This window comes from Fistularia commersonii, chromosome 10, assembly GCF_037954325.1.
Source record: "Fistularia commersonii isolate RoL2024-O1a breed Wild chromosome 10, RoL_Fcom_v1.0, whole genome shotgun sequence".
NCBI lineage: Eukaryota > Metazoa > Chordata > Actinopteri > Syngnathiformes > Fistulariidae > Fistularia > Fistularia commersonii.
This window is the reverse complement of record NC_141293.1, coordinates 6,124,890-6,188,859: the sequence shown is the minus strand read 5'-3', so window position 1 is coordinate 6,188,859 and position 63,970 is coordinate 6,124,890. Positions and strand designations below refer to the sequence as shown.

General features: G+C 47.6%; 1 protein-coding gene across 5 annotated transcripts; it reads left to right on the top strand.

The window, feature by feature from the left end:
• The first annotated feature begins 5,336 nt into the window (after window positions 1-5,336).
• Window positions 5,337-40,847, top strand: LOC147230168 (sickle tail protein homolog). 5 transcript variants are annotated; one of them, XM_086153409.1, is made up of 24 exons: window positions 5,337-5,570; window positions 10,021-10,337; window positions 12,949-13,096; window positions 13,424-13,622; window positions 14,154-14,238; window positions 15,903-16,179; window positions 16,325-16,577; window positions 16,641-16,814; window positions 16,994-17,098; window positions 17,351-17,376; window positions 17,754-17,917; window positions 18,900-19,075; window positions 23,759-23,877; window positions 24,380-24,527; window positions 24,604-24,853; window positions 25,441-25,548; window positions 26,013-26,229; window positions 27,344-27,394; window positions 31,033-31,210; window positions 31,348-31,429; window positions 31,573-31,749; window positions 36,074-36,171; window positions 38,445-38,570; window positions 39,939-40,847. In XM_086153409.1, exons 1-24 carry the CDS (start codon window positions 5,342-5,344, stop codon window positions 40,141-40,143), a joined length of 3,912 nt encoding a protein of 1,303 aa, XP_086009535.1. In that variant the 5' UTR covers window positions 5,337-5,341; the 3' UTR covers window positions 40,144-40,847. The 5 variants fall into 5 exon arrangements, with proteins under 5 accessions (XP_086009535.1, XP_086009534.1, XP_086009533.1 ...); XM_086153408.1 differs by having other exon boundaries at window positions 38,287-38,570; XM_086153407.1 differs by having other exon boundaries at window positions 36,074-37,723; window positions 39,939-40,076.
• Window positions 40,848-63,970: the final 23,123 nt, after the last annotated feature.

Sequence of the window (63,970 nt, the reverse complement as noted above, 5' to 3'; positions counted from 1 at the left end):
TAGGATGTAATCAATTTTTCTCTGAAAATTCTACACTCTTTCACTACTTTTCTCTGGTTTGGTAACGACATTTTGGCTAGTGAGGGAGTAGCGGGGAGGTAGAGAACAGGGTAGAAACAACGTCATAACAAGCAGCAGGTGGTGCATTGATAACGTCTGCTGATTGGTCTGTCTCAGTGATGCAGATTGTCGTGTACTCTGACCAAAATAATGCGCACCCTAGCGGAAAATTCTTGAATTGCATTAAAAAAATGCATTTTTTGCATTTTTTCCCTTTCAAATTATCCGGTGGGCCTTGTTGAATCCCCTTGCGGGCCGGTTCCGGCCCGCGGGCCGTATGTTTGACATCCCTGGTCCAGATGTTTGGGTTCTTCTTGGTTCCACCCTCTGTTCGCCTTCCAGGTCCTTCTAATCCCAATAGTAGTAATATTGAAGTATTACCGATGTGGATGGAAGTGCTAATTCAGTGCCGCTATCAATAAATACACAATCTAACAGATGACTCCCTGGGGCAGTACTACCTTATACTCTTATAGTGAGGAACCTAGGATAGGACTACCTGGTATTATCACAGTGAATAGCCTGGGATAGCAATATCAATACCTTGCACTACCTGTGTCGTTCCAGTACTACCTCCCAGCAGTGGGAGTACTCCACATTCTGTGCTGATTAGATTTAAATCCTGGAGACATTTCCCCAAAGCGCCTAATTGGTTTCTGCTCATATTTTTCTGGATTAGTGAAATCAGACCAATTACAGTCAACCCCGGGGAACATATTGAACCTGGGATGGGGGGAGCTGTGAGACAGAATAATCTTCGCTTTCACATCTGGGGGGCCATTTGAAGCCGCAACACCGCTCCTAATCTCAGAGCCGATTGTTTTCACCGACAACAGTATTTGGAAAGTAGCTGTTAATCTCCTTCCTGCTGGAGTCTGCTCCGCTCAGACATAATCTGCTGGGGTCTCTAATCCCTGGGTGTGGAAGTATGACCCCCCCTCCAGGAGGAGCCCCCTCCGCCTTGGCGTAGCTTCTACAGGCGGAGTCTGCCCCGAGGGCCAAACAGCATTTAATTAACACCAACAGAATCTGTGTCTGAGTCATGATGGACTCTTCCTCTCCTCCTCCCCCTCTTCCTCCTCCCCCTCCTCTTCTTCTTCCTTTCCTCCCTCCTCTCCCCCCTTTCCTTCCTCTATCACCTCTGACCTCTGCATATGTCCTATTTCCTCCCCCTAACATACTCCCTTCTGCATTCCCCTTCCCTTATTTCATCCTCCCTTGCCTCCTTACTCTCTCAACATATCTTCCTCCCTTCTGCATTCCCTTCCTCCCTCCATTCCTTCCTTCCATCCTCCCTCTCTCCTTCCTCCCTCCCTCCTTTCCTCTCTTCTTCCCTTCCAACCTCCCTTCCTATCCTAGCTAATGTGCAGCCATTGGAGATGAACTAGTGTGGAAGTGATGGAATGAATGAATTGCTGACAGCTGTCAACAGACCCCCACCCCCACCTTGTGTATGTGTATGTGCGTGCGCATACACTGTCACTCACAGAATGAAGGGGTCCTGGTTCTCGAGGTTTTCAGAGTCAAGCTGTCTATCAGATCCTGCCATGGAGGTGGATGTATCTGTAGAGGCGGTGATGACTTGTGGACCTGGAGTTGGAGATGAACCTCCTGCCCAAATCTCCATCTCTAAAGACGTTCTCTGAGTTCTCCAAACATTATACGAATGTTACGAGAGACCAAAGATGTTCCTCAGATATTCTCCAGAACTTATCCAGAAGTTCCTCTTAGAACCTTCTGACCAAGAAACTCCTGAAAGGTAAAAGGTTTTAAAAGTAAAACTTTGCTCTCATACAGTGGAAGTACTTTGTATTCTTGATGCAGTAGAAATACTTTAAAGTAAATGCTCCTCTGCAGTAATCCTCCAGTCCTGCTCCCATGGTCATGGACAGCACGTCCTCACTCCCAGTTTGTCACAAACCGAGGTCGAGAACCCCTGTTCCTCATCTTTCGTCTCACCTGGAGAAGCGTCCATTTCCGGGTGCAGCGTCATTGGAGGAATGCCATTTCTAATCTCAAACACTAATGTTGGGGGAATACAAACTCCGCTTTTATTCAGGTTAGGATTACAAATGGATGCGGATGTTGGTATGGACATGATGCTTTAGGTTGATTGCAGAATGAAGACAAAGGGGTTATAATCGGTTGGTAGGTGACATTTGGGGCACTTTCACCGCTCGTCAGGCAGTTGACACATTGGAGTGAGGATGGGTTGTGGGTCCAAGTATTACAGTTCTTGATCTCAGTATTTTTCCGTACGTGATGTGAGTACTTCCCTCTGGTTCCCTTCCTGGTTGGACCTGCAAACTTCAGGCCACCACGTCCTCGGGTGGAGTTCCTCTGGGTGTCTCTGTTCTGACAGCTCCCTCTATTGGCCGCAGAAGGAGGGGAGGAAGGAGGTGATCCGCGGGAGGCGGTGGGGTGATCGATCAGCAACCAATCCTCTGAAAACGATCAACAAACTAAGGAATCAACAATTATTTGAAATTATTGGAATTGTTTTATTGGATATTTTCAATTCAATTGTGTGTGTGTGTGTGTGTGTGTGTGTGTGTGTGTGTGTGTATATGTTTAAGTAACAAAAAGCTATCACCCCTGTCATGGGGGGGGGGGGACTAATGTCCCCTCAGACAGACTGACAGGATGTTTGTGTGTGTGTCTGTCCGTCCATCAGTGTGTGTGTGTGTGTGTGCGCGTTTGTGTGTGTGTGTGTGTGTGTGTGAGTGAACACAACATGTTTGTTGTTGTTATTGTGCGTGGCCGAGTTGGGAGGTACTACATGTTGAGACACTGAAGGAGAACAATGGACCATCTGGGAGCAGGAACAATGGAGGGGGGCTCAAAGGAGGGAGCGGGGGGTGAGGAGGAGGAGGAAGGGGGAAAGTGGTAGAAACAAACTGAATGTATTGATGTTAAATCAGTTCATTGGTCTGCCAGGTTGATCGTAATTACATTTCAGTGATAGACAGATGGATCAGAACGCAGTTCTGAAATCAGGAATGTCATGTCTAGAATAATATACCCGGTAAATATTTATGAAAATACCAGTCATGAATCTTCTTCTTCTTCTTCTTCTTCTTCTTCTTCTTCTTTTGGATTTTCCCGTCAGGGGTCTCCACAGCGAGTCAACTTTCTCCATCTAACCCTATTCTCTGTATCTTCCTCTCTCACACCAACTACCTTCATATCCTCTCTCACTACATCCATAAATCTTCTCTTTGGTCTTCCTCGAGACCTCTTGCCTGGCAGCTCCAATTCCAGCATCCGTCTACCAATATATTCACTATCCCTTCTCTGTACATGACCGAACCATCTCAGTCTGGCTTCTCTGACCTTTCCTCCAAAACATCGAACATGTGCCGTCCCTCTGATAGACTCATTCCTGATCCTATCCATCCTGGTCACTCCCAAAGAGAACCTCAACATCTTCATCTCTGCAACCTCAAATTCTGCCTGCTGTCTTTTGGTCATTGTAACAGTTTCTAGTCCATACATCATCGCTGGTCTCACCACTGTCTTGTACACCTTTCCTTTTATTCTGGCTGATAGTCTGCTATCACATAGAACCCCTGACACTTTTCTCCACCCATTCCAACCTGCTTGGACCCGTCACTTACAGTCAGGAATAATAATATGAAATATTTCATTAATGTAAGTTATGTATAGTGCTGTAACATATGTATTGTATCAGTTATGTAAGATATCGGTTATGTATAGCAGTATAAAATCTTAATAATAATTAAATCGGCTGTGTATAACTATATAAAATCCTCATAATAAATAAATCGTTGTGTATAACAATATAAAATCTTTCTATAATGAAAACAGTTGTGTAACACAATGTAAATGTAACTGAACAGAAATGTAAACGTGGCCTTCATGTACTTCTCCTTATATGAATGTATGACTTTTCGTTTCTTCCGATCAGAAGGAACCGATCATGTATCGACCTCCTATCAGGACGGAAGTCGAACCTCCATACGGTTATGCCGCCTCCCCGATGCCCTTGGCCCGCTGCCGCCCTCTGCTGGCTGCTACTCGGAGCCGCCAGTTCGATGATCCGATCGATATTGACCCGATTTCATTTGTTTTCCTCTACATTCGCTTCCGTAAAGTTCCGGTAGACATGAGACACGGAACCGGGGCATCCGGACGGGATTCTTCCTGAGCCCGGCTGCCCCGAACCCAGCCCAACACAGCCTGGCTGACCTGGTTGGCTGTGACTGGTTCACTGACCCATTCGATCGGAGCCGGCGCGGTTTCATTGATCCAAAAATCAGAATTCCAACTTCGCTGTGTTTTTTGGCGACGATTTTTTCCCTTGTCTCTTTAAAGGAAGGGAGGATGGGAGAAAGGAAGAAAGGAAAGATGAAAGGAAGGAGGGAATGTTCGTCCGTGTGTGTTGTGTGTGTAACCTCTCTGGTCTTCCTTCAGACCTCCTGCCTGGCAGCTCCACCCTCAGCATCCTTCTACCTCCTCTGTCCATGTCCAAATCATCTCGGTATAACTTTATCTCCAGGACATCTACCATGTGCTGCCCTTTGATAGACTCCTTCCTGATCCTGATCTCCTGAAGCGAACCTGATCCTGAAGAGAATCTTCGCATCTTCACTTTTCCTGCCTTCACCTCCGCCTCCTGGTCTTCTCCTTTGTCACCACTGGAGGGCAGCAGACAGCAGCAGAAAATCACCGTTCTCTTGAGTCATAAACCCCAACACTACCACTACTACTACTACTACTACTACTACTACTACTAGTACTGTAACACAGTACTCTACTACTAGTAGTACTATTACACAGCACTCTGCTACTTCTAGTACTACTACCACTGTAATACAGCTCACTATTACTACTCTACCACAGTACTGTACTGCTACTAGTAGTGTTACTATAACACAGTTATAGTTCTCTCGGGGGGGGGGGGGTTGTGGTTGACCCTTCTTCTAGGAGGAGGCAATGGAGGTACATTAGAGTGGTGGAGAGAGAGTGAGAAAGGGTGAAACGTGAGAGATAGGGGTGAGAGATAGGGAGAGGGGGAGGAAGAGGGAGGGTGGGCTCTCCCAGAGGAGTTCAGGCTCTCACAGGAGAGAAACAGTGAGAGGAGGAGGAGAGAGGGAACAACGCTCTTTATCTCACTGCGTTCTGCCTTGAATCCCAGGACAGCATCCGAAGGTCTGAGGACCTCAGAGCCACAAGCAAGAGCAAACCCAGGAGGACAGGGGCTCAGAGCCCGGTGTTGCAGAAGGAGGAGCCAAGCGGCAGCGGAGTTCTGCTGGTCCAGATGTCCCGTCTGGCCCGACCCGGGTCTGGGGGTTCTAAGAGCTCCAGGAAGGAACGTCCAGAGAATCGTTCCTGCATGCTGCGCATCGGAGAGAGGCTGATGAGGGCAGGCAGTGAAGGGAACCTGGTCCAGAGAGCCCTGACTGCCCCCACGCAGAACCTGGGTTCTACTGCTGGGCTGGAGAATGCTGGTGTCAAAAAGGAATGCCCAGGGAAGAACCCTGCCGAAGGTAAGGCCATAGCCCACTCCGGAGGTCCGGGCTCTGCTCGGAGATTATCACCATGTAGTTATAGAGTTCTCTGCAGCCAGGTTCCACAGTCCCATGTGACCCCGTTCGTTTAGTTCTCCTCAGCGGTTCTTTGGGACGTATTCTGCATGCAGGTTCCACCGTGTGTGTTGGGTCTGATCAGAGGAACCCTCAGTGGGAAGCTGAAGGTCTGTGTCTGAGCGGGGGTCCAGGAGATGAAGCTCTGATACTGGTTCTCCTGGTTGTGAGCTTCTGCCCATCACGGTCAGGGCTCATCGAGAGAATGTAGTGGTTCTTTGATCCAGAGTGAATGTATGAAATGAGGGCAGAAGAGATGGGCTCGTCCTCAGCAGAACTTTGGATGTGAAGATGATGAGAGTGGAAGGACAAGTATGTGTGTGTGTGTATGTGTGTGTGTGTGCGCACAAGGAAGCTCATCCCATCGGACGGCTGCTGGGTTGCAGTGAGTCCGATGTTCCTCTGAAGCTCCATCTTCTGCGTTTTTTTCTAATCAGACATTCTTTCTGGTACGTTCTCCTGCGCTTCATGTCCCCATGAGTCAGACACCCCGCAGCACTGTGTGTGTGTTATAATTAGGCAGGATGACTAAGTCCTACCTTGTATGCGTGTGTGTGTGTGTGTGTGTGTCAGTGAGGAGGTCTGATGTCTCTCCAGGTTCAGCTCCAGGCAATGCCTGGATAAGAGATTTTAACCTGTGCATGGATGTGGCAGGAACAGGGACGTGCTTGGCTGTCACCATGACGACAAAGGTGAACACAAGTTCGGAGGAGAAACTTTTAGCTCAGGACTTTGTTTCCACGGAAACAACACACACACACACACACACACACACACACACACACACACACACACACGCACACACACAAAGGGCCAGATTATTCTAAGATGTGCGACACACCAACGGCGACCATGCAGCAGTTCCCCCTGAAGGAGCTTCGACTGGAGCTCCTCCCTCAGAGGTTCTCACTGATGGTCTCCATGGTAGGATGGTGCCTTCTCTGCTGCCCACCCCCCTCCACCAAGTGCCATCACGGCCCATTTCATACATGGAGGCTCAGATGTCACAAAGTCCTCCGCTGTGGAGGCAGAAGATCTCATTATCTCCATCCAGGGCAGGACACTGGAAGGGTCATGTAACTCGAAGTTTGTCCAACTAAACTAGTAAACCACACACACACATATGCATGCAAGCACGCACGCACGCACACACGCACGCATGCAAGCACACACACACACACAGGCAGACATTCCAGTGCTGTATGTGTGGTGTCTGGTGTGTATTCGCTGTGGGTGTTGTATTGGACACACACACACGTCGGTGGAGTCCAGGGGATTAAAGCCCAGAGCAGCTTTCCCTCTATCATCACATTCTTCCTTTTGATGGGGGGGAGATAATCTGCCTCTAGACTGGGGGGATGGGGTGTTCTGGTCCAATGACTAAAATGCCATAACACAGAAAAGAGTTGACAGCACAGGAAATGACAGGAAACACAGTTATCATTGTGAGAAGATCCTGGAGCCTCGAGGTCCCAACATCTCAGCACTCAGATGCGTTCCTCATGTCCGGATGGCAGAAATGTTTGTGTGTGTGGTTCCCATGGCCATTCACCCGGGCTGTGTCTCCCTGAAACCCACTGGGAAGCAGTGACAGCTAACAAAGCAAACCGGCGGTAACCATTTGTAACTGGCGGTGACCTGTAGTAACAAGCTGCACCTGGTACAGATAATATCAGGCTGTAACAGGCTGCTGCCACCTAATACACAAACACACACTCCAGAGTGGCTGCTGCCGTAGGGTGAAGGAAGTCAGATCCTGACCCCCTCCTGCAGAAGGTCTCCAGTCCCAGGATGCAAATAGACCCCAACCTGGGAGGGTAGTCACCTTTGAGACGACAGCCAAACTCAGATATCCATCATCAGCTATCAATAATCAGCCATCAATACTCATATGTCAATAGCCAGGTATCAATAAATAATCAATATGATACTTTCAACTGTCTAGTTCCTGATTGTCTCCCAGGCACTTGCATTAACCCTTTAATGATTTTGTTGCCATATATATATATATATATATATATATATATATATATATGCCCCCCCAACACACACACTTGATGGCTTTGACTGACAGCTGTTTGCTGGGACCCTACCACAGCGCTCCTCTCTGGATGAAGGCCCGTGTTTGTGCGTGTGTGTGTGTGTGTGTGTGTGTGTGTCCATCTCCTTGGCTGCGTGGTCTGATTGGTCCTGACAGAAGCAGTGCTGGTTCATCTCAGTCTCCTGTTTCCAGGCCCTGCAGACCCCCTCCCCTCCCCCGCCTCAGTGAGCACCGATTGCCGGAGGAAGCGGCTGCTCGTCCTGCCAACATCTCCAGCGTCCCTGTTCTGACGTCCGGCGCTGCACGTGTCCCTGCACATCACATCAGCGCCACTGCTGCCGGGCCTCAGCGCCGTCCTCCTTCGGGTCATGTGACCGCCCAGGATGGAAACGAAAAGGCTTTGGTCACGTAAAGCTGCAGAGCCTCCATTGGGGGTTGGGGCTCCTCGCCTTGTCACTCTGGGTTCGTCTGCAGAGGACATCCTCCTGCTGATGTTCTACAGGGAAGCAGATGAAGGGGTTAGCCTCCTTCTGCTGCAGGAGGAAGGAAGGATGAGGGTATTAAGGTGAAGACCGAGCTTGCACCAACTTAGTTAATTAACAACAGTAAAACCCCTCAGAGATGTGAAGTTCTCCAGACCAGTCTATTGGAAGCCCCTCCCCCTTCAGACCTGCACCTGCTAATTGGATGAGCCCTTAAGGAGGTGTGTAATTGATGATGGGATCCAAACCTTCACACAACAATGGGCGACATGAAGACGTCCTGCAGGCCCTCTGTGAACTAGATCATTCAGATCTGCTCTGTCAACGGGGGGCAGAAAGGGAATGGGGGGTGGGGGGGACAAAATGAAGGAGGGACAAATCAGAGCGCAGAAAGAGCGTTGTGGGAGTGGAGGTTCGGTTTCTGAGGTTCTCCTGGTTCACTGATGGTCGTTATACAGTAGCCAATCATATGGAGGCACTTGGTTAGGTAATCACCATCTGTGGAGGGTATAGCTCCAGGAGCACAGAATGCTGACATCATGACCCCCCAGTGGGCACCTGAATAGACTCCAACCCTGGCGGCCAGTTAGAACCTTCCAGAGAGGTTGTGATCTGCTAGCAGAACGTCAGAACCATGGAACCCTCCTGAGAGGGTTTTACATTCTCCTTAGAACACCAAACCTGTTTTCTCTGATCAGCCGGAATGTCCTCCGAGGGGCGAAGCCTGGTGACCTGCTGATCCGTGAAAAGCCCCACCCACTTTCTCAGCAGGGGATCCTGCCCAGGATGCGGCAGCACCATCTTACAGGAAGTAGATGAGACTGGGTGTTTCTCCAGCTGGAGTGGAGACATGATCCACGGCACAGACACTCGGTTGCCACTTGACCTTTGCTGGAAGTAGCTGACGTGACAGCTGTGCTGGACGAGTGGGAGCAAGAAGTAGTCCTTTGGGACCTTCTGGTTGCCAGCTACCTTCTACAGGTCCCCGCTGCCCACAAGACCTTTCTTTAGAGGAACCTGCAGCTGAAGAACATGCCATGAGAACACCATTGGTGGCAGTACTGCAGGCTGGCATCAGTGCTACACAGACCTGAGCTCCAAGGGGGTGTTCTTTGGTTGAACCATGGAGGATGATGTGGTTCTTCAGGGTTCTCCAGTCAGATTCAGGTTTTAAAAAGGAAGAAAAAGCTCAACTTCCACTAATGGTCATGTATGTGTGTGTGTGTGTGTGTGTCATGTATGCCACTACATGAAGATTAGGGGATGCTGTGATGCATCTTTTATTTTTAGCTCCTGAATCTGTTGTTCTCATTATATGCTGAGCTGCATATTATTCTGTTTTTACAGGGTTCCAGTGACACATACACATGAATGATTCAGTCAAGGCTCAACAGGGAAATGATGATTATCAAATTCCTGAATAATTTTAGAATAAAATTTTAATCCATGATCTGATTACAGATGAATGATTTCACAATAGAAAAGATGGGCATTTAATCTGATTACAGACATTTCGGAATGAAAATAAGCAAGAAAATTCAGGGTTCTGATCTGCTGGTGGACTGGGTTCACTCTGAGGGTTCTACCCATGTTCTCCTGCTTAGGTTCTCCAGATTCTCCATGTTCCTCCCCTAGTCTCAAAACTGTTAGCAGGATAATTGAAGACTCTTCAGGTGTAAATGAGAGTGAATTGTTGAATGATTGACAGCTGACGGGTTCATATTCCATCCTCTTGGCTGTAACACTGTGTACCTTGAGAGTGCCGTTTAAAAGCTGGTGACGCGTTTGGACCTCCCAACATGAAGGTGGCTCATCCTGTGTGTCCCCTCAGACCCTGCATGTCCTGCCACCAGAGACCCCACCCCCAGGAGCCCTGGCCCCAGAGGCTCTGCCATCGTGATGGAGGTTGGCGCTGAGCGGCAGCTGCAGAGGAAGCACCAGACCAGGGCCGGCCGCCTGCCTGGTGACCCCAACTCGGCCTGGCATCCCCCCGGCTCTGCCCCCTGCAGGGACACCGAGCTGGACGACCTGATGCCACAGCACTTGGAGGTGGAGGGGAAGAAGGAGGTGTTCCTGGAACACCTGAGGCAGAAGTATCCTCATCCCGCTGCCATCATCACAGGCCAGCACGAGCATCATCGGGAGCAGGTGACAGCTATCCATCACAGTATGGAGGGTTCTCCATGTTCTCCTGCCTGGGTTCTCCATTGTCCCCCCACAGTACAATGGTTCATTGAAGACTCCGAAGTGTCAGTAGTTGTGAATCAGAGGGTGAATGTTGTATGTCTTGTATAATGACCTCCAGATGACCTCCTCAGGCTGCATGATCTTCACCAGACTCTCCCAAGGTCTCCAGTCATCCAGGTCCAAGCAGGTCCAAACATCAGATAGGCAGGAGATCACTGTCTGTGTGTGTGTGTGTTTGTGTTTGTGTGTGTGTGTGTGTGTGTGTGTGTGTGTGTGTCTGTGTGTGTGCGTCTGTGTGCAGAGGATGAGTGCTGTAGACACACACCTGCCCAACAGGTCAGGCCGCATTTCCAGAGGAGGAGTTGGGTTGTTGACACGGGTGGAGACAGCGGTGTTTGCGGGGTGACTCATCAACAGGCGCGCGCACACACACACGGAGACTAACGACGTGTTGGAGAAGACTCTACGTCCGGTTACGTCCAGGTGAACGTCCGGTTCACGGTAGCAGAAGGTCTCGCGCTGCAGCCCTCCGTCAGGTAAGCCCTTCCCACCTGTCGGCAGGTGGAACGAGCTAATTCGGATCATACGGCCCGGCGGTCCGGTCCGCCGGCACCGGGAGCCACCGCCTCCTCAACCGGGCTCCGTTGGGTTTCTGGAGTCTCGGCCCCGAACTCTGCTTAGAAATCCCTCGCTTTTCCGTTCCTCCAGCTCGTGGCTCTCCCACGTCATACAAAGCTGCCAAACAAACACACAAACGGAGCGCCCGCGCTCCGGCCGGTGTCACGCAGAGCAGCGCAGATTCATTCGTTGTTTTGTCGCGTCCCGCCTTGGAACCTCCCCACGCGGCTCGGCACCTGCACTGGTGAAATCGCCATTCTCACTGGAGCTAAGGTGCATCTCTGACGGCCGCCACGTATGGGTTCTCTTCTGTCCCCCAATGCCTTAGGAACCCCTCAGGCGGTGAGCTTGAGGAGCTGCTGAAGGGGCTGCTGAAGGTGCTGATGGAAGTGCTGTGTTTACGCTCTTGTAACCTGACACCTGTCCTTCAAACATCTACTGGAAAAAAACAGACAAAACAGACAAACTGGCTCCATTAGGAACATTAGGTTCCATTAGGAACAGATGTCAGTGACACAGTGGTTTTGTCACTTGGGATACTGATATTTGATCTTCAACTGGTGACATCAATAACCCAGAGGATGTCACTGGTCCTCACTGCCTTCCAGGGTTCTTTGGAGAATGTGAGCCTCAGATAGCAGGGAGGGGACCCAGAGGCGGTGGAGCCTCAGCTGGGAGGTGGGGCTAGGAACATGTCGCTGTGTGAGTGTCAGTCTCCTGGAAATTTCTGTGCATGAGAAAGTGCACATTGATCATAGGCCTCATTGCTTGCCGGTTTACTCTGTGCATGTGGACAGACTCCTGTGTCTGGCTGTAAGAAGAAAGCAGTCCAGGCATTCCTGGAGCTGCTAGCTGCAGGCTAACTGGGGTTGGACGCAGGATGCTAATGGCTAATTGTTCCCAAATAGCAACTCCAATATCTTGGAGAACGCAGTAAATCAACATGCATGTAAATGCAGTTAATAAACACAATGGTATGTGCTGCTTAATGGTGTCCCAAGGATTGTACTCACATACAAGTACACAGTACACAGTGCAGTAGTAATCAAGTGTGATGCTAACATGGAAAGCAAGCCCTGCATCTCAGAGGACAATGGCTAAGTAGCATCCCAACATTATCACAGCTAAATCACACACACACACACACACACACACACACACACACACACACACACACACACACACACACACACACAGACATAAAGACCCTCTAGCAGCAGGTGCCTGGAGTATAAACCAAAATATCAGCTGACAGTGTAGCTGGAGGCCACGGCAGTCTGAGGAAGCTGACATTATTAGCGTTCTCCGCTTCATTAGGACACACACACACACACACACACACACACACACACACACACACAGACACACACACACACACACACACACACACACACACACACACACACACACACACTCACACACACCCCCACACACACACACTAACACACACACACACTCACATGTGTGATGTTCCTTGATGTTCAGTGAAACGTCCCATATCTTTCAGCCATCAGATCCAGTGCCCCACCCTATGTGCGCACACGCCAGCATCTCAGCAGTCATAAAATGATCTGCAGGCAGTAGTGGAAATTAGTTCATATTAGAGATCCACCCCCCCTCCCCCCACACACACTCATCTAAAACAAGGTTGAAACATGAAGGTGGAAGGTGAAGGTCTGAATATTTCAGGTTCCTCTGAACGTTCTAAAGCTCTGGGAAGCTGTCAAGCTCTCGGAGGCTCTCATGGTCAGGGAGAGTGTTTCAGAGACTCCGACTGTGACTGTGTCCAACCAGTTAACTGCCTCTGCTGCACTATCCACTTTCTGCTGTGTATGGGACATCCTAAAGCCCTGGGACATCCTAAAGCTCTGGGGTGTTGTAAAACAGTGTCAAATGATGGTTCCAGGTATTTGAACACAGTATGTAATAACCATGTAGTACCCTCTGTGTTCAGGTGAGGAGCCACTTGCCGAGCAGCCAAACGGAGCTGCCGCCGCTGGACATCATGTCTGATAGAGAAGATCCTCACATGATTTCCTTCACCAGGGGCTGTAGAACCCGGGCCAGTCTGCCTGCAGGATCCTCCAGGGAAACGTCTTGGGGTATGTGAGGGATCACACACACACACACACACACACACACACACACACACACACACACACACACACAGACACACACACACACATCCTGTCTTCTCTAACAGTCCATCTCATTCTAAATGAAGTGGTTTGGAGATCAAAACCTCCTCACAGCCAGGAGGGTCCTGGTTCTACACCAGGCTCTGTAGGTGTGAATTAGAAGGTGACTGGTTGTATAATTGACAGCGGACCTGTTTAGGTGAAGCCCCGCCCCCTGCTCCAGGGACAGCTGGGGTTGGCTCAGCCCCCTGGCACCTTGAGCAGGTCCTGATGCAGGAGATGTGTCTCCAGGTGTGCTGTACCTGCAGTTTGGCAAGGAGACCAGGCAAGTTACCATAGCAACGGGGCTGAGTGGCCTGGACGCCTTGAGGAGCCTCTTCGTGTCCGCCTTCCCCCAGCAGCTCTCCATGAAGATGCTCAGGTCTCCAAACATGGCCATCTCCATCAAGGACCCCCAACGTAACCTTTACTACCAGCTGGAGGATGTCAGGTGAGCACCTGACCACACCTTCACTGGGTCTTCATCATTGATCTGTACATCTCATCTTCTCACCTTTTATTTATACATCATTTTTTCTTTTAATTCTTTAGCCTCTCATCTTCGAAACTCTTCATCTTTTCAACTTATCTTGAATCTCTTCAGCTTTTAATCTTTTCATCTCTTCATCTTATCATCTTTTATTCTTTCACCTCATCTTTTCATCTTTCTATCTCTTCTTATGTAATTTTTTAGCTTTTTATCTTTCCAATTTTTTATCTATTCATGTTTTCCATTTATCTTTTCTCTTCCTTTTCATCTTTTCATCTTTCTACCTTTTTTTTCTCAATTTTTTTTTCATTTTATAATTTTTCCCTTTTCATCTTTAATGTTGTCATCATTCAATCTGTTCATCAGCCTATCTTTTTATTTTTGCATCTTTCTTCGGAAGAAACATTTTGAGTTTTTTACATTCAGTGTTTTCAATTATTATGAGAAGATGAGTGTCACCCAGCTATGTGTCACCCCTCTGTGTCCTTCTAGAAACATCACATCTCAGGCCTCCCTCAAAGTTTATCACAAGGATCCGTCGCAGGTCTTCAAGAAGCCAGTAGCGGCAGAGGGTCGGGTGAGTCGCCCCGGTGACATCGCCTTGATTATTTCTTCATTTTTACACTCACAGAAGCTCTGCCTCCCAGACAAACATGAGGACAAATATGGCTTCAGACTCATCCTCCTCACTTTGAGGAGAACATCTTTAGAAGCCATGGAACAAGAGGAGAAACAGAACCCAGCCTAGATAAATATTAGGCAAACACCAAACACATATACAGTACATATATATGTATATATGTGTGTGTGTACATATATATATTGCAGATACACAGCACCAGGCTGGTCCCATACAAAGATGATCTCCAAGCAGAATTTGATCCAGAATCCTTAAAGCCTTGAAAAGGCTTTAACCATTATGGACCTAGATCTTGTCCTGAATCTGTTCCTGGAACTGGATCAGGATATAATCTCAGGTTCTGGATTATAATCTGTAGATCTTTAGAAGGCCCTCCAGGTGGAGTAGGTCTTCCGTCTGCTTGTTCTTCAGTAGGCTGGGGTTTCACATGGAATATTTCTGATCTATCAATGAAACATCAGGGAGGTTCTGCAGGCAGATCGTTCATTAGGGGTTCACTGAGGACACACACACACACACACACACACACACATACACAAACACATACATACACACTCAAAGCCAAAGCCAGCCGCTGCTTGGCTTCAGAACATATCAGGCGCTGCCCTGTCTGGACTCTGGCCAATCAGAGGATGCGATGCTGCTGGCTGACAGACAGCCTGTCAATATCACCTCAGACACCAGCTGATGTTCCATGGTGGAACAGATGGGGTTCTACATTAGAACCAATCAGTTCTCTGGTTAGAATGTAACCATAATTAGAATGTAATGATTATCGATCCATGGGTTGCATCTGGATCTACATGTTCTCCTCATGGTCTCTCTCACACACACACACACACACACACACACACACACACACACACACACACACACACACACACACACACGCACAGATACTTTGTAGTTCCACTGTCAGATAAAGAAATTCAGAGGCTGGCTTGTCGGTTGCTGTTGGTTCCACGAGTTTCCATGTGGTTCCTACTGGTTCCAGGTGGTTCTGGGAGTCAGTACTCTGACAGGAGTCAGAATCCTCAGAATCCTTACCATAGGAATTCTCATAGTGTGGATGAAGACTGCAGTGAAGAAGAGCCTGCAGAGATGAATGGGTGAATGTGTCTCAGTTCCACCATGGAAGATGAGCAGCAGCTGGACATGTTCTGCTCTCTGCGTGAGGTCGTGTTTCTCAGAACCTGTTCCTTCAATCATAGATTCCTTAAAGAGATCAAGACCAGAAGTTTGCGTGAATATATACTGGGATTCGTTGCCCCACTGGAGGAATGACGTTCCTCCTGGGGCCTTATCTCTGCTGCTCAAACTCTCAGACATGGGGTTCTGATGGAGACCATGCCTAAAGTTCTGGTGGAGGAGCAGGTGGAGGAGCAGCCTTGTGTTCAGGGTGGGGAACGTTCAATGTTCTCATGTCTCTAAGATGTTCTTGTCGGTGGGAGGAGCCCGGTTCGTCCTTCTTGAAATTCCCTTTGGATAAAAGAGTCTGCCAAATGACTGTAATGTAATGTAACGTAATGTAATGTTCTGGCCATACCTGTACAGTATAAATGCATGTGGTTCCAGTCACCAATGTTCTGTGTTTCTTGCAGCTGTCCAAGGAGGTCCTGTATGGCAACCACAGTCCAGTCCACCGCCATGCTACTCTGCAGGGTCTGCAGGGCTCCATGTCCCCGCCCACAGTCCGCTCCATGCCCTCCTCCCCCTCCAGGATGGCCTATGGTGGGCGAGGATCGTTTGGGCTAGGAGGGGGGGCTGAGGGGGGGGTGGGCACGTTACCACGGGAACGGCTGTCAGGAGCTGGGGGGCGGACCGGTGCCCTCTGCGCGGGAAGCAGCACCATTTTGGAGCGCAGGGACGTCAAGCCAGGTGAGATCTGCCATCATGGTCCCGATCATCCAGTACCTATACCTCTCCACCACTTGGCCCCGGGAACCCAGGGTTCCATCAAACAAAACAAACTTGTAACTTTATATTCTGTGTGTGTGTATGTGTGTGTGTGTGTGTCTCTCAGATGAGGATGCAGGAGGTACCAAGAGTGTGGCGGTGTTCCGCGGGGAAGGAGTCTCTCACCAGAGCTCCTACTGCTCCTCTCTGCAGGACGGGGTGGGGGCGAGCAGGGGGGGGCTTTGGAGCTCCTCCCAGTGCAGCGCCCCCCCCTCCCTAGGCATGTTGGATGGGGGGATCCCAGGGCTGCAGCAGTACCGGGCCTCCATCAAACCTCTGGCAGGCTTTGGGGAGGGGCTGGAGACTCGCTCCCTCCACAGGTACCACCCAGAAACCCCTGCCCCACGTTCTCCTTGGGTTCTGACCCCTGTGTCTCCTCATAGACAGAAGAGCAGGAGGCCCAGTGAGGGGTTGCCTGCAGCGGGGCCCAGAGTGTCTCCTCTGCGGCACTCTCTTCAGCGGGACAGTGATGGCTCCACCCCTGTCTTCACCGATGGCCCAATGGAGGCTCCTGATAGACTGATCCACGGTCACATAACCACCAACCACATCCAGAGGTCTGTCCCATATTCTCATTGGCCAGTGGGCTGTGACTTTATTCATTGATTCCATGTGTGGTAAACACCTGGAACGGTAAAATGGACAGGTGATCTTCATCCCCAGCAGGAAACATCTACCACCTGATGTTCTGTGTGGAGAATATTCACTGACCTGAGTCTGACTGTGTGTTTGTCAGTGAGAGGATGAAGGCCATGGAGGAGCAGATCGCCAGCCTAACCGGCCTAGTCCACCACGCCCTGTCCCTGGGACCAGACCCGTCCCCCATTAGAGGACCCACCAGGTCAGAACCCAAGAACACAGGAACCTCAGAGCACAGCCTCCAGAACAATCAGTGGGTCTCCAGGACAATCGGATGGTTCTCTAGGCTGAGCAAACTGTCCTTGAGAACAATCAGATGGTCCTCCAGAACAATCAGTGGTTCTCCAGAACAATCAGTGGTTCTCCAGGACAATCTGATTATTCTCCTACCCAATATCAGTCATCAGAACATTATGTGAACGCTAATATGCTGATGCTCAGCTTCTGTCTGCAGGGAGAACAGCGGCAGAGCCAGAGATGGTGAGTTCACAGCTTCCTTGTTCAGCAATATGTTGGAGGAGAAACTCAGAACCTTTGTGCCAGGAGAACCCTGTAAAAGACAGGTAGAAGCCAGAATCTGGTCTTGTTGCTAGTCGAGCTTTAAATTTGAAACATCGGTCACTTCCCCTCCAGTCAGGTTCCACCAGAGGCCAGATCCACCCAAAGGTTCTTGGAGTTTTAGAGCCCCATTCCCACCAATCATAATGTCCTGTCTTGTCAGTCAGCAGTATTCTGAGAAGACTGGGCATGTCTGATGAACCATTTCGGATTTAGAACCCATCATTTACATTGGAGCTGGAACGAAGGTCTTCTGCTCTCTGCTTCCAGAATGATTTCTACCCCTCTTTCTTCTTCAGGTCTTCCCTCTGAGCCAGGGGATGCTTCGATTCAAACCTCCAGCCCCACCCCTGAAGCGCCCCAGGCCCTGCCCCCCCTGGGGGTGCTGAGGCAGAACTTGGCTTCAGCCAAGAGGAACGTGTGGGAGCTGCGGCTGCAACTCAACCATCTCAGGAACCTGCAGGTACTGTTGGTGGAACATCTTACTGGTATTAACAGACAACAGTGGCACATCTCATGACAGAACTCAGCAGAACTTTGATCACAAGCATCATCTGACTGCTGTTGATCTCCAGAACTAACCAGGTCACATTCTCCACCTAGAAAACAATAGCTTCTTTTCAAATGAGGTGCTTCAGAACATCCAGAGGGTCCTGGTTCTAGGACAGGGTTGGACTGGGTTCTATGTGTATCCCCATATTCTCCTGTCCAAGCTGTCGCTATGTGGAGTCTCCATGTTCTCCCCCTGCTTGCCAGCATTCTGTCTGTGTGGTGCACCCATGTTCTCCTGGCCTGCCTGGGTTCTCTCTGTGTGGAGTCTCGATGTTCTCCTCTGTTTGCCTGGGTTCTTTCTGTTCTCCTGTCTGGGTTCTCTCTGTTCTCCAGCCTGGGTTCTATCACTGCATAGTCTATATGTTCTGCCCTGTCTGCCTAGTTTCTCTCTGTGTGGGGTCTCCGTGTTGTCCTGCCTGGGTTTCTCCAGGCTCTGCATCTTCCTCCCCAGTCCAAAACCTGTCAGCAGGTCCATTGAAGACTCTAAACCAGGGGTGTCAAACTCCAGGCCCATGGGCCGGATTAGGACCGTGAACAGGTTTAATCCGGCTCGCAAAGCTAAAAAATACGAGGTTTGAGGAGTGAATTGAACAATAGGTACGTAACAGTCGTTCATATGTCATGATTTTACCCATCCGGCCCACCTTCGAATAGATATTCCCCCGTGCTGCCCCTGAGCTAAAAGTTTGACACCCCTGCTCTAAAGTGTCCGAAGGTGTCAATGAGATGATGATTGCTGGATATCTGTGGCTGACAGTCATTGATTGCTGACTGTCCAGGTTAAACCCCGCCCCTTGGTCCAGGGCCAACTGTGATTGGCTCTGCCACCCAAGCACTGGTGTGGCAGACATAGGATGAAATTCCCGTCCTGAGACTGAGGCACTGTCTTCCAGCTTTCCAACCAGGATGCCGTGGGCTCCATGCTGCGGACAGCGGGCCAGGCGCTGCTGGTGGTGATGTTTGACCTCCTGGCTCGTTCCGAGGAGGTGGTCCGCGGACGGAGAGCCCAAATGGAGGGGGAGAGGATTCATTACCTGGCTGCAGAGGAAAACATCCTCCAGCAGCTCAGGTGAGTCTGGTGATGACAAGTTTAATCCATAGCTAACACAGAAGTTCTCCCTCACCCATTTTCCCAAGATCTCAAGAACTTCAGGGATGGTAAAAAGCAAGGTCAGGGTTCAGGAACCAGGATGTTTTGGGATGTCAAAGTCAGCCTTATTGTCAATATCTCCACATGTGCCGGACATGCAGAGGAATCAGATGTTGTTTCTCACAATCCCACAAAAAGTATAAAGTATAAAGAGATATAGACTGATATTTGAGTACCAGCAGAATTCTTTTTTTTTCTAACCATTTAGTAACATGATTGTATATGGACAATAGCAGCATGAAGGTTTTCAGTGCAAAGTCGCCGTAGTGCAAAGAAAAAAGATAAGAAAGTGACAATGTTTTGGTATGTTATCGGAGTCCAATGCAGACCAGAGGGAGAGAGCTGGGCATCCGAGGGGGAGGGGCAGTGTGTGTGTGTGTGTGTGTGTGTGTGTGTGTGTGTGTGTGTGTGTGTGTGTGTGTGTGTGTGTGTGTGTGGTGGGGGTGAGGGGCTGAGGGGGCTGCAGCATCTTGGGTTGGGCTGGAATGTAGGGAGTGGGATTGTAGGAAGAGAGTTCAGCATCCTCGCAGCTTAACATATGAAGCTCTTGGTGAGTCTGGTGGAGTGGGTCTGGAGGCTCTGGTACCTTCTCCCTGAAGGCAGGGAGAAGTCCTGTGAGTGGTATAGCTTGCATTGCTCACAATTGAGGATGCTTTACGGGTGACGCAGCTGGTGTGTATGTCTTTCAGGGGGGGAGTGGGACTCAGATGATCATTTCAGCTGTGTTCAGGATGCGCTGCAGAGCTGCTCTGTTGTAGCCCGTGCAGCTCCAACCCCACACAGTGATACAGCTAGTCAGGATGCTCTCAATGGTGTCCTGGTAGAAGGTGTGCATGATTGGTGTGGGGCCTTTCGCTTGCTTGAGTTTGCGAAGGAAGTAATGGGGCTGCTGTGCCTTCTTCATCAGTGATGCGGTGATGGTGGTCCAGGAGAGGTATTCACTGATGTGCATGCCCAAGAATTTAGTGCCGCTTACACTCTTGACAACAGCGCCATTGATGGTCAGTGGGGAGTGCTTGGTAAGGCCTCTCTGGAAGTCAACAACAATCTCCTTGGTCTTGCTGATGTTCAGCAGGAGGTTGTTCTAAAATACGTGTTTAGAAGGTCGATGATCTTCCTGTAGTGGGTCTTGTCGAGCAGGGGCAGGTGACTGAGAACGCAGCCCAAGGTGCTGATGCTGTTCGAGATGTTGTTGCCGACTCTTACTTGTTGTGGCCTCTCACAGAGGAAGTCTAGCAGCTAGTTGCAGAGGGAAGTGTTGAGCCCCAGCTGTTGTAGTTTTGTGATCAGCTGTTGTGGGATTATGGTATTGAACTCTGAGTTGAAGTCCAGGAACAGCATTCTCACATAAGAGTCTTTGGTGTCCAGGTGGGTTAGGACTGTTTGGAGAGCTGAGCATATTGCATCCTCTGTCGAGCATTTGGCTGGGTACGCAAATTGGTAGGGGTCTAGAGTAGGTGGGAGGATAGTTCTGATGTGTGCCATGATTAGTTGTTCAAAGCACTTCATGATGATGGGGGTCAGTGCTACAGGGCAATACTCATTGTAACTGGATGGGGCGGGTTTCTTTGGCATGGGCATGATGACATGTCAGGAAACATTCCTTGGAGGTGCAGCTGGAACTCAGCTTGAGACGTGGAACTTTAGCCTTTTGAGGTTCCAAACCTTTAGCGGTCTGAAGAGACTGGCGCTCCACAGAGGCTGACAGCGCACATGACCTGCCCTCTGATACCTGGGTCTTATGGATTGGTAGATGTGAGGAGCTTCAAGGAGTCAGGAGGTCTGGCCTTAGTGTATGATGAATGATTCATTGACATGAAGACTCTCCTGCAGAAGGGTCAGGTGTTTCTCTTGAGGGAGCAGGAGTCAAAATTCTGAATACCCAACAAACACTGGACCAACAGCATCACCTCTGTAACGGTAATGGTTATATGGTACTGGTACTGGTTATATCTTGAATTAGATGATGGATCCCATTGACCTTATAACCCAACCTGATGAAAGGCTCAGATAGAGAAAATATCTTGTGTCTTTGAAGGCTCTTGGACCTCCAGGTCGGTCTACCATTATCAAGTCCAAACTCTGAGATATTCCTCATCTCATCCAAGAGGCTTCTTTAGTTCTAATTGTGGAGAGCTTCTGGTCTGTGACTGCTGGAATGTTAAACAGGTAAGAGTCCCAGCAGCTCACCTTAGGTGATCCTGAGTGGAGCCAAACTACAGTAGCCAGGTCTGGTGCTAGCATCTTATCCAAACCTGAGGAGGAACATGGAAACAGGAAAGATGATGTACAAGAAGAAAACGGTAGAACCCAAAATATTCTAAGTCTAACCTGGAGACGTGGAATGGCTCAGATGTTTATGTTCATGCATTTACAAAATTATGTATATAGATATGAATTGCACATAGAACTGAAGAATGTACAGATGGTCTACAGAGCCAATCTGGAGCTGGTCTTCAGTCTCTGGTAGAAGCTGGTCTTCAGTCTGGGGTAGGAACTGGTCTTTAGTCTGAAGTAGAAGCTGGTCGTCAGTCTGAGGAAGTAGCTGACCTCCTGGTTCTGTGACTGTGGAGGGCTTTGTAGCATCTACCTTCAGTGTCCTGCTGGGCGTTTTCCACCCGTGCAGGGGTGTGTACTGCCCAGGTGAGGTCCTTGGAGATGTATGCTCCAAGGAACCTGATGATGGACACCCTTTCCACTCTCCCACTGTTGATGTAGAATGCAGAGAAGCCCTCAACCTAGGGTCTCCTGAAGTTCATGGCAAGCTCTTTAATCTCTGCAGCGTTCAGAGTGGTAGTTCACTGGGCTCTAGTCCACCAGCTTCCAGATCCCCATTCTTCCATATTTCCTCTCCCAGCACCCCCGTCACATGTTTTTACTCCTACAAAGGTTAATGCAGCCCCCTCTGACCTTCTCTGTATTTCTACATCAGCATTCTCAAAGCAAGTACTGTACCTGTAGTACTCATTTGTATGAAACCATACTGCTGCTCATAAATGCTCTCCTCAGCCCTATCTTCAATCTAGCTCCACTCCCCCTCCACTATTTTATTGTTTGGTTACTAATTTTTACTCCTCTGAAGTTACCACAACTCTGCATGTCTCCCCAAGCACTGCAGTACAGATAGATATAGAAGTAGGATGTTCCAGCTTCAGGTAATTACGGCTCTCCAGCTGGTGGAATGTAGCAGTGGTGGTTCTAGGAGAAGGTGGGAGTCGAAGAATGTGGTGAGGGATGAGAATGTGACTCATACTGGTTTTGGGTTCCTAGGACGGTTCTCAGGCGTGTGGTTGCTTGTACCCAACACAATTGTACTTTGTGTGTGTGCGTGTGTGTGTGTGTTTGTGTGGGAGTGAGAGTGAGTGAGAGTGAGAGAGAGAGAGAGAGAGAGAGAGAAAGAGAGACTGAGCATGTCTTTCATTGTAGAACACAATGTTATACAAGTTTTTTCCCAGTACTTTCTCCTGTACCTAAAAATAGAAGAGCTGTGATTGTGATGTCAGTGGTTCTTGGAAGTTTTAGGAGTAGGATTCTGTTTTACCCCTGGTCACATGAAAATGATCAGATTTGATCCAGCCTCCACCCCCAGCCCAGAATAGCTGAAGTCCAGGTTTAATCCTGCAAAGAGATCAGAAGGACAGGAACTCTGAAGGTACCAAACTATCTCAGTTGAATACCTCTGACTGAGGGTCTTGATTCAGACCATTCCAGTACCGGTGAATGTGAATGCTGTGCATGCTTTGTATGCATGAGGTCCTGGGTTCAATCCCTGGCATCTCCACTGTTAATTGCATTGGATAAAGGCATCTGCCAAATGACTGTGTTCTGTTCTGTTGTATTAATGATGAGACAGTGGTTGTCAGTGTGACAAAAGTGTCATAACTGTGTAATAACGGCACAAGAGCCATTTTGTCTCAACAGCAGCGTGTGTAACGTTAAGGAAATTTATTTAATGTCAGATGATCACAAACTCAGTGCAGTAAAAGTTTTTTGAACACTGAGCAGATCTTCCTGCTGTTGGGAGACGGTTTGTCAGAATAACTTACACATACACACACATGCATACAAACACACACACACATGCATACAAACACACACACACACACACACACACACATACACACACACACACACACGCACACACACACACAAACACACGCGCATTTGTGGACATGGTCCAACAGGTTTACCTGGTTCACTGTTTATGAGCTACTCATATCAGGACAGCAACTCTGATGTTCCATGACAGCCAGGCAGAAGAACCCTCTGGGCGGTTACTGTGATGGATCCTGTGAGGATCAGGCCAGTTCTTTGCTGATGGGGGTTCCATGGAGTAACACGATTGGGGAGGGAACATCTGTTCTTTTATAACTCAGACACCTTAGTCCAGTAGAACAAGGTCCAGAACACCTTCTTGGAGGACAGTGGTCTGACCTGGTGAAAAATTACGTCCTGACTGAACAATCAGAATCTCACACCGTCGGTCCAACACACCGGCTCCACTGAACTGGCTGTTAAGGCATTGCTGGTATTATTATGGGTTATTAATTTATATGTCATTGATAGTGCTGCTGTTTCTAAAATGGTATCCATCCATCCCAGTGACCTGGAGGGCTATGTGAACCACCTGCAGACCAACCTTGGCTCCACCTGCCTGAAGGATGTGGAAGAGGGGGCTGTCACCCTGCGGCGGGTCGGGGAGGCACTTGCCATCCTCAAAGGTCAGATCTTAGAGCACATGTTTCATTAGTACTCAGTCCAGGGGGCAGAGCGAGTGAAGATCTCATGACGTCCATGAACCCATTGAGGAAGTAGATGATGTCCTACTGTTCATTTGAAACCAATAGAAAAGTGACTTTCAGGTTGGGCTTGGTTCTCCTCAGTCAACGGAGAATCGGCGCGCATGCTAGGAAGGCGGAACAAGGACACAGAAGATCCTGCTGATTCCTCTGTTCTCTTCCTTCTTAAGGATCATGAAAACATGTAGAACCAGGGGTGTACACAGAGACATGAAGGCACTCTCGTAGAATTGTGAATTCGGAGGAAAAAATTGTGTCCAAAGTTGCTAATGCTAATTAGCTTACCTGCCTTTATTGACCAGGTTACTCTAATGTTCTCGTCAAGGCTGATTGCTCTCCACCTGACAATGTGTCTTTAGAACTTTAGAACCCTGGAATCCCCCAGGGAGGCTCAGATGTTGTTGTCCTGACCGTCCATCCTCAGGTGAGTTCCCAGAGCTTCAGGTGAAGATGCGCTCAGTTCTGCGCCTGGAGGTAGAGGCAGTTCGCTTCCTGAAGGAGGAGCCCCACAAGATGGACTCCATGCTGAAGCGGGTGAAGGCCCTGACGGAGGCCCTGGGGTCCCTGCGCAGGTGGGTTCCAGGGAACCCCCAGGGAACATCTCCAGCTCGCAGAACCCGGCGGGAACCTTATTGTCCTGCTCTGCAGGTGTGTATCCGAGTCCCCGGCCAAGGTCCCGGAGGGGGACCAGGACCCCCTGCCATCCCAGAGCTCCCCTAGACCCCGGCCGCGCCCCTCGGTCCGAAGCCCAGTGTGCGAGGTTAGCACAGCCGACTCTGCCTCCCCTGCCATCGCCCGCAGAATGAAGCCCATAGCTGGGATGGTCCCGCCCCAGATCCACCACCCCAGCTGCCCCCTTACACCCACCCGGGGGCCGGACTCGCCCACAGTAGCAAAGGTACTCCGCCTACTTCTTCCTTTCCTGTCAAGGGACTTGTGACAGCCCCACTCTGCCAGGCTTGTCCTCATCCTAGTCCTTTTCCTAGTCTTGGATCTTGTCCTAATTCTGATTCTAGTCCTGAACCACTGATTTTAGGGTGATTTCTTCTAGCTTCTGCTTGCACCTGGTCCCAGCACCACCTCGGGGGTCTAGCCAGGCCTAGTAGATCTGATCTGATCCCTTATGATCCCTGACCGGATGGGTCTGGTCTGATCAGGCTTCAGATCGGATAATTTCTTCTGAGCTCCTCTACCTCTAACGAGGGTTTATCATTTATTGGAGTTGAAGACTTGAGGCAGCATTTCGTTTCTGCCCCTTGATGGCACAAACCTAACGCTACATCAGGATTCAGCTGGTATTCAACCCCAGTCCAGAAGGACGCTTGTTCAAAACCTTCCAACTGTCTCTTTCGAAAGAAAGTTCAGATCCATTCTCATTCAGTTTAATGCAAGCAGATCAGATGAATCCATAGGACGTACCAAAATATAAGCCTCAAACTCCATCTGAGCTGAGCCTTCAGACCCCATTGTGTCCTTCTGGTGCAGGTGAGTCCTCGCAGCAGAGCAGGAAGCCCCGCCCTACAGAGGAGACGTGTTCCTCCGATACCTCAGACCAACCTGCCCGTGCTGGTGCTAGAGACTGGCCCCGTCCCCGTAAGCCCTCCACACACACCTTCACATAGAACATGGGGGGAAAGAACGTCCAGGTCTCAGGTGTGTCTCACCTGCAGCAGAAGACACGGTTATTAGTTTATGATCAACACCTGACAACCAACCTGTCACAAAGACATGGATACTGCTAAAGGCTAATGCTAACTCTTCTGGTTCAAACTTGCTATTCTCACTGTCTTGCCCTGGGAACTTCTAGTGAAGGTCCACAGGTTCTCCTCAGATGGGGGTAGAAACTGTGGGTGCTGCAGGGCAACCAGCCCGGTGTGTTCACGTCACCTTGGTGAATTTGGATAGGTGACCAAACATGCTACCCGCTAACAGGAGCTTCACGACAGGAGGAACGTTAAGTTCTGATACCAGTAGATCACTGATCTATCGTGGTCATTGACAGTGGGCCTGATGATTGATTGGTCCTCTTAACTGGTTGGACGATGTTCCATCCACAGAGTGCTGAGAGAGGGCCTCCAGAGGGGGAACAGAAGAACCAGCCCAGCTGCTCCAGCACTGACCTGGACCAGGTTCTCCAGGATGCCCAGGCCAGCCTGATGAAGTCCATCTCTGACCTGGTGGTGACGGACTCTCAACCCAGTTTTGCTCCAGGGCAGATAAAGGCCTCCGCCCCTAAGTCAGAGGCCCCCATGGACCTGGACCAGAACCTGCAAGGTGAACCTCTTGTAACATACATCTGGAAGGGTTCTCTACACTTAAAGGGAGGTAGAGATTTCCTAGCCCTGGTTCAGGTCCAGGTGGGGATAGAACTGGTGGTACAACACATGAAAGTTACCTATGAAGAACTCCAGCAGAACCATGACAGAACCATGACAAATGGGGGAAGGGGGGGGTGCACAGTAACGTCCTTCCAGCAAGAGGTTCCAATACCGACAGTAAGACGGCCACTAATAGAAGTGCGTAAGGGACACACCTAGGATTTTGGAACATCCTAAGACCGGGGTGCCCACACTTTTTCGCTTCGTGAGCTACTTTTAAAATGACCATTCAAATGGACAGATCAAATGGAAATGATTTAACGCCACTAAGAATGCTGAATATATTTTTATATATATCTACTTGACACAATAAATGTTTGTGGATCTTGCATAACTGCATGAACCCTTATGGCCCATTACAACAGAGTACTTTTTTTGGTAAATACCTTATTCTTATGATTTGAATGGAGTCAGCAGCATAGTTGAAGTTAGCTGTGAGAAAAATGACTGCTGTCCTGACAGCTGGGATTTTAGTTCCTTCACCTTTCTCCTTCTCAGCTCACTTTTCAGAGGGACGTCAGTGCTGTAGTTTTTATGAACGGTCTGAAAATGCCGCTCCACAAATGCCTCCCTTTTTCAGTATAACAATGGCAGACTGTCATTTTCAAAGTGTGTTTGCCTCATCTGCCATAGTAAAAAAGAAGTCCACCTCCCATTCCGAAGTGATACGCTTTAGTCTTTTAACTTGGTCCAGCTCCCTCACTCATTTTTAAACCCATAAGTTCAGAAGACATAAAGACTCGCTAGCTTGCTAGAACGCACCATTATGTGCACATGCGCACTGACACCTTTGTCAGCAAAGGTCAGAGTGAACAGACCGACCGTAAGTCAAGTGACAAATTTCATAGTGAGGATGATATGCTGACGACTACGTTTTAATGGCATGGGATCTACCCATACTACCTTTGCGATCGACCGATAGATCGCAATCGACGTAAAGGGTAACTGTGAAAATAATGGTGGTTCTGGTTCTGCTGTGTGTGAGGAAGAACCTGTGCTCCTCCCTGCAGCCTGCTTGTCCAGACCTGATGACCCTGGAGACCAGGTGGACTCCAGCCCAGGTGGGTATTTGTCCAGACCCAGGTGATGACATCACTTCCTTCTCTGCAGGAAGGCACTATGAGAGAGCAGGAGAAGAAACCAGACCTTTGACAGTCCAAACCTTCATAGGCCCATGAAGAGTTATACATAGAATATATCTATAAACATGTAACATATACAGAAATATATACAAATGGAACATATAAATACTATATATACACTTATTACATTTTCATGCAAATAGAACAATGACATATTACACATAGTACATCTTCTCCTTTCGGCTGTTCCCATCAGGGGTCGTCACAGCAAATCAACTTTCTCAATCTAACCCTAATCACTGTATCCTCCTCTCTCACACCAACTACCTTCATATCCTCTCACTATGTCCATAAATCTTCTCTTTGGTGTTCCTGGAGACCTCCTGCCTGGCAGCTCTTATTCCAGCATCTGTCTACCAAAATATTCACTAGCCCTCCTCTGTACATGACTGAACCATCTCAGTCTGGCTTCTCTCCAAAACATCTAACATGTGCTGTTCCTCTGATAGACTCATTCCTGATCCTATCCATCCTGGTCACTCCAAAAGAGAACCTAAACATCTTCATCTCTGCGACCATCACACTTTGATTCCATTCTTCAGGCATCTTCTCACTCTAAGATCCTGTTGAATAATCGAGTCAGAAACTCCACCGCTGCCTCTGATAGACACTTCCACAGGTATATCATCAAGACCAACTGCCTTTCCATTCTTCATCCTCTTCAATGCCTTTCTCACTTAATTTTTACTAATCTCTGCTACTTTGTGGTCTACAATAGTCACCTCATCTACCCATGCCTCTTTCATTTTCCACATTCATCAGCTCTTCAAGGTACGCTTTCTATCATCCCATCACTCTTCTAGCATCTGTCAATACATGTCCCTCTCTATCCTTAATCACCTGGACCTGTACATCCTTTCCATCTTTATTTCTGTTTCACCAACCTGTATAGATCATTCTCTCCCTCATTACTGTTCAACCAAGCATACAGGTTATCGTACGCCCTTTGTTTTGCCTTTGCTACCTCTATCTTTACCTTACACTGTATCTCAATGTACTCCTGTCTGTTCTCTTCAGTCCTCTCATCTTTGCTAACGGCTTTGTCTGTAAATACCCCTGCACTTCCTCATTCCACCACCAAGTCTCCTAATCTACTTTCCTTCCCAATGACACACCAAGCACTCTCCTACCTGTCTCCCTGATAACACTAGCCGTTGTTGTCCAAACATCTGGAAGCTCTCCCTGACCACCCAGAGCCTTTGTCAACTCCTCCCTGAAAAACATACAACACTCCTCCCTTTTCAGCTTCCACCACTTTGTCCTCTGATCTGACATTGTCCCCTTGATCTTCCTTGTCACCAGAGTCATTCTACAAACCAGCATGCTATGCTGTCTGGCTATACTCTACTACAACTACTTTGCTCTTACTATTTCTTTCAGATTACCTCGTGTATATACAAGATGTAGTCTACTTGCGTGCTCCTACCTCCGCTCTTATAAGTTACCTTATGTACCCGTTTTTTCTGGAAAAAAGTGTTCACAACAGCCATTTCCATCCTTTCTGCAAAATCTACCACCATCTGTCCCTCTGCATTCCTATCCTGTATTCCAAACTGCTCATCACTTCTTCATCCCCTCTATTGCCTTCACCAACATGTCCATTGAAGTCTGCACCAATTACTACTCTCTCATCTCTGGAGGTATTTTGCATGCACTTCATCAAACTCGTTCCAGAACTCCTCCTCAAATACACATCCCACCTGCGGGGCATAGCCACTAACAAGTTTGAGCATCACACCTTCAATTTCCAGTTTCAGACTCATAAGTCTATCTGACATTCTTTTCACCTCAAGGACATTCCTAACAAACTCCTCCTCCAAGATAACTCCTACTCTATTTTCTTTTCGTCAGTACCATGACAGTACAACTTAAAGCCTGCTCCAAATATTCTCAATATTCAAAGTCCCCACTCTCCGTCCCAAACTCCTGCCTTTCCTCTTCTCTCTCTGCTTCCGAATACGCCTTTGTCCTCTCCTTCTTTGACCAACAGTGGCCCAGTTTCCATTGGTTCCCTGTAGGTCATTGGTACCATTGCCCTCCGGCCGGATGCCCTTCCTGACACAACCCTCTCTATTTATCTGGACTTGGGACCGGCTCAGGGAGACACTGGCCCATGCCCCCCGAGGCTGGCTCGGGGAGACATCGGCCAGTGCCACCCTGAGGCTGCATTTAACATATTTGTGAAAAAATACATATTGTGTGTACCGGTATCCCCATGGAGGACCGACCGGACGCTGACTGAACCCATGGGTCAGCCTTAAATACTCTCAGGAATGATTAGTGGGATTGTTCCCTGGTGAGGCGTGGTCACCAGGTGAGGAGGATGATTGCCGTGATTGCTGTGCAGCTTGCCCGGGCCCGATGAGTCGTGACAATACCATACACAGACTGAACATTAACATATTCCACACAAACATTGTACAAATAAAATTTCCATATAGATAAATTTATACATGTTACATACAACATGAATATGTCATAGATATGCATATAACAAATACAACATATATTTCTAACATATGAAGTATATATTCCTCTAACATATAGATATTACACTTCTTCTTTCAGCTTTTCCCTTCAGGGGTCGCCACAGCGAATCAACTTTCTCCATCTAACCCTATTCTCTGTATCCTCCTCTCTCACACCAACCTTCATATCCTCTCTCACTACATCCATAAATCTTCTCTTTGGTCTTCCTCGAGACCTCTTGCCTGGCAGCTCCAATTCCAGCATCCGTCTACCAATTTATTCTCTATCCGTTCTCTGTACATGACCGAACCATCTCAGTCTGGCTTCTCTGACCTTCTCCACAAAACATCTAACATGTGCTGTTTCTCTGATAGACTCATTCCTGATCCTATCCATCCTCATCACTCCCAAAGAGAACCTCAACATCTTCATCTCTGCAACCTCAAGTTCTGCCTGCTGTCTTTTGGTCATTGTAACAGTTTCTAGTCCATACATCATCGCTGATGTCACCACTGTCTTGTACACCTTTCCTTTTATTCTGGCTGAAAGTCTTCAATCACATAGTACCCCTGACACTTTTCTCCACCCATTCCAACCTGCTTGGACCCGTCTCTTCACCTCTTTTCCACACTCTCCGTTGCTCTGGACTGTTGACCCCAAGTACCTGAAATCCTCCAGCTTCTTGATCTCCACTCCCTGTAGCCTCACTGTTCCATCCGAGTTCTTCTCATTCACACACATATATTCTGTCTTGCTACGACTAATTTTCATTCCTCTTATTCTGTCAAGCTACGACTAACTTTCATTCCTCTTATTCCGTCTTGCTACGACTAACTTTCATTCCTCTACATATAGATATTACATATAGATATTGTTATCAGCTAAGAAGTTAATGCCTTCTTAACTGCCTTCGAGAGATCTTTCCTAAATGCTAAAAGCAGCTTCAGAGGCCTGATGATTGACTCTTTTTTTCTAAATGTGATTAATGAACTGTTCATTAACAATGTACTCAAATAATTAATTACATTAATCATTCACTTCGATCAGTGGTAATAAATTTGGAGGAATTACCCTCTGGTGTTTTTCAGCTGCAGCAGTCTCTGTAGAGCCTCCCCCCTCTGCTACCCCCTCTGCTGCCCCCTCTGCTTCCCCCTCATTGTCGCGGAGCCGGCCTCCGGTGGAGAAGCCCCGCCGCTCCAGTCTGGCATGGGAACTGAAGCAGAGCCCTGACAGGGTTGAGATGCCCCCCCCTAGCCCTCCCAAGAGGTGAACATGCACACACAAAGACACACACACACACACACACACACACACACACACACACACACACACACACACACACACACACACACACACACTCCATATTACAGTTCTGACGAGTGTCCTGTTCCTGCCCTCCCCAGGCTCTCCTCCTGCCCAGGTGGGGCCATGACTAGGACCATGGAGGTTGTCTACACCGCCCGGGGGGAGGCAGTGGCAGCGCAGGTGTGTTTGTGTGTGTGTGTGTGGGTACATGTCACTGTGCCTTCGCATGTGTATGTGTGTGTGTGTGTGTGTGTGTGTGTGTGTGTGTGTGTGTGTGCATGTGTGCGTGCTGACTGAGTGTGTTGTTCTACTGTCTGCTGCAGGACTGTGTTGAGAAGGAGCTCCCTGTGACGCCCCAGCCTAACAACCCACAGCAGCCCCTGGAGGTCAAACCCAAACCCCAGGTATGCCGCATAGCGCCCCCTGCTGGATTGACCCCTGCCATGCCCTCGGCAAGACGGGAGAAAGAGGAAGAGGACACATTCATGAAGGAACTGCAGGTACCTTTGACCTTGGTTCCTGTTGTCTCCAGGTAGAGGTCATGTAACCAGGTAAGGCCATCCTGACCTGTCCGTTTTTGTGGCTCCAGCCACGGGACCGGACTTTGTTGTCCCGGTGTGTTCAGATTATCATTCAGGGAAAAACGTCACAACGGCCAGGAACTAATCAAGCAAGAATGGTTTATTCAAAGTCAGGAAAATACACTTACGAGATATCCCGGGCCAGAATGAATGTCACCCCGCGAGGATCGTTTGGCTCCTCTAGACACCCGCTGAGATGCGTCCAGTCGAATGTGTAGATGAAGAAGTTCTGGCCCCGATCCAAAGGATCAGGCTCATTTGATACCTTTTGGCCAAAAAGGTCGGAGGAAGTCCTGACAATGACTTTCCCGACCCCCCCCGGTTTTACGCTCTCCAGGAGTGCGGGCATCTGGGGTGCGGGGCCTCGTAAAACTGAACTTCGATCAAAGCTGTTGGTCGGAGGAAGTCCTGACAAACTTCTCCTGACCCCTGGTTTTACGCTTTCTAGGAGTGCGGCCATCTGGGGTGCGGGCCTCGTAAACTGCGCCTCGATCAAAGCCGCTGATCCCTGGATCCCTGACCCCTGGTTTACGCTCTCTTGGAATATGAGCACCTGGGTTGTGTAAAATCGTGCTTTGATCGAAGTCGTGGTTTGGAAGAAGTCCTGATAACTTCCTCTGACCCCCTGGCTCTAGTCGATTATCCCGGGGGGTGTCATTGGAACAGCAGGGTAGCGCATTCCTTCTCCTTACATGATGGGGTCTCGCAGTCACATTTTACAGTCTTTGCAATTGATAGTGGAATAATGGTGTGAGGTTGGAGACTCTATAATTTGACGTAGGAGATTTTGCAAGTCCCTCTCTTGACGTGAGCATCCTCACGTCACACAAGGACTACAGTCAAAATAAGTAAATACAATGAATGTATGCAAACACAATGTATTATAACGGAATAGTCCAACAACCTCGAATTACCTCTAGGACTGTTGTGTCACAGACCCCTTACTGTGTTGTTCCATGCTATTACCTCATTATTACCACGTTATTACATCCTAAGTCCCCTGGCATGAACCGCCGCTTCCATGACCTTTGACCTCCACTGCCCATCCTCTGCCTCCCTCTTGCCCAGATGTTTCAGAAATGCTTAGTGAAGGCGTTAGGATGCAGAAGATGCTCTGAAATTCAGGGTCTAAATCTTGACTCAAAAGTAATGAGGACAAATAGACCTAATACATTTGGAGAAGCTCTTCATTAGTGAGGAACCCATGGAACCCATAGGACCTTAGACAGTGATGGATCACACACACACTCTCTCTCTCACACACACACACACACACACGCACATACACACACTGTGTGATTGGTCAGTTCAGGTCCCACCTTATCTTCATCAAGTGACCTTCAGGATAGCAGCCACGTATCCTGTGAGGCAAGAAGAACCTTGAAGGTTCCTCAAAAATCTGCATGGATGGTCTGGGTTGAAGCTTCAGCCACTTTTCAATGCCAAATCTCATGATGGTTTGTGTTTGCAGGTGACCTGTCTAATTCCTGGACTAACCCAAAACACCTGCTGCCTTGTTGCCCATGCAGTGCAGCTTCCAAGAGTGCTAGTTAGCTAACTGAGTGTCATCCAGTGTGGACCTGGATTGTCATACCTTCATCCACCCCCTGCTGCTCCTCTTTTGTCCTCTCATCTTCCTCAGACTCTCCAGCTGAGGTGTTCGAGACTCATGCTGAGTGTTGAAGGCAAACTGGAGAGCTGAGCTCTGAGCATGTGCAGGAGCCAGGAGTCATGATGCTAATGCTAATGATGATGCTAACAGAATAGCAGATGTCACCTGATGGAGGACGTCTTCATCGTGATGTTGACTGAAAATTACTTCAAGCATGAAGACAATTCCATCTGACAACCAAATCCTGGATTCTGAGCAGAACAACTATCCTCCTCCATATTCTTCTGACTCTAGTCATTGCCTACAATCTCACAGAGCACAGTGTGACGCTAACAGGAGCTGTATGCTGTAAATGTTAGCATGTGGATGACAGCTTGATTAGCGTTGCCACAGTACCCTGGTTCCAGAGGCCTTGTTCAGGAACCCTGGTGGTGAAGCATCATCTGGTGGGTTTGTTGGAGCAGTTCTAGCTTTTAATTCGCACAGATTTTGAATGTTGGCCCCTTTCTACATTAGTATATCGTTAACCTAGCGACTGTAGAACAACACAGTCTCCTGCCTGTTTACTGTAGCTTCTGAAATCCAGTCCATGGTGGACCTATGAACCTGGTCCTCTCAGTCATGGTTCCTGTTGTTATTTGAATCAACGAGCCTCCATCAATTCTACACTGCTGGGTTTGTTGGAGAGCCTACTCTGATATCAGGGAACCTGAACCTGATGGAGGGCCGCATGGATCAGCTCAGACCTGGATCAGAGGGCCTAAAAGCAGCAGACTAAGATAAGACCTTCCAGGTTGAAGGTCAAGAATTCACATGATCCTTTGATGATGCCATTTTTGGTGACCATGGCAACACAAACTGTGGGACAGTCAGAAATATCCATGTCAGAAGGGGACTTTTGGTCCAGATTCCAGGATGAAGCTAGAATGGACCTGAGTTTCTTCTCAGCTGTCCAAGCCCAGGGAGTGTGCTTCTCTTTGGCTTCTTGTCTTCTGGAATCCTGTCTGCTCACACGTTTCTTCCTCTGTTGGAGATAGCCCACCTCTTTCTTGTCTGCTGGTGCCGGGAATTATCTCGGACCTGCAGCAGCTCTGAGGTGTCCAGGTAAGGAGGGTTGTCTCAGGTCAAACGTCCTCAGCTGAGGACCGAAGGTCCCAGTCATACATCAACCCTGGCAGGAACCTGCCTCTCATCTCATCTCATCTCATCTCATCTCATCTCATCTCATCTCATCTCATCTCATCTCATCTCATCTCATCTCATCTTCTGAGTTCTGTGTGCTGCAGAACATGATTCTGCCATCAGTTCTGTTTTCAGAACCTTATTCATGTGATTAACAGGTCACCACACAGCTGAACAGCGTTACATGTAGACCAGTGGTGTTCACACTTTTTCAACATGCAAGCTTATAAAATGATCAAGTCAAAATGATCTACCTACAACAAAAATGCAAAACATTCTTTTTACAAAACAATGTATGTTGATTTACCACATAACTGCATGAGCCAATATTGCACAACACAAAATAATAATGTAGATTTTTTGTCATTACCCAAGTTCACTCTGATGACTTGCACAGAACTGAATCAGCCAGGGATGCATAGTCCGGACAGTAGGCACTTACAGCCAGCCTTATTGACAATGATGTGACTCACCCGGAATGATGCTTCGCAGCTTTCACTTTTGAAGTATGTTGCGTGAAAAGTGACTGCTGTCCGGACAACTAGGATTTTAGTTCCTTCACCTTTCTCTTTCTCAGCTTGCTTTTTGGCGGGAGTTCCGTGTTGTATTTTCCATGAACAGTCTGAAAATGGTGCTCCACATTACTCTTCTTTGGTATTGCGATGTTAGACTGCCAGATGAGGCTGGCAGAAAGTGAAAAGTTTTTGTCTTCTTACTTGGTCCAGATCCCCCACTCATTTTATACCCTTTCTTTAATTTAAGAGAAAAAAACAGGGGTTTAAAATTGGAGGTAACTTGCTGACTAGCTTGTTAGTTTTGCTGCACTTTCACGCAGTTGTTTGTGCATGTGACCTCTGACCTTAGTGTCAGAAAAAATCAGATGTCATCTGACTTGCTGCCCTGTCAATCAAGTGACGAGATGGATGATAGGCTGTCATCTATTTTTTTAATGTCACGCGATCTACCAGTCTTACCTTTGCGATTGACTGGTAGATTGTGATTGACATATTGAGCACTCCTGATATAGACCATTCAGAATCAAGGCAGTGCTGAACCCAGATAGGATGGAGCAAAGGTCTAAGTATCAGGAAGTAGACCCATCTCGGCAAGATGGCACTGACGGAGACAACAGGTCTGCTGAGGTCCCTTAGAACCTGAGGGAAGAAAAACATCTTACTGTCCTGTTGTTGTTTGGATGCAACTTGGTGTGCTGCCATGGTGACATGTGAAGTCAAAAGGTAAATTCACCTTCCAGATCGAGCGTTGAAGAAGGAGCTCTAACCTGTTAGTTTTTGCAGTATTTTGGTCCACAGTTGCGTTTTGAAGGTGTTGGTGAACAAACCCTAACTACAGTTCTACTGGCCTCCTCTGGTGACCTCTGTGTTGTGAACATGATCAATGATGTCTTTCAAGTGGTTGAGTTCTTGGTCTCACCTTCTCTACCTCTAGGTGACTACACTGCCTTCAGACCAGGAATTTTTTCCAGGAAAAAGTGATCAGTCGGGTGGAGAGACATCTCCACCATTTAGGATCACATCTGGCCTCAGGTGGGCGCCACAATCACAAGCTACTGATGCACCTTTGATGGCTGTTGGATCTGAAGGGGGCGGTAAATCTGAGAATGCCTGGGTGGTTTCTGACGAGCAGGAAAAGGGAGTTCAGAAACAAGAGTTGAACTCTCCACCACCTGAGAAGAAATCTCAACGTTTCCACCCTCATGACAGTACGGTTCCACCTCAGGAAGAGACAATGATGCTGAAGCAACTGAAGATCACTGAAGAACCTCTGAGACCCCTCTTAGAAGAAACCCTGACTGTTTGCACTGCCCATTCTGACAAGAGAAGCAGAGAACAAGCAGATTCTCTGACCCTTGCCGAGACCACATTTACAACTATTGTTACTCTTCAGACAGAAGACCTTCAGGCAGCAGAACCTGAAGGAACAAATGACAAGCCCATCAACGAGGTGCCTGCTGGAACCCAGAGCACAGATATGGATTCAAGAACATCAGACACCCCCACCATCCCATTCACCTTCCAGAGTGGTAAGAAGAAGATCCAGGAGCAGATCTCCAAGGTCAAAGCAACATTCATTGAAGACTGTAGCTTGAGCCCAGAGATCGAGGACAGTAAGGGATCTCCACCTCTTCCTCTTCCTCCTCCTCTGGCTGCCAAGGTGGCCTTTCAGATCTTGAAGAGCAAGGACACACAGACCAGAAAAGAGGACGGAACCTGTCAACCCAGGCATCTCACCCAGGAAAACTCAGGTTTCCAGAGTGCCAGCAATGACCAAGACCAAACACCAATCTTCATCGTTTTGAATGAGCCCGAGGACGCTCAATCCAACTACAAGCGCCTTTCCACCATCTTTGAGTGTGAGGAGGACATGGAGGTTCTTCTCCCTCCAGAGAGCGTTTTGGAAGAAGAAGGGGCCGAGCTTAGAGAGAAAGAGGAAGAAGAGACAAGTGGGAGGAACCACAGAGAAATGAGGGGAAATGTTCTTCATCAGCAGCCTCAGGAAGCTCCATCAGATAACGGCTCTGTTCCTCAACTCAAAGCCCCGGTTGGTCCAGACCCTTCCAGAAAGATGGAGGCTAAACGGAAATTCAAGTTCAAATTCCCTAGAAACAAGCTGGTGGCACTGACAGAGGCCATCCGGTCTGGAACCAGCAGGACAGCAAAGAAGACTCTCAACTTCATGGTTTATGAAGAAGAGGAAGCATTGGACAGCAGGTCCAAGGTAGAGCTGTCGAAGAAGACCAAGGAACCCAAGACCTTCGAGATCAGGACAAAAAAGCTATTAGGGCTGGACAAAACAGAAGTAATGTGTTCTCCCACCAAGTCTTTGGAGGATCCCTGCAGGAGCACTCAGGACTGCAAAGACCTTCAGGAAGAATCCTTCAGACAGGTGGAGAGTGTTCCCTCCCCATCCTCCCCCTCCTCAGTCACTTGGCATCTTCATAGGTCTCCCTCTGGAGACCAGGACCGGAGCCCCCCGAAGAGGCCGGCCTCCCAGGGCCTGAAGGGCCCCAAGCCCCCGCAGAGCAAAAGGGCCAAAGCCCAGTCCCCATCAGTGACTCTGAAATCACCAAAGAAACAGGTTTGATGTTCCTGCATGGCCGGTTCTTTCAGTGGTGCTGGGTTCTCCGCTTTTACTCTCTTGCAGTGAGGAGTTCCCCTCCCTGCACCTCACCTGAAACCTCCCTGAACCTTCAGCTGCCTTCAGTAGCCTGAGTAGACTTGGCATCTTGTCCTTTAGCCCAAGAGTCCCATCATATTAACCTCCTGCTACTTCCTGTTCAGGGGTTTTGCAGATCATCCATCATGATCACTAACTCAGTTGTTAGGTTTGTAGTTTGTACCAGCATTGGTCTGACGAGATGGTTCTGGGTAACGAAGCGTCCGTCATCGTCAGGTCCAGAAGAAGCAGCAGATGGTCGAGAGCTCGGTGAGCTTAATCTGGTCTCTGTCCAAAAAGTTGGTGTTTGATCTCCAAGGATCAAAAATCAGATCCACCTGATCTCGCCATTCTCCTTTCTAGATATTTGGACAACCCAATGTCCTGTGGGCTCTGTTCAAAGGTTGGTTGTGGAGGAATGGATTCTAGCAGTTTATTTTTAAATGTGTTTCTTGCTCCTTTTCCCTCCCATCTCTGCTCCTCAGGAGGTTTTCCACCAAGTGCCCCCTGCAGTTGATTCATTTTCTCTTTGTGCTCTGGTATCTCAGACCGTCTCCATCAGACATTTATATAGATGTTGTCAAAGCTCCTTTTCAAACTCTGTCCACCTCTCTGCTGTTTCGTCTCCCTCCATCATCTCCAGACCTCGAGCTGCAGCTCCACCTCCTCTACACTTCGATCTCAAACCAGGTCTCAACACTCTGCTTCCCCTGCTGGACCTTCAGAGCCAACCCCCCCTGGCCAGCAGCTGGCACCTCAGCCCAGCCAGGTAACCCCCCCCCATTAGCATGTCTGAGCTAGCAGCATCCTAAGCTAATGCCTGTCTAAGCCCTGTTGTCCTGGAGAGGAAGAACCTTAGCACAACATCTCCATTCAAACTGTAGCTGTTGGAGTTTCCTTCAACAAACAAGTTGGTGAGTGTAGACGAACTGCGGATGTTCTGATGTTCTGTCTGATAATCGCTGAGTTTTAGAACCTTTGACCTCTAATGTTTTTTCTAAGCTATGAATACTCCCCTCAACCTCCTCTTTGCCCAACCCCTCTCTGAAGATACATCCCTTGATTGTTTCTTGCTGATTGTTCAGGAGCCCACGGCGAGGATCCCCTTCAAAGGTGTATTTTCACCATGCATGCTTGTTTCCGTCCAGAAGTGAGCAGTAGATGTTCAATCTGATGGAACATGGGCTCTCATTGAAGTGATTGGGCCTACGAACCTGCTCTGAGGAGGTGCCTTTACCTCTGACTGCTCAGTAATGAGCACCCGCATACACCTCCTAGCTCTCAATCATCACGTTTCTCACCCAGCCGAGTATCCAACTATCTTCTGCTGCTTGTCCTGCACTCAGGGTTGTGGGGGATGCTGGAGCCTATCCCGTCCATCATTGGGCAAGAGGTGGGGTACACCCTGGACTGGCCGCCAGTCAGTGACAGGGCCCTGTATATAGACAGATAACCATTCACTCACTCATTCGGGACAGTTTTCCCATTTTTTTCCAGTTAATGTGCTGCATGTCTTTGGACTGTGGGAGTAAACTGGAGAACCTGGTGAAAAACCCATGCAGATACTGAGAAAATGTGCAAACACCTCACAGAAAGATCCCCCTGATGGAATCCAAACAGGGCTGAGTATTGACATCTTAGAATTAGCATCTGAATGTACAAAAACAAATAACAAAGGTCTGAACCTGGTTCCACAGTGAATTGAACATCTCACGTTCTCCAGAAAAACACATGGCGGTGGAAGACGCAGCCTGTTGCAGCAGCTCACCTGCTGCTGTAACACGCGCATTTAGGGATCAATAAAAGTATCATTCACCATTCATTCACACACATTGTTGACCTCCCCTGGTGTGTGTCCACAAGAACCTATTTGTCACTGCTCAGATTCTGCAGACATCTTCACCTCCTCCTCTCTCTCCTCTGTTCCGCATCAGTCCTCGATGCCATCTCTGATCCTGCATGGTCTCCTCCCCTCTTCTAGCTCTGCCCCCTCACCCTCCCAAGCTAGCAGAGGCTCTGCCCATCACAGGAGCACATGCCAGCAGCTTCACACCACCTTACAGCACAACTAGGACTCTTTATCTTCATTGTCCTCCTTGCCCTTCTCTCCTCTCTCATCTCCACCCTTGGGGTCAAGGTATGAAGAGCTTCCAAACGATCAGCCCCACAGTGGAGGTCCCAGTGGGAGAGGGCTGTGGCAGCTCCATCCTGGAGAAGCTCTATCTTGGAGCATCTCCACTGTGAAGCGCCACCTTGGAACAGGTCCACCCTGGAGAAGTTCACCTTGGAGCAGCTCTACCTTGGAGAAGCGCCGCCTGGGTCGTCAAACTGTAATTCAATGAGATTTAATGAGGATTGGTTTCATATCTGTCACACCATCAGTGTTTTATTGACACTCAGACCATCATCACTGGGGTCCAGACCCGTGGAGGCTGCTCAGCAGTCATCGCTATGGTGACCCTGTGTAGGAGCACGTGTCAGACAGGTCCTCGTAGTATACTTGTCTTCAGATAATAGTAGTAATCGAATTGTGTGTTGAAGTACTGTGCCGCCAGCAGTGACTCAGCTAGACCATCTGATATTCTGATCCTGTTCTGCCCCCTGCCCCTGACTTACACTGTGCCACTGACTTGGAGGGGGGCTGTATAAATGAGGGGGGCTCCATAGAACCCCATGCCCCCCTACCCCCATGTAAGAACTAATCTACTTTGTAGCAGTATGAAGTGTTCACTCTGTTTATATTTGTATAGAAATTATCATGTATATGTATCAGTATTTATATATATCATTATCATTTCTCACTTTTTCCCCCCAGAAAGGAAAAATATCCCAGACGCTTGTACCTGCATGAAAGTACTTGCTCAAATAGTTCTGCAGTATTTCCTGTGTACAGGTGCTGGGCTGTGTACTGGTCTTGCATCTGATCCCAGATTAGAACCTCAGTTTTGTGATTCTGTTCAAATGTGTGGGGTTGAATGTGGGCTGGGGGGGGGGGGGGGGGTTGTAGACAGAATCTATAATTTTCAATAAAGACATGAAAACTTCCACTATCTCTATGCCTCACTGCTCTCACAGTATATATACCTTGTGTGTGTGTGCGTGTGGAAAAGAGGTGAAGAGACGGGTCCAAGCAGTTTGGAATGGGTGGAGAAAAGGGTCAGGGGTACTATGTGATAGAAAATTATCGGCCAGAATGAAAGGAAAGGTGTACAAGACAGTGGTGAGACCAGCGATGCTGTATGGCCTAGAAACTGTTACAATGACCAAAAGACAGCATGCAGAATTTGAGGTTGCAGAGATGAAGATGTTGAGGTTCTCTATGGGAGTGACCAGGATGGATAGGATCAGGAATGAGTCTATCGGAGGAACAGCACATGTTAGATGTTTTGGGGAGAAGGTCAGAGAAGCCAGACTGAGATGGTTCGGTACAGAGGACGGATAGAGAATAAATTGGTAAACGGATGCTGGAATCGGAGCTGCCAAGCAAGAGGTCTCGAGCCAAAGAGAAGATTTATGGATGTAGTGAGAGAGGATATGAAGGTAGTTGGTGTGAGAGAGGAGGATACGGAGGTGTGCGTGCAGGTTGCAGGTTGCAGGTTGCAGGTTGCAGGTTGCAGGTTGCAGGTTGCAGGTTGCAGGTTGCAGGTTGCAGGTTGCAGGTTGCAGGTTGCAGGTTGCAGGTTGCAGGTTGCAGGTTGCAGGTTGCAGGTTGCAGGTTGCAGGTTGCAGGTTGTTCAAGCATTTAAAACAAGACCGGACACCGACTGAAACCATGGGTCAGCCTTAAATACTCTCAGGCTGATAAGCTAATTCCCCTCAGGTGCGGCGTGGCCTCCAGGTGTGAAGGATCACCGCAGTGATCACTGTGCCGCTGGTCCAGGGACCCGTGGAATCGTGACAGTATGTTTGTTTGCAGTTGTGTGTAGTCGCATACTTTTTTGATGGATGTATGTATTTATATATATGGCGATATGAACATATGTATCTGTATGTGCATTTTTGGGTGCATGTGTGCATGTGTGTTGTATATTATATTTATATATGTATGTATAAATGTAATTATTTATATATGTATGTTTCTGACATTTGCTATTTGAATATATACAATATGTATGTACTGTATGAATACTGAATGAATGCAGTAAACCCTCGCTATAACGCGGTTCACCTTTTTTGGCTTCACTGTTTCGCAGATTTTTTTAGTTCAGTTTTTTTAATGCTTCTAGTACAGTATGTTGTGTTCTGCATCCTAATTGGCTACAGGACGGTAGTAAAGGACCGTACACAAGTGTCAACAATCTCTGTGCCTTGTCTTTGTCCAGCTTACCACGTTTACGTTTGCAAATTTTCTCTTTGACAAAACCTGCAATGTCGACAAAAGGTTCTGCGTTGCCATGTTGTCAGGTGCCTTTGACCTGGCAATGTGCCAAAAAGGAAGATGTTAACTATCGCAGAAAAAGTTAAACTTCTGGGCATGCTGAATGAAGGTAGAAGCTATGTGTCTGTAGGGCGCCATTACAGAATGAATGAGTCTCCGGTTCACTACATAAAGAAGGAGGAAAATAACATGAGCACGATAGCTTTAATAAGTTTTAACAAGGACGCAAAAAGTTGCCTTGGCAAAAATGTTTAAGCGGCCCAACATGGAGGCAGTTCAGCTGGCAGTTAAGAATAAGGTAATTTATAACTCCCTTGATAATAGCTTCTTATGATAATAACTGTTCTCCCCTGTGTTGGAGGGGCTGTGGCATAACGGGGGACTTTTCCCACATTTTTTGGGACTGCCCTAAACTGATGAAATTCTGGGAAGAGGTAAAAAAAAAAATAATAAGCGAGATTTTAAAAATAAAACAGACCAATTGATCCACAGCAATTCATTATGGGTACAGCATCAACAAGAGATTTAAGGAAAAAACAGGTGTTTTCGCTTAGAGTTCTTCTATTAATTGCACATAAAATGATCACAGTAAACTGGCTCAAACCCCATCTACCTACCCTGGACCAGTGGCGTCAGAGGCTTAAGGATGTAAACTGCATGGAACGCATAACAGCAAACTTACGACTTCAGACAGACCTATATCTTGACAAATGGGCACCCATTAAAAAATATTTGGAGAGTTGAAAATATTATCTCTATTTGACTGAGTTGGATGTTTTTTTTTTGTTTGTTTTTGTGTTTTATTTTATTTATTTATTTTATTTTATTTTTTTCATTTTATTTTTCCCGCACTAGTGAGGAAATAAGTGACCTATAAAGAATCTAGTATAATGTGTATCTTGTTATGAGGTTTTGTAAGAATGTGTGTGACTTTGTTAAGGAACCTGTTCTAATAAATGTTCAAAAAAAAAAAAGGACGCAAAAAGGGTCTGCTCTAGCTTTCTGGATTAATAACTGCAGGAAAAAGAACATTATGTTAGATACCAACGCTATCAGCACTAATTCTAAAAAACTTTATGAAACCCTTGCTGACAATGATGACATTTATGACAGCAAAGAGGAGGAGGAGTCAGGGGGAAGAGGCAAATTGAGAGGGACTGTGAAAAATGCGTGAGTCACAATGTGTCCAACCTCGTAATGACTATTACAATTATTATTTTACTCTACAGTATTTTCTATTTATAGAAAATATCAAAGTTATTTGTAAGAAAACATAAATATATATCAGTGGTGGGCCGGTGGAGGCCTTCTCTGCTGGCCTAAAAAAATATCTGAATCACAAACGGTAATTATATTTTGTCCATGAATACTTATAAATAAATAAATAATTCCAAAAATAATATAATAATTTATTCTATAAATAATTCCAAATGGTCTGTTCACTTCCTTTCATATTAACCAATCACATTTCAGCCATAATCTGTTGCCAGGCAGGGTCAAAGTAGAAAAGGCTGCACAATCAGTTCTGCAAGCCATTTACCCAAATAATATGTGTTGATGACGTTGTTGCTTCAACCAATCAGAATTTGAGTTGGCGACATCAAAGCCTTCTAGCAGGCTACAGCAACGTCAGCTTATTCACACCCTCTGATTGCATATAGTCAGAGATTGGACAAGTGTATCAGAAGAAGCGTACTAACCAGTTGCAAACAGAAATATAGTTGTGCTTGTTTGATATTAGTATTGTCAACCCACAATGGCTGCAACAGGAGAAGAAACGTATTTAGTTGCTAATATATTGTTAAAGCTGTTTTCTAGATGGAGTCCTGAAGAAAAGCTGGACATAGTAAAGAAAGGTTGGGTAACTCCTAGGCTAGCAAACTTGTCACAACCAGGAAAAGGGTTTGTCCGACATTTTCAGGCCACAAACTCTGACCGGTACCCCTGGCCCACAGGCTCCGAGGTGCACTGCAAATTGTATTGCTGCGAATGCTTGGAGCTGAAGTGCACGGATAATCTGTACAACAAAATAAATGAAGTCTTTTCGAGGAAAGAAAGGAGGATGGATTTTGTCTACAAATGATCAGAATTTTGGTGAACAAAATGCTGCTATTTTTCTTAATAATACTAAAAGTATACAAGGTTATTATTGATGTTTTTATGTGTTGGAGCTGTTTGCTATAAAGGCGTTTATAGTGGCTTCTGTCCGTTTTTGTGGCTCCCGCCACAGGACCAGACTTTGTCTCGGTGTGTTCAGATTTCATTCAAGGAGAAACGTCATAATGGTCAGGAACTGATCAAGCAAGAATGGTTTATTCAAAGTCAGGAAATACACTTACTAGATATCCCGGGCCAGAGATATCCCGGGATACAATGAATGTCACCCCAAGAGGATCGTTCACCCTCTCTGGACATCAGCTGAGATTCGCCCGGCGGATGTGCAGGTGAGGAGGTTCTGGCCCCGAGCCGAGGAGGCACGGTCATTTTATACCATCGCCTCAACGGTCGGGTTTTTTCCTAATAAGGACTTGTTTTACATACTTTTGGAATTTGGGCACTTGGGGTGCCGGGCCGCGCCCCGGACAAAGCCAAGGGGTGCACAATAAATTACGCGCGGGAGATGTCAGTGGAAAAGTACAGAGTTGGGCATTCCTTTGTCGTCACATGATGTGCACCCATGGGCAAATTTTAACACTACGCGAGTTATCTATCTGCGATGCACCTCTCTTTATACTGCATTTCTACATAATATATATTTGTTTTATAGCCATAAACTTTTTATTATGTACGCATGCACATGTGTGTATCTATGTATGTGGGTATATACACATATGTTAGGATGTATGTACGGGTGTATACGTGTGTTATACATAAAGTTGGACACGCCATGCATTTGTACAACAAGCTATGACAGCAGAGCCCCCTGGTGGCTATCTCCGAGGTCAAAATTTAGTCCTGGTGGTCAAAAAGTTCATACAATATATATGTATATATAATATATACAATATATGTCAAAATCACTCAAATTCAGCAACAATTTTAAAAGATATCGCAATATGGTCTAAAAGTGCATTTCTTACTGAGTTGAAGCGTTTATGGTAAGAATTGTAAGTAACTTGTGAAATCTTTCAACCTTTTGTCTGGTGCTGAAATATGTTGAATAGGACATTATTCTACAAAATATGTGTCAAATTCACTCCAGTCCAGCTGCATGATTACAAGATAAAGCCATGTGGTCAAAAAGTGGTTATCTGAACGATTTGAAGAGTTTATGGTACATATAGTAAATAACTTATGAATTCTTTCAAGCTTGTGTCTGGTGCTGAAATATGTTGAATGATTATACACAATATATGTCAAGATCACTCAAATCCAGGTGCAGGTTCATAAAATATAGCCATGTGGTCAAAAAGTGCTTATCTCACCGAGTTTAAGCGTTTTTGGTACAGATTGTAAATAACTATTGAATTCTTTCAAGTTTGTGTGTGGTGCGGAAATATGTTGAACAGGACATGATTTTTCACAACATATTTCAAAATCACTAATATCCAGCTGCAGGTTCAAAAGATATAGCCATGTGGTCAAAAAGTGCTTATCTAACCTAGTTGAAGCGTTTTTGTAACAAATTGTAGATAACTAATGAATTCTTTCAATCTTGATTCTTGTAATGAAATATGTTGAAAGGGACATAATTCTGCACAATGTAGGTCAAAATCACTCAAATCCAGGCATACATTCAATAGAAATAGCTGTATGGTTCTTAAAGTGCTTATCTCACCGAGTTAAAGTGGTTTTGGTACGAAACATAAAAAACGCATGAATTCTTTCAAGCTTGTGTCTGGTGCTGAAATATGTTGAATAGGACATGATTGCTCACATTATATGTCGAAATCACTAAAATCTAGCTGCAGGTCCAAAAGATATAGCCACGTGGTCAAAAAGCGCTTATCTCACTGAGTTGAAGCGTTTTTTTGTAACAAATTATTAATAACTAATTAAGTCTTTCAATCTTGATTCTCGTAATAAAATATGTTAAATAGGACATGATTCTACATATTATACGTCAAAATAACTGAAATCCAGCCATACATTCAATAGAAATAGCCGTATGGTCAAAAAGTGCTTATCTCACCGAGTTTAAGCGTTTTTGGCAAAAATTGTAAAAAACTAATGACTTCTTTTAATCTTGTGTCTATGGCGGAAGTATATTGAATGGGACATGATTCTGCACAATAAATGTCAAAATCACTCAAATCCAGCCATACATTCAAAAGAAGTAGTGCTTATCTTACACAGTTGAAGCGTTTCCTGTACAAATTGTAAATAACATATGAATTCTTTCAAGCTTGTGTTTGGTGCTGAAATATGTTGACAAGGACATTATTCTGCACATTATATGTCAAAATTACTCAAATCAAAATCACTAAGCCAGCTGCAGGCTCAAAAAATATAGCCATGGGGTCAAAAAGTGCTTATCTCACCAAGTTGAAGTGTTTACTGTACACATTGTAAATAACGTATGAATTCCTTCAGACTTGTATTTGGTGCTGAAATATGTTGACAAGGACATTATTCTGCACAATATATGTCAGAATTACTCAAATCCAGCCACTTGGTCGAAAGAAATAGCCATGTGGTCAAAAACTGCTTATCTCACCGAGTTGAGGCGTCTACTGTGTACAAATTGTAAATAACTTATGAATTTTCTCAAGCTTTTGTCTGGTGCTGAAATATGTTGAATCGGACATGACTCTGCACAATACATGTCAAAATCACTAAAATCCAGCCACTGGTTTAAAAGATATAGACACGTCGTCAAAGAGTGCTTATCTCACCGAGTTGAAGCTTTTACTGTACAAAGTGTAAATAACTAATTTGTTTTTTCAATCTTGATTCTCGTAATGAAATATGTTGAATAAGACATTATTCTGCGCAATGTATGCCAAAATCACTCAAATCCAGCAACAATTTTAAAAGATATAGCAATGTGGTCTAAAAGTGCATTTCTTACCTAGTTGAAGCGTTTATGGTAAGAATTATAAGTAACTTATGATATATTTCAAGCTTGTGTCCGGTGCTGAAATATGTTGAAAAGGACATTATTCATTATCCTCTTCCCTCAGCCGCAGGGAATCTTCAAATCTTTGTACTTAAGACCTTAGAACACTTGATAGCCTTAACCTTGACAATTATATTTTATTGTTTTTCTTATTCTTCCTACTTCCTACTATTATCTATTATTGTAATGTTTTTGCTTGGAACTCTGGCACAACAATTTCCTTCGAGATAAATAAAGTTGTTCTCATCTCATCTCATCTCATCTCATATCATCTCATCTCATCTCATCTCATTCTACACAATATATGTCAAATTCTCTCTAATCCAGCGGAATGATTAAAAGATAAAGTCATGTGGTCAAAAAGTGATTAATTCACCAAGTTGAATCGTTTTTGGTACAAAAGATAGATAACTAATGAATTCTTTCAAGCTGGTGTCTGGTGCTGAAATATGTTGAATAGGATTCTGCACAATATATGTCAAAATGATTAACATTTAGCCACAGGTTTGACAGATATGGCCATGTGGTCAAAAAGTGGTTATTTCACAGAATTGAACCAATTATATTAAAAATTATAAAAACTTATGATTTCCTTCAGGCTGGTGGTTGCTGCTGAAATATGTTGAACTGGATATGATTCTGCACAGTATATGTCAATGTCACTCAAATCCAGCCACAGGTCTTAAAGATATAGCCATGTGGTCAAAAAGTGCTTATCTAACCGAGTTGAAGCATTTAAGTTACAAATTGTAAAATACTAATAAATTCATCGAAGCTGGTGGGTGCTGCTGAAATATGTTGAACGGGACATGATTCTGTATAATATATGTAAAAATAACAAACATCCAGCCACAGGTTTGAAAGATATAGCCATGCGGTCAAAAAGTGCTTATCTCACCGAGTTGAAGCATTTAAGTTACAAATTGTAAAATACTAATAAATTCATCGAAGCTGGTGGGTGCTGTTGAAATATGTTGAATGGGAAATTATTCTGCAATATATATGTCCAAGTCACCCAAATTCAGCCACAGGTGTAAAAGATACGGCCATGTGGTCAAAAAGTGCTTATCTCCCTGAGTTGAAGCATTCATGATACAAATTGTAACAAACTTATTAATTCATTCAAGCTGGTGGTTGCTGCTGAAATATGTTGAACGGGACATGATTCTTCACAATACATGTCAGAGTCACTCAAATCCAGCCATAGGTTTAAAAGATATAGGCTTGTGATTAAAAAGTGCTTATCTTATCGAGTTGAAGTAATTATATTACAAAATATAAAAAAACTTGTGAATTCCTTCCTGCTGCTGAAACATGTTGAACTGGACATGATTCTGCACAATATATGTCAAAGTCACTCAAATCCAGCCAAAAGATTAAAAGATACAGCCATGTGATCAAAAAGTGCTTATCTCCCCAAGTGTAAGCATTTTAGTTACAAATTGTAAAATAATTATGAATTTGTTGAAGCTGGTGGTTGCCGCTGAAATAAGTTGAATGGGACATGATTCTGCACAATATATGTCAAAGTCACTCAAATTCAGCCACAGTTTTAAAAGATATAGCCATGTGGTCAAAAATTGCGTACTTCACCGAGTTGAAGCATTTTTTTTACAAATTGTAAAAAACTTTTGAATTCCTTCAACCTGGTGGTTGCTGCTTAAATATTTTGAAATGGACATGACTCTTGCCAGTTTACGTCAAAGTCACTGAAATCCAGCCACAGGTTTAACAGATATTGCGATGTCGTCAAAAAGTGGTTATCTCACAGAATTGAAGCAATTATATTAAAAATTATAAAAAACGTATGAATTCCTTCAGGCTGGTGGTTGCTGCTGAAATATGTTGAACGGGACATGATTCTGCACAATATATGTCAAAGTAACTCAAATCCAGCCACAGGTTCAAAAGATATGGCCATGTGGTCAAAAAGTGCTAATCGCCATGAATAGAAGCGTTTCAGTTACATACTGTAAAATACTTATGAATTCCTTCAAGCTGGTGGTGCTGCTGAAATAAATTGAACTGGACATGATTCTGCACAAGATATAACAAAGTGACTCAAATCCAGCCACTGGTTTAAAAGATATAGGCTTGTGATTAAAAAGTGCTTATCTTATCGAGTTGAAGTAATTATATTACAAAATATAAAAAACTTATGAATTCCTTCCTGCTGCTGAAACATGTTGAACTGGACATGATTCTGCACAATATATGTCAAAGTCACTCAAATCCACCCACAAGTTAAAAAGATATACACATGCAGTCAAAAAGTGCTTATTTCACCGGGTTGAAGTATTTATGTTACAAATTGTGAAAAACTTGTGAATTCTTTCAAGCTGGTTGTTGCTGCTTAAATATGTTGAACGGAACATGATTCTACACAATATATGTCAAAGTCACTCAAATCCAGCCACAGGTTTAACAGATATATCCATGTGGTCAAAAAGTGCTTATCTCCATGAGTTGAAGTGTTTTAGTTACAAATTTGTAAAATACTTATGATTTTTTTGAAGCTGGTGGTTGCTGCTGAAATATGTTGAACGGGACATGATTCTGCACAATATATGTCAAAGTAACTCAAATCCAGCCACAGATTCAAAAGATATGGCCATGTGGTCAAAAAGTGCTAATCGCCCTGTGTAGAAGCGTTTCAGTTACATACTGTAAAATACTTATGAATTCCTTCAAGCTGGTGGTGCTGCTGAAATAAATTGAACTGGACATGATTCTGCACAAGATATAACAAAGTGACTCAAATCCAGCCACTGGTTTAAAAGATATAGGCTTGTGATTAAAATGTCCTTATCCCACCGAGTTGCAGAAATTACATTACAAAATATAAAAAACTTATGAATTCCTTCAGGCTGGTGGCTGCTGCTGAAACATGTTGAACTGGACCTGATTCTGCACAATATATGTCATAGTAAATCAAATACAGCCACAGGTTTAAAATATATGGCCATGTGGTCAAAAAGTGCTTATCTCCCTGAGTTGAAGCGTTTTAGTTACAAATTCTGAAAAACTTATGAATTCATTGAAACTGGTGGTTGCTGCTGAAATATGTTGAACGGGACATAATTCTGCAAAATATATGTCAAAATAACTAACATCCAGCCACATGTTTAAAAGATATAGCCTGGTGGTTCTTCTCTGTCCCGGGGATCTAAAGGACCGGGGCCAGGGACCAAATCCACCTAAGTCCTGCAGATCGGAGGACCGGGGCCCGGAGCGGAGGAGGCGAGGAGAGAAGAAGCCCGGCCCTCGTATCACATCAATCCCACGGATTGGGAGGACCTGGGCGGGGACCATAGCCGCGTAAGTACCATGGATTGGGAGGACTGGGGTCCGGAGCAGAGGAGTGGAGGAGAGTAGAAGCCCGTCCGCGATTTGCCTAAGTCTCGTGGATAGGGAGAATGGGGCCTGGAGCGGACGAGTGGAGGAGCCAGGCCCGCCATTCGCCTCAGTCCCACAGATCAGGAGGAACGGCAGCAGGTCACAAATTTGCCTAAGTCCCGCGAATCGGGAGGATGGGGGCCGGGACCAAATACATCTAAGTCCCGCAGATCGGGAGGACTGGGGCCAGGAGTGGAGGAGAGCAGAAGCCAGGCACGCGATTCGCCTCAGTCCAACGGATCAGGAGGACCGGGGCCCAGAGTGGAGGAGCGGAGGAGAGCAGAAGCCCAGCCCTCCATTCCCCTTAGTCCAGCGCATCGTGAGGACTGGGGGTGGGGACCAAATTCGCCTAAGTCCGGCGAATTGGGAGGACCGCAGCCCAGAGCGGAGGGGCGGAGGAGAGAAGAAGCCCGGCCCTCGAATCGCATCAATCCCGCAGATCGGGAGGACCGGGGCCAGGGACCATAGCCGCCTAAGTACCGTGGATCGGGAGGATCAGGGCCTGGAGTGGAGGAGCGGAGGAGAGCAGAAGCCCGGCCTGCGATTCGCCTCAGTCCCTCAGATCAGGAGAATAGGGCCTGGAGCGGTGGAGCGGAGGAAAGTAGAAGCCTGGCCCGCGATTCGCTTCAGTCCTAGGATCGGGAGGACCGGGGCCGGGGACCAAATTTGCCCAAGTCCAACGGATTGGGAGGACTGGGGCCTGGAGCGGAGGAGTGGAGGAGAGCAGAAGCCAGGCACGCGATTTGCAGCAGTCCCGCGGTTCGGGAGGACCGGCGCAAGGTCACAAATTTGCCTAAGTCCCGCGGATCAGGAGGACGGGGGCTGGGGACCAAATACACCTAAGTCCCACAGATCGGGAGGACCGGGGCCCGGAGCGGAGGAGAGCAGAAGCCAGGCACGCGATTTGCCTCAGTCCAACGGATCAGGAGGACCGGGGGTGGGGACCAAATTCGCCTAAGACCCACAAATCGGGAGGACCGGGGCTCGGAGCGGAGGAGCGGAGGAGCGGAGGAGCGGAGGAGAGCAGAAGCCCGGCCCGCGATTCGCCTCAGTCCCGCGGAACGGGAGGACTGGGGCCGGGGACCAAATTCCTTGCTGCTGCTGAAATACGTTGAACTGGACATGATTCTGCAATATATATGTCAAAGTCACTCAAATCCAGGGACAGGTTTGAAAGATATACCCTTGTTGTCAAAAAGTGCTTATCTCACCGAATTGAAGCAATTATATGAAAAATTATAAAAAACTTATGAATGCCTTCAGGCTGGTGGTTGATGCTGAAATATGTTGAACTAGATATGATTCTGCACAGTATATGTCAATGTCACTCAAATCCAGCCACAGGTGTAAAAGATATACACATGCAGTCAAAAAGTGCTTATCTAACCGCGTTGAAGCAATTATCTTACAAATTGTAAAAAACTTATGATTTCCTTTAAGCTGGTGATTGCTGCTGAAATATGTAGAATGGGACATAATTCTGCATAATATATGTCAAAATAACTAACATCCAGCCACAGGTTTAAAAGATACAGCCATGTGGTAAAAATGTGCTTGTCTCCCCAAGTTGAAGCGTTTTAGTTACAAATTGTAAAAACTTGGTTTCCTTCAGGCTGGTGGTTGCTGCTGAAATACGTTGAACTGGACATGATTCTGGACAATAGATGTCAAAGCTTTTTAAATCCAGCCACAGGTTTAAAAGATATAGACACGTGGTCAAAAAGTGCTTACCTCCCCGAGTTGAAGTGTTTTAGTTTCAAATTGTAAAAAACATGAATTCCTTCAAGCTGGTGGTTGCTGCTGAAATATGTTGAACGGGACATGATTCTGCACGATATATGTCAAAGTCACTCAAATCCAGCCACAGCTTTAAAAGATATAGCCATGTGGTCAAAAAGTGCTTATGTCACAGAATTGAAGCAATTATTTTACATATTGTAAAAAACATGTGAATTCCTTCAAGGTGGTTTTTGCTCCTGAAATAGGTTGAACTGGACATAATTCTGCCTAATATGTGTCAAAGTAACTTAACTCCAGCCACAGGTTTGAAAGATATAGCCATGTGGTCAAAAAGTGCTTTTCTCACCGAGTTGAAGCAATTATAATACAAATTGTAAAAAACTTATGAATTCCTTCAAGCTGGTGGTTGCTGCTGAAATATGTTGAACGGGACATGATTCTGCACAATATATGTCACAATAACTAACATCCAGCCACAGGTTTAAAAGATATAGCCTGGTGGTTCTGATCAGTCCCGCAGATCGGGAGGACCGGGGCACAGAGCGGAGGAGAGCAGAAGCCCGGCCCGTGATTCGCAGCAGTCCCGCCGTTCGGGAGGATGCCAGGGACCAAAATCGCCTAAGTCCCACGGATCGGGAGGACTGGGGCTGGGGACCAAATTTGCTTAAGTCCCGCGGATTGGGAGGACCGAGGCCCAGAGCGGAGGAGCGGAGGGGAAAGCAGAAGCCCAGCCCTCGATTCCCCTCAGTCCCGTGCATCGGGAGGACTGGGGCTGGGGACCAAATTCTCCGAAGTCCTGCGGTTCGGGAGGACCGCAGCCCAGAGCTAAAGAGCGGAGGAAAGAAGATGCCCAGCTTACGATTCGCATCAATCCCACGGATCGGGAGAACCTGGGCCTGGGACCATAGCCGCCTAAGTCCCGTGGATCAAGAGGACCGGGGTCCGGAGCAGAGGAGCAGAGGAGAATAGAAGCCCGGCCCACAATTTGCCTTAGCCTCGCGGATCAAATTTGCCCAAGTCCCGCGGATCAGGAGGACCAGGGCCCGGAGCAGAGGAGCAGAGGAGAGCAGAAGCACAGCCCTCGATCCTCCCGATCCTCCCGGCGAGTGATTTGTCTCATTCCTGCTGATTGGGAGAACCGGGGGCAGGAGCGAAGCAGCCGAGGAGTGGAGGCGCGGTGGAGAGAAGAAGCCCGGCGCCAGTTCGCCTCAGTCCCACGGTGAAGGAGGACCAAATTCTCCTCAGTCCCGCGGGTCGGGTGGACCGAGGCCGAGGCTGAGGAGCGGAGGAGAGCAGAAGCCTGGCCCGCGATTCGCCTCAGTCTCGCGGATCGGGAAGACTGAGGCCAGGAGTGGAGGAACGGAGAAGAGCAAAAGCCCGGCCAGTGATTTGTCTCATTCCCGCGGATCGGGAGGACCAGGAGCCGGAGCGGAACAGCTTAGGAGTGGAGGCGCGGAGGAGAGAAGAAGCCTGGCGCCAGTTCGCCTCAGTCCTGTGGACAAGGAGGACCAGGTCTGGGGACCACATTCGCCAAAGTCCCGCAGATTGAGAGGACCGGGGCCCCAAGCGGAGGAGCGGAGGACAGGTGATTCCCTGCCCGCGATTCGCCTAAGTCCCGCAGATGGGGAGGACCGCTGCATGGAGCGGAGTAGTGGAGGAGAGCAGAAGCCCGGAGCGCAATTTGCCTGAGTCCCGCGGATCAGGAGGAAGGGGGCCGGGAGCGGAGGAGCAGAGGAGAGCAGAAGGCTTGCCTGCGATTCGCCTCAGTCCCGCTGATCGGATTCGGGCCTGGATCGGTGGAGCGGAGGAGAGCAGAAGCCCGGCCCGCGATTCGCCTCCGTCCTGGGGATCAGGAGGACTGGGGCCAGGAGCAGAGGAGCGGAGGAGATCAGAAGCACGTCCCTCGATTTGCCTCAGTCCAAACGGATCGGGAGGACCGGGGCCCGGAGCGGCAGAGCAGAGGAGCTCGGTGAGCAGAAGCCCAACCTGTGATTCGCCTTAGTCTTGCAGATTGGTGCCTCGAGCGGAGGAGCGGAGGAGCGGAGGAGAGCAGAAGACTGTCCCGGGATTCTCCTCAGTTCCGCGGATCTCGAAGCGGGTCCCGGAGCGGAGGAGCTGAGGAGAGCAGAAGCACGTCCCTCGATTTGCCTCAGTCCAAACGGATCGGGAGGACTGGGGGCTGGAGCGTAACAGCCGAGGAGTGGAGGCGCGGAGGAGAGGAGAAGCCCGGCCCCAGTTCGCCCCAGTCCTACGGTTAAGGAGGACCAGGTCCGGGGACCAAATTCGCCTCAGTCCCGCGGGTCGGGTGGACCAAGGCCCGGAGCTGAGGAGCGTAGGAGAACAGAAGACCGGCCCGCGATTCGCCTCAGTCCCCTGGATCGGGAGGACCAGGGCAGGGAACCATATTCTCATTCGTCCCACGGATCGGGAGGACCGGAGCCTGGAGCGGGAGAGCGGAGGAGAGCAAAAGCCTGTTCCGCGATTCGCCACAGTTCCAACAACTGGGAGGACTGGGGCCCGGAGCGGAGGATCGGAGGAGAGCAGAATACGGGCACGCAATTTGCCTCAGTCCCCCGGATTGTGAGGACCCGGGCCCGGAGAGGAGGAGCAGAGGAGAGGAGAAGCTTGGGCCATGATTAGCCTCAGTCCCGCGGATCGGGAAGACCGGGGGCCGGGGCGGAGGAACGGAGGAGCAGTGGAGAGCAGAAGCCCGGCCCCCCAATCACCTCTCTCCCGCGGATCGGGAAGACCGGGCCTGGAACGCAGGAGCTGAGGGGAGCATATGCCCGGCCCACGATTTGCCTCGATCCAACGGATCTGGAGGACTAGGTCCTGCAGCGGAGGAACAGAAGAGAGCAGAATACCGGGGCGCAATTTGCCTCGGTCCCGCAGTTCGGGAGGACTGGGGCCTGGAGTGTAGGAACGGAGGAGAGCAGAAGCACGTCCCTCGATTTGCCTCAGTCCCGCGGATCGGGAGGACCGGGGCCCGGAGTGGAGGAGCGGAAGACCAGACCGCGATTCGCCTCAGTCACATGAATCGGGAAGACCGGGGCACGGAGCGGAAGAGCGGAGGAGCGGAGGAGCGGAGGAGCGGAGGAGCGGAGGAGCGGAGGAGCGGAGGAGAGCAGGACCCCGGCCCGCGACTTGCCTCAGTCCCCTGGATCGGAAGGAACGGGGCCGGGAACCAAATTCGCCTAAGTCCCGCGGATGGGGAGGACCGCAGCAAGGTGCGGAGGAGAGGAGGAAAGCAAAAGACCGGCCCGCGATTCGCCTAAATCCCGCGGATCTGGAGTACCGTGGCCCTGGTTAGAAGGAGCAGAGGAGAGCAGGAGCCTGGACGGCGTTTTGCCTCAGTCCCGCGGATCGGGACAACCGGGGTCCGGAGCGGAGGAGCAGAGGAGAGCAGAAGCCCGGCCCGCGATTCGCTTCAGTTCCGCTGACCAGGAAGACCTTGGCCCGGAGCAGACAAGCAGAGGAAAGCAAAAGACCGGCCTGCGATTCGCTCAAGTCCCACAAATCGGCATGACCGGGGCCTGGAGCGGAGGAGCGGAGGAGTGGAGGAGTGGAGGAGTGTAGAAGCCCGGCCCTCGATTCCCCTCAGTCCCGGGGACCAGGAAGACTCGGGCCAGGAGCGGAGGAGTGGAGAAGAGCAAAAGCACGGCCGGTGATTTGTCTCATTCCTGCGGATCGGGAGGACCGGGGGCTGGAGCGGAACAGCTGAGGAGTGGAGGCGGGGAAGAGAGAAGAAGCCCAGCGCCAGTTGGCCTCAGTCCCGTGGATAAGGAGGACCAGGTCCGGGGACCACATTAGCCAAAGTCCCGCAGATTGAGAGGACCGGGGCCCCAAGCGGAGGAGCGGAGGAGAAGTGAATCCCGGCCTGCAATTCGCCTCAGGCCCGCGGATTGGGAGGACCTGGGGCCGGAACGGAGGAAAGAAGAAGCCCGGCCCACAATTTGCCTCATTCGCGTGGATCGGGAGGACCGGGGCCAGGAACCAAATTTGCCTAGTTCCGCAGATGGGTAGGACCGCTGCACAGAGCGGAGTAGTGGAGGAGAGCAGAAGCCCGGAGCGCAATTTACCTGAGTCCCGTCGATCAAGAGGACGGGGGCCTGGAGTGGAGGAGCACAGAAGCCTGGCCCGCGATTTGCCTAAGTCCCGTGGATGGGGAGGACCTGGGGCCGGAGCGGAGGAGTGGAGGACCGGAGCGCAATTTACCTGAGTCCCGTCGATCAAGAGGACGGGGGCCTGGAGCGGAGGAGAGCAGAAGCCCGGCCCGCAATTGCCTCAGTCCCGCTGATCGGGAGGATTCGGGCCCGGATCGGTGGAGCAGATGAGACCAGAAGCCCGGCCCGCGATTCGCCTCCGTCCCGGGGAACGGGAGGACCGGGGCCCGGAGCGGAAGAGCAGAGGAGCGGAGGGGAGCAGAAGCCTGGCCCGTGATCGCCTCAGTCACGCGAATTGGGAGGAACGGGGCCGGGAACCAAATTCGCCTCAGTCCCACGGATGGGGAGGAGTGAAGCATGGAGCGGAGGAGCGAAGGAGAGCAGAAGCCGGGCCCGCGATTCTCCTCAGTCCCGCTGATCGGGAGGATTCTGGCCGGGATTGGTGGAGCTGAGGAGAGCAGAAGTATTGTATTTAAGAACAAACTTTATTGCAGGCAGCATGAACACACGGAACGTTCTTCTTTTACGAGACGCAAAACACGCAGATGTAACACACTGATATAGCAGTAGCGCCACCTATAGGTAAAAGTACCGCCCATTTACAACACTCCCACTTACTTTTACCAATAGCACCAAGTCCTGTGAAAATAACATTTCAAAGCTGTGTTCTTCCACAACAACAAAAACTGTAAACTTGTTTTACACCCCATTTTTCAAGACAGTATTCCTTTCACATTGGTTATACTGGAACTATGTTTCACATTTTTTAAAAATTGCTTTGACCAGGCATCGTTCTTCGTACACCTGTCAAGCATTTTTAAACAAAAAAGAGTCCGATCTCGCCCCTGAGATATTCAAATCTCTAACGAGTGGCTTGGTAAAGATATCCGCTTTCATGTCATTTGTTGGACAATATTGCAGTTCAGTTTGTCCATTCTGCACACATTCACGGATATAGTGGTAGCGAATGTCTATGTGTTTGGTCCTGGAGTGAGTTACAGGATTGTTTGCAATTGCGATGGCTCCTTGGTTATATTCAAGGATCACTGTGGACACAGACTCTACATCGAGATCACACAGTAGTCGTTTCAGCCAGATTCCTTCTTGAGCTGCTTGACTGAGTGAGATGTATTCAGTTTCTGCTGTTGAAAATGCTACTGTTGATTGTTTCTTGCTGAGCCAGCTCACTGCTCCTCCACTCAGAGGAAGATGTTGCCTGTTGTTGACCGGCGATCATCTTGATCTCCAGCCCAGTCAGCATCCGAGTATCCGATTAAAGCTCCAGAGTCTGACCTCTCATATTTCAGAGCAAGATTTACTGTCCCTTTCAAGTATCGAAGTATCCTCTTTACAGCAGTCAGATGTGAAGCATCTGGATTTGCATTGAACTTCAACACAGCACTCACAGCTTGAGCTATGTCTGGTCTTGTCGCCATGGCAGCATACAGCAGACTTCCAACCATTGACTGATAGGTATGCTGGTGCACTTACATACTGACACCATCACTCCTTTTTAGCCTGACGTTGGCATCTGCAGGAGTTGCCGCAGGATTTGCATTATCCATTCCATACTTCCAAAGTATGGCTTCAATGTAATGCTCCTGCTGAAGAATGATACGATTCTTTTCTTTATCTTGGATGACAGAGATGCCTTGGATGTAGGACAGCTCACCCATGTCCTTCATCTTGTAGCGCTCCTTGAGAGCTGCTTTGAGCTCGTCCATGCCCTCAGTCGACTCTGTAATCAGGATCAACTCATCCACGTAAACTGCTGGTATGTCAAGCTCTTGTCTTGATCTCACAAACACGCAGGGGTCTGATGTGCTCTCTTTGAATCCAATTTCCATCATGAACTCTGTAAAAGCCTTGCTCCAACAGCGAGGTGACTGTTTCAGACCATAGATTGATTTTTATAGTCTGCATATCAGATGTTCCTGCCCTGGTTTAATGTAGCCCTCAGGTTGCTTGATGTATATTTCTTCTTCCAGGTGTCCATTGAGGAATGCAGTTACAACATCCATCTGGTGGACATGTAGACCCTTTTGAACAGCAAAGGACAGTAATGTACGAATAGAGCTAAATCGTACCACTGGTGAAAACGTTTCATCATAGTCAGCACATACAACTGTGTGTAGCCCTTGGCAACAAGTCTACACTTGTATCGTTCCACTCTTCCATCACTGCGATGCTTGACTTTGAACACCCATCTGGATCCTACTGCCTTTCTGTCTCTTGGCAAGTCGACTAAGTCTCATGTCTCGTTTTCCAGCAGTGACTCATATTCCAAGTCAGCTGCCTCCTGCCAGTCTTTTGCATTAGGACTCACCATAGTCTCTTTTAGTGACAGTGGCTCTGTCACACAACACATGTTTGCATAATGATCAACAGTCACTACATCAGCAAACTCATCATATCCAAATCTTATTGGAGGCTTTCTGATTCTGTCATTTTTTCTGACAGTGCTCTCAACAGTGACTTCGTCATGTTTTGTTTCACTCTCATCTATTTTCATAGTTATCTCGGTGTCTGTGCAGTGTACTTTCGGTTCCTGCTTCAAGTTAAAGTTGGATTCATCAAAGACGGCATCTCGACGGATCAGAATCCTCCTCTTCTCTTCATCGTACAGGCGATAGCCTTTGGCATTGTTTGCATGTCCCACGAAGCGAAGCTTCACAGTCTTTTTGTCCAGCTTCTTTCTCTCTTCATCTGGGACAAGTGCACAGGCAATACAGCCAAACACCTTCATGTGACCCACATTAGGTTTTTTCCCACACCATCTCTGGTACGGTCTCTCTCCCTTCAGGACAGAAGTAGGCAGCCTGTTCTGTATGTAAGCTGCTGTGGCAACAGCCTATGCCCAGAACATCTTTGGAAACTTAGCATGAGACAACATGCTCCTTGCTGCATCAATGAGTGTTCTATTTTTTCTTTCAGCAACTCCGTTTTGCTGTGGTGAGTGAGGTACAGTCATTTCATGGTGGATGCCTTGAACCTTCAAATATTCGTGAAACTCCCTTGATGTGTACTCACCACCATTGTCTGTTCTCAGCCTCTGGATGCTTAGTCCACACTCGTTCGTGAATGTCTTCTCAAATTCAGCATCTTGAGTAATCGTCTATGAAAGTCACAAAATATTTTGATCCACTTATAGATTCAGTTTGCATGGGACCACAGACATCACTATGAATCAACTGTATCTTGCGCTTGGAACGTACTTCTCCAATCAACTTGAATGGCTTTTTAGCCAGCTTGCCCTCCACACATCCTTCACAGAAGGGAACTTATTTGTCTGCAGAGAAGTCCACTCCGTTCACCAGACCTTTTAGTTCCTTCAGCTTGGTAGTGTGACCGAGGCGCTGGTGCCACAAGATAGCAGCTACTGATGCACTGTGAGGGACTGATTCATTTCCTTTCACATCCAGCTAATAAAGTCCATCAGCTCTTTGTGTTCCCATTCCTTTAAGAGTTCCATCTTTTCCACGAATGTAGCAGCAGGACCTCTTAAACTGAACCGTATATCCCTTTTTGGTGGCAGCTCCCACTGAGAATAAATTCCCAGAAAGTTTTGGAACATACAGCACATCATACATTGTGGCATTTTTTACCTTGTTTGACTTGAAGGTCATTGTCATGTTGACATTTCCAATTCCCAGGGCATCAACCACCCTGCCGTCACCGAGCTTCACTGACTGTTCTTTTGAGAACTGCTGGTATTCCTTAAGAATTCCTTGCTCGCATGTCATGTGCTTTGATGCTCCAGAATCAATTAACCACTCAAACTGATGTGGTTTTTCTGAGCTTTCCCTTCTAGCTACAAAGTCACTTTCAAATGAACCATCGTCATCCTCACACACCACATTTTTAGCTTTGTGGATTTTCTTTTTTGATTTGTTTTTCCAGCTTGGACAGTCACGTTTAATGTGGCCTTCCTTCCCACATTTATAGCATCTCCACGTGCTTTGTCCTGCTCCCACTGCTTTGGAGCGATCCTGCAGATTGCCACACACCTGTGATGACATTGCTGCTGCACCACCTGAAGGACCACCACTGTAATCATTAACATTCACTCGCTTTTGTTCCTCATTGATGAACGCTTGTTGAACAAATTTGAGTGTCAGGTTGTCAATCTTTGTTTCCAGTGCAGTGACAACTGTAGCATAACTTGGTGGTAAACTTCCCAACAATGTTACAATTTTAACTTAGTCAGACATTAACAAAATACCCTCTTAGCAGTATAGATCTTTGTACTTGGGGTTAGGTTTACTGATGCGACCTGAGCGCGTTCCATAAACATCCACGTTTACAGATGGTTCAGAAGCAGAGGCTCGATTCGCTGGGCACTCAGAGTCTGCATGCTGTTCTGCATAGCCTTGTCCGGTAACTGTCATACGCCTTGTTGGATCAGGTCCAGTGTCCAGGTTCAGGAACAGTTAAGATGTGTTTTCTGTTTCTCCTGTATGTTTGTCCTTCCGACTGAATCAGGTATGATCTGGGCTCATTGCATGTTTCTTTCACAACTCCTGTGCGGTCGTATCCTTCCGGTGTTTGAAGCCTGACAACCTGTCCGTCTGTTAGAGGTTTCAGAGGTCGGCTCGTCTTGTCATAGCTTTTTTGCGTGAGTCTTTTATTGAGAAGTTGAGCACGTACGTCCTCTAGCTTGCATGTGTCGGGTTCAAGCAGCTTTTTGGAGACAGGAAGAGTAGTGTGCGTCTGTCGCGATATTAGTCTTTGTGCAGGAGACCCAAGCTTAGTGTCACGAGGAATGTTTCTTAAATTGAGTAGGTTGAGAAAGACAGTTTTGTCTCTGTGAAATTTCTCCATGAGGCTTTTAGCACTACGGACAGCTCTCTCTGCCAATCCATTTGATTGGGGATACTTAGGGCTGCTTGTCACATGAGTGAAGTCCCATTGTCTTGCAAAGTCCTTGAAACGCTGACTCGTGAACTGTCGTCCATTGTCGGTGGTGAGAGTGTGAGGTGTACCATGGACAGAGAAATGACGTTTCAACTTACCAATGACTGTTGTTGATGTGAGATTACACAGCAGGTCAATCTCAAACCAGCCTGAAAAGGAATCTACAAGTACCAAGTATTGTTGGTTGTGCCAGTCAAAGATGTCTGCTGCCAAAGTCGACCAAGGTATCTCCGGAATAGGGTGGAGAAGAAGCGTCTCTTTTTGTTGGTGTGGTTTTTGCTGTTGCACACCAAGCATGCTTGCACTTCCTCATCAATATCTCTAGTCATTGTCGGCCAAAACACTATTCCTCTTGCTCTCTGTTTCGTGGCCTCTGTACCTGGATGCCCTTTGTGTAAAATGCCAGTGTACAGTTTTTGTAAGCATAGAGGAATAACTGCTTTCTGTCCTTTCATGACGATGCCTTCCTCAATGATCAGTTCATCCCTGAAAGTAAAGTAGGGACGCACCGCATCTGGGAGATTATGAAGCTTGTCTGGCCAGCCATGTCTTATAAAGTTGCTGAGCATCTGGAGAGTCGGATCAGTGGCAGTGTGTTCTCTTAGTTCCCGTAAACAAGCAGAAGACACGTAACACACTGACATCACATCAAAATCATCAACTCGTCCGCCAGCTGAGTTTTGGTGTTACTTGGAGCTCGTGATAAAGTATCAGCCGAGTGCATTTGCTTTCCACTTTTACACACGAGCTTGATGTTATACTTCTGGAGCTTCAACATCATGCATTGTAATCTTGCTGGTGTTGCATGAATAGGCTTTTTGATGATTGTAACCAGAGGTTGATGGTCAGTTTCTATGGTGACTGGTTTGCCATAGATATAATCATGAAATTTTGAGCATGCAAAGACAACTGCTAGCAGCTCTTTTTCTATCTGTGCATATCGAGTTTCTGTGCCCGTGAGGGTACGTGAGGCATAAGCTACAGGTCTGCCTTCCTGCAGGCACGCTGCACCAAGTCCAAATTGCGAAGCATCACATGTCAGCGTCACGCGTTGATTAACATCATAATATGACAGCATGGGGGGTTAGACATGTGTTTCTTTAGAGTGTCGAAAGCACATTGCTGCTGTTCATACCATAACCACTCAGTATCTTTGTGTGTGAGTTGTCGAAGTGGAGCAGCGATTTGGCTGAAGTTGGGGATACATTTCCCAAGGTAGTTCACCATACCAAGAAATCGTTGCACGGCTTTATTTGTTCCTTCCGTTTTATCTTCTCAAAAGTCTTCACTGAGAGAACATTGCATTTAGCACCAGTGTCCACTTTCATCTCAACCGGATTGCCATTAATCTGTAATGTGGTATGAGCTTCTTCCCTTTCCAGCGTCTGTGCATAATCCGAATCTACGCCGAATCTACGCTGTCCAACACTGATTCCATTTACATAGTAAGTATTACCGTCACTGTCCTCTTCGTGGTCCATGTCAACCCGGTGGACTGCCTTCTTTTGTTTATGCCTCTCTAACTGAGGTCTGGATTTACAGCACTTTCTGAAGTGGTTCATCTTCTTGCATGCATTACACTGCTGGCCAAAAGCCGGGCATTTATTTCTTTTTGCAATATGACTACCACCACAGTTGTTACGGTTAGAGATGTGCTGAGAAGCAACTGGTATAGCATTAAACCTTGCCTTGTCACATTCCCTTTTCTTATATTTGTTTTGCACAGCATCCACGTGTGTAACTGAGCTACTTGGGGTCATTAGCGTTATGTTGTGCTCCTCTGTAACTTCGTGTATTTGACACACAGAAATTGCCTTGGCTAAAGTTAAGCCACTGTCACGCAAAAGACTTTTCCTGAGATGGTTGTTATTTATACCACACACCAGTCTGTCTCTGATAAGTTCCTCGCTCAGCTCCCCAAAGTTGCAGCTCCTAACTTTAATTTTCAAATCACTTACGTAAGATTCAGTAGTCTCACCAGCCTTTTGGTTGCGCGTGTTAAACTTGTGCCGTTCCATCGTCACGTTTGTCTGAGGATTGCACATTTCTCTGAACTTTCTTTTGAGGCATTCAGGATCCTCCTTCGACTCTGCCGGAATGAGGACACGTCCATCTTCGGCGCCACCTTCACGCACCTCCGCCGCGTATACGAAAGACCTTTCCTGCTCGATGGCTTCGGGTCCGGCTAGGTGTAGGCTCGAGTCTGCGCTGGCTTGTCCGAGTGCGCTGCAGCGATGAAAATGTCATACTCCTGCTCGAATATGCGCCAGTTTTCTGCCAAGTTGCCTTCAAACAGTAGTGGGTCGGGTCGCCTGAAACCCTCCGCCATGTTGGTGGAAAAAATGTAGCGTGGTAGCGCAATGGTCCCGCTCGATAAGAAACAAGCCACTTACAACACACAGGTTCCCTGTGAAAAATGTGCGTCCGTGACTTCTGACACCATGTTGTGTTTTGCGTAAAAAGGCGACCGGAGATATTAGAGTAGCATTTAGTTATTTTACTGAAGAGCAGAGCACAGG

Coding starts and splice junctions, on each gene's coding strand:
- LOC147230168 (XM_086153407.1), top strand. CDS start 5,342: ATGTCCCGTCTGGCCCGACCCGGGTCTGGGGGTTCTAAGAGCTCCAGG. Junction 27,395..31,032: donor CCAGGTGGACTCCAGCCCAG/GTGGGTATTTGT, acceptor GGTGTTTTTCAG/CTGCAGCAGTCTCTGTAGAG. Junction 31,430..31,572: donor GGGAGGCAGTGGCAGCGCAG/GTGTGTTTGTGT, acceptor TGTCTGCTGCAG/GACTGTGTTGAGAAGGAGCT.